The sequence below is a fragment of the Manacus vitellinus genome, unplaced genomic scaffold, assembly GCF_001715985.3.
Source record: "Manacus vitellinus isolate BGI_N305 unplaced genomic scaffold, ASM171598v3 scaffold_7_pilon, whole genome shotgun sequence".
Lineage (NCBI taxonomy): Eukaryota > Metazoa > Chordata > Aves > Passeriformes > Pipridae > Manacus > Manacus vitellinus.
The window spans coordinates 28,953,144-29,025,232 of NW_021940813.1; the positions used below are offsets into that span (position 1 = coordinate 28,953,144).

At 38.3% G+C, this 72,089-nt stretch overlaps 1 protein-coding gene across 2 annotated transcripts; it reads right to left on the reverse strand.

Annotated features, from left to right (window-relative positions):
* Positions 1-6,647: 6,647 nt before the first annotated feature.
* Positions 6,648-46,725, reverse strand: GABRB3 (gamma-aminobutyric acid type A receptor beta3 subunit). Of its 2 annotated transcripts, none has more exons than XM_018084253.2 (7): positions 46,688-46,725; positions 40,481-40,701; positions 34,571-34,653; positions 33,413-33,550; positions 24,622-24,774; positions 19,620-19,864; positions 6,648-7,810 (listed from the first exon to the last, which is right to left on the reverse strand). In XM_018084253.2, the coding sequence occupies exons 2-7, from the start codon at positions 40,684-40,686 to the stop codon at positions 7,460-7,462; spliced, it is 1,176 nt and encodes a 391-aa protein (XP_017939742.1). In that variant the 5' UTR covers positions 40,687-40,701; positions 46,688-46,725; the 3' UTR covers positions 6,648-7,459. The 2 variants fall into 2 exon arrangements, with proteins under 2 accessions (XP_017939742.1, XP_008930200.1); XM_008931952.3 differs by having other exon boundaries at positions 46,622-46,725.
* Between the last annotated feature and the right edge of the window lie 25,364 nt (positions 46,726-72,089).

A 72,089-nucleotide genomic window follows, 5' to 3' on the forward strand; every position in this document is an offset into this window, starting at 1 on the left:
TAGAGAAATCAAAAAAAAAACCTTAATGCTTCACGTTAAATAATGAAAAATTAGATAGTAATATAAAAATTAATTAATAATGCAGCTTAGAATAAGGCAGAGTCAGGACTGTTAAGTTCACAAGAAAACATGTCTTGAAGTTGTTCCCATTTGCAAATGAAGTCATGTCAATGACTGTTTTTCAATCCCAAAGCAATTAGAATTTATTTTCCAAAAGTCAGTGGTTGTGAATCTTCAGCCAAAGTTGTAAGCCCACACTCAGCTCTCACTGTGTTGGTCATGATACGGGATCACTTACATCCCAGGATGCCTTCTGTTATCTGCAACTGAAGTAGTTTATTCCAAAACATTATAAATCTAGGCAAGTGTAGAAATTATTTCCATTCCTCTGGAATTATTTCTCTCTTGTGCTCCCTACCACATGCAAACTTCAAGCACAGCAACTTCAGCTGAAGAGCACTGTGCAACAACACTGCTTGTGCACACAGTTCCCTTTGCTCAAATCTTTCTCTGGAGACAGTTTTGCAGATAGTCAAAGAAATAAAACTAAAAATGTTGGCTTGAAACTCCAAATGTGTTCTTTAAATAGCCCTCAGAATAATAGTGTGTGTTTCTGCTGGTTATGAATAAGGTCTATAATGATGGAGGGACTAACTAAATGCCTCAAATGAATGTGCTGTGTGAGATGGAACAAATTCAGCCTGTGCATTCTTTGCAGTGGCAGGGGCATTACACAGCTCTGCAGGGCAAAGCAGCATGTCCAGTGTGCAACTGTCTAGGGGCAGTGGCAAAAAATAGAGAGTGTAGGGAGAATCCACGCCTTGAAGGCGCTCACAGATGTATGCTTGGCACCCAAAGCCTTTTCGTGACAGGAGGCTCCCCCCATCTAAGATGCAGTTAGATGTAGTGCTTCTGTCAGCTCTTTACATCAGAGGCAGATGCCTGGAGCACTTGCCCAAACAGTGCTCTGGGTCACGACCTGGGACTGTTCTCAGCTGAGATGGGATGTCCATCAAAACCCTACAGCTGCTCAGCCAGGAAGAAAGACCTTTGAAAGCAAGTGGAGGACAAGTGCTTGACTCCAGCCTAGCTCTCAGTCTGCCTGCATTGGGAGATTTACTGTGTGCTGGTTCCTGCTCCTGCAGTTGTTTGTGCCTTTCACATTAAATATCTCCAAAGGAAAAAAGACACAAAGACTGTTGCTAGAAATTTTTAATACCTTTGCATTTATCTGCATTACTTGTATTTTGGACTGCAAACTCTTTAAGAGCAGCCCTAGGCAGGAAATTTTGTACCAAATTGCTTCTGTCCCTGTAGATTAAATGTATAACCTGAAGCAAAGTTTCAGCCTAGGTGAACCGAGAGAGGTTCTTAATTGCCTGACAGCCTGCAAATTCCCCTTTTTCTAGTAGTTTTCAAAGGATGGAAAAACAGATCCCTAGTGGCAGTGCTGGCATTTTAGGAGGAGGTGTGAAGCAGCAGATAGTTATTAGACTAATATAGCGTCTGATTTACGAGAGACTTTCTAACAAGAGGAAGATATAACGACACAGCTGAGCAAGTCAGCACTTGGCAGCACACGTCTGCAGGCTTGGGCTCTCCATAACCTGTAGATGGGTGATTAACCTAGTGCAGGGGTAATGTAAACTCTGATCTGTGATACGGATGAAGGATGGAGGAAATGCCCAGAAAAGTACTGCTGAACAGATTTAAAGGATTTAGAAAAACTCCCCATGCTCTGTTCCAGACTCCCAAGTACATTCATATAAAGAGCATCGGCACCTGGAGACAAGTGCACTAACTCTTGAAGGCTAGAACATAAAGTGAAATATATTTAAATACAATATTAGAATGAATAACCTAAAGATTACCATGATGTATCACAGGCCAGAGTACACATGCTGTTTGCCCATGTGCCTTCTGACAGCCAGGATAACAGCTACTTTATCTCCAGTTTTTTGCAGCAGGAGCTGTAACAGCTGAAAGAACCCAACTGCTGGTGATAAGCTGGGGGATAATTCAGAGTTTAGCCTAAGGCTCCCTCTGGAGTTAAAGGAGAGAGATCGGTGCCTCCAAGAAGGGATTCAGAGCCAGGGTTGGAGTGACTTTGAGGAGCTGTCTAGAGAAAACTCAGAGAGGTGCTCTCCCTTTGCCTCACTGGAGGTATGCCAGCGCAAGCACCACTTTCTAGGTTTTCCCTTGTTTCCACGGGAGAACAAAACTTGTTAATATATATTAGGCTGCAGTGCTGGAAAAAAGGCATACCACACAGAAGGTTGCAAAGGTAAGGGATATTGTCCAAAAAAATATTGTGCTTACTTAAGCATTACCTAAAGTTCAGTTAATTAGGCAATGATTTAAAATCTGGCTGATTTTATGGGCAGATGTTTCTTCTTTTTGTACTATTACCTATCCTATCCACATGGGTTTATTTTTCAAGTATGACAAGTGGTGCCGCTTGATGTTGGGTAAGCTGCCAAAGGGTTTGATTTTCAGAAGGTGTACATCTGAGTACACAAGTCAGGCTCTCATAATCTATAAGAAACACATAAATTAAACACCCAAAATCTGAAATAATTTTTGAAAAGCTCAGACCCTGTATCAGGAGGAGTTGGAAGGCACCTATGAAAGATTCTTTGTTAAAAACCAGATCAGAGAAGCCTTGGGATTCCCACTGCTTCTAGTTTAGTTTTCAACTATCTGCTGTACCTCTATTAGCAGGGGGCACTTGCTGTTGTAGCAGCTGTGACCATAAAACCAACATCTGTGGAAATAGTCTTGATATTAACAGGATCATAACTATTTGAGGAAAAGAACCAATCATTTCTACTAAAAACTGAACTCCTTTGATGTAATGAGTAGTACTTAAGCAATCGATCAATCAATCTTTATCCACACAGCATCTCTAAAATACACAAAGAAATGTATCTCTTATCACATATTCCAATCACAAAGCTAAGTTTGCTACATTGTTAATTTTTTGTACCTACAATGCAGGTTGGACTGGAAAAAATAGATCATAGATGTTACTTACGATCCAGGAAGCACTGCTAAAAGTGAGCAGCAATGTGCTGAAATCAGAAGAACTTTCAAAACCCATTACATCTATGGTGCTGAATATTTTATCTACTCCTAAAAGCTGTGACATATATCATTAGCTACTATGAGATTTAAGAAAGCATGTGGCAGCTTGTTCCTGCTTTCCAAATTTTCAAGGTATTTTTTTGTTTTGGGGAAAGGAATTGTAGAACTGATGATAAGGTGTCTTTAAAAAACCCTCTTGGAATCTTGTCTGTATCCTAACTCCTAAAAAATAACTTACTAATATTTAGCAATAAGAAGTGTAATGAACACAATTAACAGTCCTGATACAATTAGCATACAGGAGAAAGTATCACATTTGGTTTTTAAATATTTATTACTGATTACTGAAACAAATAAAAAACCACTGTCTTGTTTTGATATCAAAAACTCTTCTGCAGAAGGAAACCAAGGACTTTTTCATATAAAGCACAGAACAAACTTTCTGCTCTTAACTGGCAATGTCCCAGCTTGAAGACAGATTGGTTAGCTATTAAGAATCTTGCTAAGTCAGGGGATGCAGTTTTTCCCTCTTCCCTGATCTACTGTGTAAAACATGAGGAAATATAATCATTTAATACTTAAAATATCTTCTGCTACATGTGTAGTAGTAAGAAAATTCTTTCTTTTTTTTTTCCTATAAAATGTGTAAGACTAACCATTACATGATATTTAGCATGTAATTAAATATTAAAATTTAGCTAAGCAGTCATTACATTCCCTCCATCCCCAGAAAAAAGAAGCGCAAAAACTCATTAAATCCTTTTTAATAAATTAATATTCATTCATCAATATTTTCATAAAGCATCTCATCATCATTCCATTTTACTATTCTTTTTCTTTCACTGCTGAAGAATACCAAAAATACATAGATGTGCCTTAAGCAAAAAGGACTGGGTTTTAGCTTATCTTTACAATGATATGAAATTTCTACTGTTTATTGACCCTTTGGGCTATAACAGATGATAGTTCCACTTTTCTTTTTTTTTTTTTAAAGCCTTTTACAAACAAATGATGTGTAAATGTTATTTATAGTAGTGTTGAGTTACAAAGGAGTTAATTAGCTATGAAATACATAACTCTGGTGTGATTTGATTAAAATTACCATTTTTAGTCTTTAAGCCATTTATGGTTAAAATAATATACTGCAGCTAGCACACAGGGATAAAAGCCAGAAAATGGGAGGTCAAGGCAAACACTGTTCTTAACACATGGGGGGGTTGTGTGTGTGTGCATGTGTGTGTACGTGTGTGTGTGCATGTGTGTGTGTGTAAGAAGTCGTACTGGGACTGAAGGAAGGGAATTGGCAAAAAAAGGCACAAAAATATGTGTGTAAGATGAAGTGCTAACCTTAAGTGAGATTTTCCTGGCTTTTTCAAGTCAAACCAAGGCTTGGGTCTGTTCAAGGTTAAAGCTGTTTGTGTCCCATGGAACTCAACTAGACCAATGAATGCAAAATTTTGTGAAAAAAACGAAACATGCGACTGCCCACTTTTTGCAACAAAAGACAAGGTGGGGAGTGCAGTCCCTGAAAGGGACTGCAGTAACATCCTGCCCTCCACTTGTGTGAAGGGTAAGAGAGAGAGAGAGTCCTCAGAGACTCAGTTCTCTTGCCCATACAGGGTCCTGAAAAATCCACGTTGTCTCTTTGCTCTGACCAAACAGTAATTTTCCATCTGCTTGGAAATTCTGGTTGAAGCTACTGGAGAACTGACTTCAGTGGTATTTGGAGTATACATTTCTATCACAACCAAAAAAAAAATCACTTCTTATTGAAGATTTCTGCCTGACCACATGATTTCTTAAGGAGCTGGGGCTTGAATAAAAGAGAGAGCTGTCATTAAATCATGACAGTAGGACCACTCTCTTCTTGAATCCCATTTTCAGGGTAGTTATTTAGGGCACTTACTGGAAGACTTGCTTGGAGATCATTTCAGTAGGGCAATTTTTCTAAAGGAAAGCCTACTATTTATAATTTTTATTAAAATCAGATGTTTTTTTTAAAATATATTTTGCTATTAAGATAAAAACTGGGGAAGGTTTTTCAACAATTCTATCTAATACGTACTTTGGGACAGTGTTAATTATTAGTTACTTTGATTACAATGTTGACAATGATCTCTATAATCCCTTCACAGTTTGAAGAGCTATTAGAGAGCTTACAATACATTATGGTTTACCAATGGGACTTAATACTGAGGAGCTTTTAAACACCAAGTTTTTCTGCTCCAGCTATACAGGTTCCTTTGAGGCTCTTCATACTGTATAGCTGTCTGCAGATACAGTGCTTAAAAACTGCAGTTCCAGTCACTTTGCACCACTGCCAAGGATGCAGCAGGATTGCGGCGCTGATCCCGCCTACGCCGGCAGCTGGGGTTAAGATGACCACTTCCAGCTGGGGATTGCATGGCAGCTTCACTGCAAGGCAACTGTGTGGAGCCCAGTCGTGCTCCCAGGTGGAACTGAAACACAGGCTTTGCAAACCAGGTTTATCTATGCCGAATTTCAGTCCAGAGCAAAGTTTCACAGTTCAGCTGCAAATAGGGGTGGGAACAGTAATGGACCGTAATGGCAGCAACACAAGTATCATTGCTCTACTCACAGATAAATTAAGTACTAGTGAGAACACGGGTCATTACAGAGCCAAGGCAGCCTTTTGAGTTTCATCCCTTTTTGGTGTTTTTGCTAGATGTGCATCCACACATATTTTCTCCCACAGAAGTCTCTAACTATTATCCAAAGCTCTCTGTCAAAAGATCCCATTGATGTCCAGAGGAATTTCACACAAAGAGAACTGGCAGGGCTAAGCCTGTATTCTGTTCTTTTAGATCTATTTATGCTACTGTATTTCTTGTTATTTGAGAATGTACATGATAGAAACACTGTTTACAAAAAATATATCTTCTTTTCTTTAGAAAGGTTTAGTTCTGATAAATAACAGATTAAGTTTACAGATCTGAAATTGGCATACCTTGACAACTACAATCTACTAGACCGAGAAAAGTTGGAATCCCTGTGAGGGAACAAATTGGGATGAAAACCAAAGGGGTCACATTTACATGAATGATATGTTAGAACATAGTTAATGCTAAAAAAAACACATACTCCTGTGATCTGTGATGGCAGCACACTACCTTGGTAAGTGTAGGTGTATATACTTTCAGTATATAAATAAAATATGAAAGTGCTCCATTACTGAATCAAAGTATTGGAAGTGCTCTATTTGCTCAACTCTAGAGAATAAAAAGTTATTACATCACAGAAACAAAAATATGACACAACATGCGGTCACAATAGCAAGCACAGGGAAGAAAAATATTGACAAAATATACTTATATGCATATTATGCAAATATATTTTACATTAACATACAATGTTATAAGAATGTTAAATATGAATGCATGTTTAAAAAAGGCTACAGCTAGATGATTTCATGTTGAAATAAATAACCTGAGACATCTTCTATCCTTTCACTGGAATAACAATCTTTAAATCTATAGCAGATGTAGAACACATTGACAGTAGTTGAATTCTCAGCTAAATAATACTAAAAATGTGCTGTTCTCTTTCAAAATGACATGGCAGCTGGAACGAGTCCAAGGGAAGGAAAATGTGCTGTACATTTACAGTACTTACAGAAGATTCATTTCACTGTTGATGGACACTTAAAATGCTTGTTTGAAACATTATAAACCTGTATATGTCTCCAAAGACCTACAACACTCCCATGATCAGATTGCTTACTGCAGAAGAGAAAGCCAGAGATCATTAAAAATGATGCTCATTCAGAACTGGGAAAAAATGCATTATGATATATATGAACCCAAGAAATTTTAACAAAGAAAAATAAATCTGGCTTGATGAATTAGTTGATGGATCTGAAGTATAAATAACTTATTTTAAACTTACCAGTGTAACTACTGCTTTATGATTGGTGTGTATAGCAGCATTTACAAATGATGTTACTAAATACTGACTTTATACATGATTACAGCTGTTTGAAAATTTCTATGACAATCAAAGTTTTGTGGTGATAATATACAACACTTTCTCAAGGCTTGTTGCTTTGACAACACCTGCCTTTTGATTTAAAAAGTTCCTCTGAAGTGCATTCTATGTTGAAGTGTCCATAATCTCAGAATGAATGTGTTCATGTGTGTGTGCATACATATAATTTTGCTTTGCAGCATGTGCTTTAAAGTACACACAATTCTTCGCTACATGTATTCACACATACATGAGTATGGTCTACATAGTAAAAGTTCATATATATATTTTTTTATATATAATTATATATATATAAATATATATATAAACTCTGCAGGCAAGTAGTATTTCACTTGTTATAACTGAAGTCCTTTAAAAAAAACTCAGTCATTCAGTTAACATAGTATAGCCAGTAAATTAAGTTGAAAAGAGAAAATGTGAATGGAAACACCATTCTTGACCATCTGTCAATGGCATTTACATCTGTTAGATCGGGGATTTTTATTTTCAGTTGCGAAGACCTTCTTCGTAAATGGCCCCTCCTGCTATGAGAGCCTGTTCTTTCTGAAGAACGCCTTCCAAAGCTTTCACGATGTGAGCTTTGTTTTCTGTACTGGATTCCTGAGTTGTCAAATGATATAGTTGAATTTCGGGCTTCCGTAACGCTGGTGGTGACCTCGTTGCTTGCCACCTCATTGTGAATTTCAAGTGATGTTAGCAGAATGTTTCCATGGGTGTCCACCTAGAGGGCAAAAATAGATAGATAAATTCTTTCAGAAGACTTGACATCAATCAGCAGAATGCACGTGTATGTAAACCTCCAAACCTATACATGTTTTAAAAAATAATGTGTGAATTTTAAGCATGTGATAATCTTAAAAAAAGTGGCATGACCCAGCTTCTTAAAATTAGGCAAGTATTTAAATACTTTTACAAACAGGGTTATCATCATACTACCAAACATACAGTACAAAAACGTAGTTGGCAAGCCCAACCATTTTCTTCTCCCTCTAAACCAGCCACATTTTAAAGGATGGTGTAGTTCAGTGAAACCTCTGTATTGGCAATATGGGGAGAGAGTAAGGGATGGATCCTCTCTCTGCTACAGTAGGAAATCAAATTAAACTGCACAAGCTTTTTATTTTTCTATCTGGGATCAAAAGCCAGGTAAAAATAAGTGCCTGTGAAGTTTGCTAAAATCAAAAAACCAGTTCTGATGCACTGAACTCTTTGCATTTTACAATCACAGAGCTTATTTACAACTTATCTCCTAAGTTTTTCCTTCCAAAGTCATTTGCACAATTTTCCAATCGTAGCAATGCTTAACTGTGTGGCTTTTCTGCCTGGGTGAGTGTCCTTAAAAAGCAATGAACTCAGACATAGAAGAAAGCTGCTCAACTGAGGAAATAGGTGGCATTCTTCCCTTCCACCTCCATATCCCAGAGGCAGTAAGTACAGTAAGTACAGGTGAATTTTCAGAATTAAGAAGAAGGTTCTGATCATTTAGTCTTTACCAAACTCTGGGCCAGACTCTCCAGTCCTCCTGAGTAGCCAAAGAGGAGCAGCAGAGAGTTGGGTACAGCTCCTTTGATTCATAAAAACTTCCAGTTCCTGCGAGTGGCACTGATGAGAAGTTCCAAGCAATGCTGTCTTAGTATTCAGTAGCTTCAGTGGTGGGGCAGCACATTCCCTGTGCCCCACGCCCTGCATGCTGGAGGATGTGCAGACAATGCAGCTGATGCAGGAATCAGCTCCAACTTTTCTGCAAGTTTTGGGGCAAGGAAAATGATGGCTGAAGGTAAAAGAAAGGCTCCGTGCTGGGTACTTTCAGACCGTTAACGCACGTGTGGTTCTGTTCAAGAGAATTTAGTTCTTCATGTCAGAAATAGATAGTGAATCATGGAATACAGGATAATTTCCAGTTTTACATATGCAATTTATTCATCCACAAGTCATCCTGCAATTAATACATTTTTCTAACCTGCCACATTATCTAGCTGTGTTAACTGTGTAGCAGTTGAACATTTCATCCTGGAAGCATCAAAAGTGGTTGTAAAAACAGACTATTGTCAGGGCCTTTTGAAGTTTGCACACTCATCTGATACCACGTCCTTTGCAAGCTTTGTGTGATGCATTAAAAGTATGCAGTTACGTGTCTATCCATATGCATTTAACTTTTTTCAGTCTTGTTAAAATTCTGTGAAATGGATATTTCTTTCATCAGTTATTGGTGCTTTGGCTTATCTCTTCTCAGGGAAGACATTTATGATAGTATATCAGTAATGCTTTGCCAAGCTGCTGGCAAATGGAAAAAAAATATAAAATGCTATGAATGATATACAAGCAAGTAGGAAAAAAAAATCCTAAGGTGTCTAAAAAATCCTGCTGCTGTAGGTCATGGTATATTATGCTGATGAGTGCCTATAAACAAAAATAAGTTACATGAACCAAAATACTTTGGTGGAGAAGCCTCAGTGTTGATTAAAAAGAATTTATTTTCTCCATGGCAGAAACCCTTTGGGTACAAAAGTAAGAGACTGAGGTATGTTGAAAGGAGTTCATGCTGTTGAGCAGGATCTGTAACCAGGGAATAATCAAAAGTGTAAAATATAGCCATGGATATCATCACTACTTATGGTGGTCTCTGAAAAAAAATTATTCAGTTTCCTCTGTTATTTTTTTCCACAAAGAGGACAAATTATGATCAGGATTTTTTTTTTACATGATGCATAAAATATTTCCACAACCTGTATTTTCCTCATGAAGCTTAAAACTAAATCTCTCATCTGAACCCCCATAGTGTCACATGTCATCTCCCTTCCCACCTCCTCCTAGGTTTTGAGAAATGTCCTTTGGCTTTCTAAAAATGCCATAGCAGAGACTGTTTTGCTGGGCTTCACCCTGAGAGCCCTGCTTTTCCCTTGCAGGTCTCTACTGCCTTTCCTTCCACCACCACATATGTCAACTGCTCTTTCCCTTAGGACTTCCTGATCTCTTCTGATTCTGTCTACTGCTACTTACACACAGGCATCAGCCCGTCCATGGGTACTTTGTCCTACATCAAGCCTGGATTGTTGTGAGCTGTCAGCTGAAAGCTTGTATTATGGAGGGTACACTTACGTATTCAGGCTTCTCCTGCCCAAGGTATTAATTCCATTCCACTTACTTCCTTGCATTGCATAGCCTTCTTCACCTTATCTGCCAACTTTACATGCCACCCTAACATAGCTTCTGCCTTTGATATGCCAGTGATGCTGCCACTTTTCACTGCTTGTCACTGCATCTAGAAATCAAACCGAAAGGTGGTCAAGAAAGTGGCAATGTTTGTGCAAATTCTTTGTCTGAAGATACCATTACGTCCTGTGAAGCTCCATGACAGCATATATTTTCTCAAAATTTCAAATGAAACATATTTCGAAACATACTTTTGAAATGCAACTCTTTGTTAATGGAGCAATGGGCTTGCATGTCAAATACAAGGAAGGAGCAGATGGAGAGAAGAAGGGGTCTGCAGAAAGTAAATCAAGCTCTGGTCCACAGATACTTTTGAGATTTATTCCCTCAAATTGATTCCTTCAGAGGCTTTGGATAAACATCTAAGGCCTCAACAACATTAGAGCACTATATGCTAATACTTTGTGACAATCTTAAGGCAATGTCTTGAAGTACGAACACTTAATGCATGCAGCATGTTAAAAAGTATTTGCACATAAACATGACTTCTGAATGATTTAAGCAATGATTTAAATTACTTTGACAAAGGTACACAAGCTCTCTCAACGAATAAAGAAGCAAACCAATAATGGCAGGGTATCCTGTGCAAGTCAACTCACGTTTACCTGAATATACAGGGAAGGCAAAATCCTCTATGAGTGAACATGAATGTTGCTCAGTGTCTCCAGGGAAAATGTTACCCCAGGTATATACATTAGGAAAAGTAGTTGAACAGATAACAGTCGGTCATGGTTACACATGAAAAACCAGGCCAATGTCTTTGATAAAACTTTAGTTTTACTCCTTAGAGTATAATTTTATCACCTGCCTCAAAAATATCACTGTGTACTGGAAATTCTCCCCAAAATGTTAACACAGGCTTTACTCTCAAACACTCATAAACTTGAGAAATGACACTGTGGATTTGGCCAATCTCCCCTCACTCCTTACCATCCTTCTTTAACCAAAATATTTCTCTTTTTTTTGACTTCTCTGCTAACCTTGTGCTTCCATTTTTCTTGTAGCCTCCTTTCTGCCCACTGTAGTTCCACCTGAAGCCATTCCTTCCCATTTCCCCACTGTGGTCTCTTGTTGGTTCTCACATGTCCTCCCCAACACAAGCAAGGGCTGGAGTGTTTCCATGGAGTGTTTCCCAGCGAGCTCATCAAAACAGATGAAAACAGCCGAGTACCAAATCATCAATTAATTCCCTGCTGAATCAGCATGGATATAAATATGCTAAAATAGTGCCATTATTTCAGATTCAATTTTAATCAAATGCCATCCCTCTCACCCCTGAACAACTACAGCTCCTGCACCAGGGTGAAGTGACTGAATCTCACATCATTCCATTTGGAGGCTAACAAGCAGATTCACTTTTGAATGTTCACTATTTCTGAACTATACATACTACAGTACAAACGAAAAATTCGAAGAGTCCAGCACTCTAATGTCATCGCATAAAAATGACCGTAACCCACCTAACTGAAGCCAGAAAGAGAAGAATTTAGATAACATTCACAACGAACCAGGTCCTTGCCCTTGGAGGAACATCACATCACCAACTGGATTGCATGTTATAGGTCCAAAACTTTAATGCCCTTTAACATCTGGAAAGTCCTGAATTCTTAATTCTACCCAAGATCCAGGCTCATTTAGATGTTAGGTATTCTGTTTTTAAGAAATAAAATACAATAGTTGCTATTGAATACCTTTCACCAGTCAAGATGCTTGGAAAACTTCAGCTTTAATACCAATTTGAACACACTTTACCAGGGTCAGGAAACTACAGTAAGGCTTGATTTATTATTAGGTAGTGTCTGCATTGTTTCATGTTCATTTAGTTTTCTGTTTAATATTCCATAAATTTTAAGGAGCATGTTACAATAAAATCTCTTTTTCCTTGTAAGTCTTTCACTCTACTACACAAAAAGAAGAGGAAACGTTGTGCTCAAACCCCATAGGTATGTTAAGTAGTTCATCAATCTCAAATTTTTAAATATCATGTAAACACTTCCCATCATGTGCAACATAACATCATGAAATAACATCATGAAAAACTGTCTCTGTAGTTAGTCTTGAAGTATTTTACATCAAAATTAGTATTCAAGTACATACAGAATCACACAATATTCTGAGTTAGAAGGCACCCAAAAGTATCATCAAAGTCACACTCCTGGCACTGCACACAACAGCCCTAAGTGTGCCTGAGAGCACTGTCCAAACACTCTTGAACTCAGACAGGCTTGGTGCTGTGACCACTTCCCTGGGGAGCCTGTTCCAGTGCCCAACCACCCTTTTGGTGAAAAACCTTTTCCTAACTTAAACCTCCCTTGCCACAGCTTCATTACCTTGGATCCTGGCACTGGTCAAGCGAGAGAACAGATCAGTGCCTGCCCCTCTGCTTCCCCTCAAGAGGAAGTTGTAGACCATGATGAAGTCTCCCCTCAGACTCCTCTTCTCCAGGCTGAAAAGACCAAGTGACCTCAGCTGCTTCCCCTCAGAAGACTACAAAGGTCCTTTGTAGTCTTCTCCGCCTTGGAGGGAGTCAATTTTGTATCCTCCCAATTTTGTATCCTCCCAATTTTGTATCATCTGCAAACATAGTATCCATTCCAGTCCCGTGTCCAAGAGCACCAGTCTGCAGATGGAGCCCTGCAGAACCCCACTAGTGACTGGTCCCCAGCCTGAAAGCAACCCCATTCACCCCTTTGTGCCCAATCAGTGAGCCAATTGCTCACTCATTGCATGATGTGTTTATCCAGCTGAATGATCGACATTTTGTCCAGAAGGATACTGTACAAGCTGGTATCAAAAGCCTGACTGAAATCCAAAAGATTATATCAACTGGTTTTCCTTGATCATCATCCCACAAAATAGATCTCCACTTGAGATTATAATAAAATGGAAATTATTTTTGGTATAAACTGTAATCTAGGCTCCAGCTACCTGATTGTCACCTGATTTGCTCTGGTGCAAGTGTCAGGGGTTTTGCAAGGGGTAAACTATGTGATAGCAGTTTTCATCATCTTTACTTATGCATAAATGGCTTTCCAATACGTAGAAGAGTATGCAATCAGGCTGCAAGTGTTATCTGTGCTTAAAGCTAAATTCATTGACCATATTATGTCCTAGTTATTTTAAAAATAACTTAATACTGCAAGTAAAACAAAAATTATACTGCTCTCCTTGAGTCTAAAAATTGATACTTCTCTCACTACCATTTAAATATATTGATATTAATTAATTACCACCAAAAAAATGAAAAATATAATTATGTTCTACCAGCCTAGTAGATGAGCCCAGGACACCCAGTAGAACTGGGTATAGAAAGATCTTGAAAAACAAAGTATGAAGAAGAAAACTAATGAGGAACTTCCATATTATTATAACTGTGTACCAACTAATAATGAAGTTTGACAATTAACCTTGATGTATTAGAACAGAGGAAGAAAAGGAAATAAATGCATGGCCCTCCCTTGCCCTGTATTTCACATTGTCTGGACTCTTACAATCTCTGGGCTGTACTGTGAATTGCACATACAATCCTTCTTTTACTGTCTCTGGATTCGAACGATTCATACTTGTACTAAGTGGCCGCAAAACAAAATTAATACATGTATGATTCTCCCAGTGCACACTGAATGTCCCCATCATAAGCTACAGGATTGTTCCCACAACTTCTTCCCACAAGAACTGTGCTCATCACCCTTGACAGATATATTTCAAAATTTGGCACCTACTCATCACACTCATGTTTCAAAAATATCCCACTGCTCAAAACAGTAACGAAAAAAGTATCCAGGAAAGATGAAGATGCACAGGAGAATACTGCCAGTTTTGCTATTCTCATACTTCCCAATTTAAACTGAGTGATAATTCTGCCACAGCAGCCAAGATATTAATTTTCAGAAAAAAATCCCACCTATGAGAAGGGTTGCTACAATTAACAATTCTTTAAAAGTGCTAAGTAGATGTAAGTGCCCTGAGCCTCGATTCTCAGCAATGCCTGGCAGGAATCTGCTGCCTTGGCTGACAGTGGAGGTTTGAGCCAGGAATCTCCAGAGCTAAAAAAACCATGCAGACACTGCTTGATGAGAAGGCCCTTTTTATAAAGGGTTATACATTGTTTTTGTTTAATGGAAGCTCTTCCCACATGTCTAACAGCCACAGGGGGGGGTTGAAACTTGAATGAGCTTGTGTGATAGTTACCCTTCCAATTGATATTCTGGGGCTGAAATTTTGGTCCCACCAAACTGAAAACGTAAATTGCCACAGCTTAAACGAAGAAGCATTATTTTTAGCAGGGGACTGGAACATATCACAACCTCTGTGGATTGGCCCAGAAGGAGCAATGTCCAAAACACATGCTCACCATCTGCTTATACCAGCAGCCTCTATCACAAGAGTGAAAAACAAGTGAGAATAGGATTGCCTTAGAGCTCTCTCATGCTGATTTAGTTGTAAATTAGGCTGTATCTGAGTCTTACTTAAAAGAAACAATTTATGTATCAAAACTGAAAGTTTTGAGAGCTAAAAATGAAGCCTGGATCTGCCAACACAAGCGAGAGAAACAGAACTGATTTGCAACAATGGTGATCAATTTTCAAGGGAAAACATTTTTAGAGGTCACCCTTTCTGACAGTTTCTCCACAATTTTAATTTCAGCATCAATACCATAGTCAGAAGAAATATTTTATGAAAAATCAAAATTCAGTTCTTCCTTTATCCTAGAGCTTACCCTCATATATGAAGTAGACTATCAAGGCTTTCAAAAAAGAGTTTTCAATCCCAAGCTGGTACATGTACGAACACTGGTTATATGCACAAAAAAAGCAGCATTCTATGTTTGTCTCCAGTAACTATGGTTTACTGGGATAAGCTGGAACAGTTCAGTGAGGAATACTATTTACAGTACATTATCTGAAACAAAATGTGATGCAAAAGCAGTCAAAAGAAGAGACGGCTAAGTGTGAAATTTTCTTTGTAGTCAGCTGCTGATCCACAGATGAGTCATTCATAAAGGCTCACTCATATTTCATCTCATCAGCAGCTCTGAATTTTCTGAAACCTTTTCCAGATATTCAGTTTAAACAGACGTACTTCAGTCATCATGCCACCTTCAGCAGTGCTACAACCAAGAATACAAGGGAGAGTTTTCCTCTCCCCACTGCTTTTCTTTGTCAACTCTGCAACATGAGGACACTGCTGTGCCATTTCCATGCTGCAGGAGCTCTTTCTTACACCTGCAGCTATTTGGCTTGTTGGCTTCAACACGAGGACAGAGCTGGACAGCAAACCATAATGGGAGCAGTGAAGCCAACAGGCTGCTCAGCAGGAGCAGCTGGTGGAGCCCTCCTCAACACAGCAAGCCTTAGTGGTATGTATCAGGAATAATTCAGAGAGAACTACCTAAAATCTGGCAGTGGTGTGGCATGTCCATAGCAGTAGCAGCAGCAACAAGGGGGGTGGTTGTGCCAGTTTTGGCTTTTCAAATCTGTAACTTCTGATACAGGACCATGCAAATGCATGCATTAAAAAGAAGAGTTACTGAGCATGAAGAGTGACTGCTTTGCAAAGCAATTATCAAATAAAACACAAACATACCCATATCTGTGGGTTTTGTGGTCTAGAACATTTTTGTTACTAAAATGCCTCTTCTCTACAGTGAAATAAGACTAGGAAAGCATGAAAAGCCCTTTTGCTACTATAAGAGGAGTGTTTATAACCAATGCAAAGCACTGTGAGGGCTTCTATGGGGAAATGAACTCCATCTCAGCCTGACGCAATGCAAGAGACTGCTTCAGCAGTGCTCCCAGTCTTGGGAACCATAAGAGCAAAGTTTAAACTCAGGGCCTGAGCACCAGAAAATATGTTGAGCTGCCTCTGCTCTGCTAGTGCTGCCTCCCAATACAAACAAGTGATTTCCACAGCACCGTAGCCCCTCCTGACTCAGGCTAAACCTGACACAGCACAGAGTTGTCCTGTCACTACTCCCACAGGTTACAACATCTGATGTGGACAATAAATGGACTAATGTTTGTTTGTTTTTGTTTTCATTTGGTTTGATTTGGTTTATGCTTTACTTTGTTTTTCCAGTACCCTGAGCTAGCACTCTAAATCAGTGACAGGGAGCTCAAGCACATGGTTCAAATACAAGCAAATTCAATTGCTAAAACAAAACAACAACATAAATCAGTCCAAAATAGCAGTCGGAAATAAACTAATAATAATGCCTTCTTCCAGTTTTATATTTGAACCCTTTACAATCTTCTTTCCAGCACAGCATACACTTTGACAGCCATGAAATAGTGGTGACAGCTGCAAAGAGGGCTGCCTGCTTTTAGGCATTCTCTCTTTCTTTAAAAATGTCACTCAGCCCCAAATCACATGAGATTTTAAGTATTTCCCAGGATTAGAACCCTTCCCTTTCTGAAGGGAATTACACTCCATGGAAGCCTGAAGCCTCACCAAAATCACAAACTCGATAATTTCACAGAACTTGCACAAAGTAATCTTCATCCATGTCTCTGAGCCACTCTTACTGAGCAGTATGCTCTCCAGTCTGTGAGCCTCTCCCAGAGCATCAGCACCCAACTCTAAAGCAACAAGCAAGCAACTGTTATTTCCAACAGATTCAGTGATTTGCAAGAGCCCCAAAGGAGAGATTGGAAGTTAATCCCTCTTTACTGACCCTGAAGAGGTCTGAACCAAGGTTGTAGAGCTTCCAGATACTGTCTTCCATAGAAGTATGTTCAAAACTCTAGCATAACCATGTGTCCAGCTACATCCATGGATATCTGTACATCATGGTGTGTGGTGGGCATGATCCAGAAGCATGGAAACCATTTTCATTTTCCTGCTTCAGGACTCCAGTGTCTCGAAGCCCTGGTAAACTTTGTCTGAAGTAGATCTGCTAGATGCATTTTCCCTGAGATGCTCATACTGAAATCAGTGGGACCTCTTACCTGTTCTGACCAAATGCCTCTGCTTTGCATTTGCCAGTGTTTCTGAAATGCGAAATTCAAATCTGACATCCTACATCCACTGAATCTGCATGTTCTGTCTATGCTTTGTTTCAAAGATTTCTTTCTGTTTGTTCCTGTTGCATGCTGGCACTGCTTCTCTAAAGGCACTGAATCCAGTAACTGCAACAAAGCTGTGTTCACTTTACCAGCTGAGGCCTCGGGACAGAATGTTTTCTACACAGAATGGGACCATACCTCATTGTTTATCCTGTGTCATTTGAACAGTAAATATTCACAGTTAGTATGAGTACATATGGTTCTACAAAGCATACAGAGTTCCCTTTTGCAGCTGGGACTCCAAGGGACAAAGTAACACACTCTTCTTTCAACTCTGGTGTACTGAATTTGTATCCTTATTTCATAGAATCATAGAATCGCTTAGGTAGATAAAGACCCCTAAGGTCATCGAGTCCGACTGTTAACCCAGCATTGCCATGTTAACCACTAAACCATGTCCCCAAGTGCCACCTCCATAAACCCTCTGAACACTTTCAGGGATGGTGATTCCACCACTTCCTGGGGCAGCCTGTTCCAATGCCTGACTCCCTTTTCTGTGAATAAATGTTTCCTAGTATACAGTCTAATCCTCCCCGGTGCAACTTGAGGCCATTAGCTCTCATCCTGTCACTTGTCATGTTGGAGAAGAGACTGACCCCCACTGACTCCTACCACACTACAACCATGTCTCTAAGTGCCACATCCGTATGTCTTTAAGTATCTCCAGGGATGGTGATTCAATACTTCCCTGGGCAGCCTGTTTCAGTGTTTGACAACTGTATCTGTGAAGAAATTTTTCATTCATACACGTTGATATTAAACCGGTAGAAAAATCAGAACAGTTCATGATATTGCTTAGCATGGTCCAGAAACAAAGAAAAGGTTGGAAGTCAAAAGCAAGGCCAAAAAAAGGGTTGATATAAGCTACGAGCAGATCCAGCATATAAAGTGCTATGAACTGGGTATGAAAAGCTATATTTTCAGTAGTTAAGATTGTGATTACTTTGACAATACAGATGAATTGATCTCAAGATAGAAGAGCCATCAGACATGGGGTGATATTGGACCCATTAACAAGTCTTGTACTGAATTATGTAAATCATTTAAATGGATGAGATTCACCAGATGGTTTCCACCAGGAGATCTGAACCTTAGTGCATACACCTGCATTACCTGCTTGCAGCTAAAATCTTTTCCATATCTTTCAAATCTGATATGCTTTTATTTCCCCATCTGCATTTTTTTATTATTATGACTACTTATTTTTCCAGGAAAGGGAGTTCATTCTTTCTGATATCTTAGTTCTAAGTAGTGCTGCCAATGTGATGAGAATTTGGTTTCATAATATAGTGGACAAAAATGTGTTTATTGGTTCAGAATTTTTTCACAGATATGAGTGCCGATAATTAGGTGTAGTTCTGCATTAAATTTACTATAGCAGACAGAATCATTAGGGTGAAAAAATATAGCTTGAAATTACTTTTATGATACTGGTTTTGATAAAGAGGTAGTAGTTTAGTCCCTGTGAACTCTTCTAATTTATAGCTGATAGAAAAAACAGTCTTACTCAACAGAACTGAATAAAAAAGCCTCACTGGGAGTATTTTAGTCTAAAAAAAAATGTTCTATTCAAACTGACATGGCTTGTTAACATCATAGACTATTAAATACCTTGAATTTTTCTTCCAGAGATAAAAAAAAAAAGGTATTCACTGGATGAAGTAATACCCCAGGCAAGGAAATAGGCTGGAGTGTAATCAGCACTGACCTTGCCAATACCATGCTTCAGAAATCAGTCTGAAAGTTTCTCTAGGACTTATACTTTTCTGTTGGTCTTAAATAGCAGCAGATGACAATGCTGCACACAACGTTCAACTATGCTGGCCAATTAATTATCATGGCAGAACTAATCCTTTATCTGTTCTCTCCCATGGTAAATGCATCTGCTCTAACTCAAGTGAGAAAAAGTGTGCTCAGATCTTGGATTCCCCCATGTAGGTACTTCAAATCACAGTTAGATTATACTTGATTTAGACAAATAAATGCCTTTGGAGACCTGAGCCTTTATTTTCAGGCTAGCTGCAATCCCACTGTCTTCTTACAGTTACTTGTCATATAGATCATACTCACTTCCATGTCTGTATACTTAAATGTATTCTTCTATGTTGGTTCTTGAAACTAAAAGTGCCAACGTTTGTCCACAAAAAGAAAATGTGGTTGGGGATGTTTTTAAGGAGCCTGTTTGGTTTATTTCATGCCGACAGTCTTCATAATAAAAGAATAGAGACAATATATATAGATTAAGAAACCTACCCGGCTGCCTTCAAATCTTGAGCGATCATTGTTTGCCTTTGTTGTTTTTTCTGCAAGTTTCTTCTGCCTTTGAGGGCCTTTCCCAAAGAAAATATAGTTGACAAAGGCGTATTCAAGTAAGGCCAAGAAGACAAACACAAAACAGCCCATGAGATACATGTCAATGGCTTTAACATATGGAATTTTAGGCAAAGTCTCTCGCAGGTGAGTGTTGATTGTTGTCATTGTCAGCACAGTTGTAATTCCTACAAAAAGAAAAAAAGAGCATGTCTTACAACTCCAAGCATATCATGCTTCAATTTTACTTTCCTTCTTGACAAATATGCCTTGTCAGTGTGAAGAAGTTTAAAAATTTGTGAAAGATATCCTGCAGGTAACATTACTGCAAATGAAAGCAAAATTAAAGCTTGATGCATTATTATTCTGTTACAATTATTTCCTTCATGTGATCAGGGGGAACAGCTAACAAGGAGGTCTGGCACCCTTGCTGTGAGTTAAGGTAGCTTCATGGAAGCCAGTCTAGGTGTACTGGAAATCTCTTCCATGAAGCCAAACAGGAAGAGTGTTCATATAGATGGTGAAAGGCTTCTCCAACACAGATTTAAATTTCTAAGAGTTAAACAGTTGGTTGACCTTGGCTCTGTAAGGCCCCCCCTTTAGCAGATAGAGAGAAATAGGCACCTTTCTAGAGCAGTTTATCCCTTCTATTTTAGACATCTATTTCTGGAAGGACAATATATAAGTGGAATTTGACGAGCAGTTTGGAGCTGTAGGCTAATTACATAGAAAGAAGTGAGGTGAGCAGCGAGAGGCAGACAGGTATATGCATTTGTGGAAAGAAAAAGGAATAACAGCAGCATTTTTATAGTGACCAACTGGACAGTAATAAAATATCCAGAACAATCTGTGAGGTTTTTCAAACCTCCAGTTATTTATCTAAGGATGCACATAGCACCTGAAGATATATTACAGAGCATTGTTTTGAAAATCTGGAAAGAAAAGCGAATTTATTGTCAGTCTGCCTGAATTCACAATAAACTGCAGGATCTGTATCTCTGCTGGAAATTTTATGGGAATCACAAATCACAGGTTGCTGAAAACACTGATTTGTGGAATAAGTCTACATTTCAAGGCAAGCCATTCTATTAGGTTCCCTCCATTACTATTTTCACTGATTCCATAATTATACCATCAGTTTGTAAGTAATCACTAAAATGCAGGGAGAACAAAAATAAAGGATGAAAGAAAATTGCTACCATATAATAAAGCACAGCTTCTTTTACCTGAAGAGACAGAAATAAAGACAATACAACTCAAAATCAAGCTGTCAGTGTAAACAGTGTCACTCCAGGGAACTGTAGTAGTACCCTATGAGATTCTGTAACATATATTTTGTATATTTAGTAGGTCAGCATCATGTGGTTTTCAGTGCTTTTCCTCTAAGCTGTGAAACAAGTGTGAGTTGATGTCAGATGTTTGCTGATCCAGAAGATTAAGCACAATGAACAGAAAGGTGGCTATCACTAACCAAAGGGAAATATATTCCCTGGGAGATCCTGAAACCCTGCAGGCAAATGTCCTTCTGAAGATCAATGATTTATTTTAAAGCACAGCATCCCTTATGATAAAAAAATAAGATAATCCTGTGATTACAGCCCTTCCCATAAGTGAGAAATCTAGAGATTATTTTTCTCCTCACTCAAAGGACTCCATTTAGGAACTTCTAAAGCTAACTAGCAAAAAGTTGAGAGTGCAGAATTGATAGGTTTGAACATTTCTCTTGACATTAGCCCTGTATCAGCATCTACCTGCAGTGTCCATAGCACACAGTCTCTGGAATGAGCTGACCTTTGCTCCATACCTCGGCTCCACTCTAGAGGCAACTATTTGGTTCAGAGTAGCAAGGACCAGGGACAGGAGCAAAACATGGAAGTGCACGAACCAGAATCAGGTTCTTGCAGAGAATACAGGCTTCCTGTAGGGGTTGAGTAAAAGCTTGTCTCTCTGTCCCAAGAACTGCACAGGGAATGCTTCCTCTAACAAATACCTAGGCCAGCAGGTATACCTTCTCTGTAATGCACTTTTCAGAGCCAGCTACATACATCCAAAGGTGCTGTATTGCATTTAATACACTTCATATCAGCTTCAGACTTATAAGGGGGGCTATACAAACAACCTAGGATAAGACCCATGGTACTGAACTTTATTACACAAACATCACAGACATAATCATCAATGCACTAATTGTTTTTCAGAAGAAACCATTAGATGGATTTTCATCCTCTCCAAAGGACTATCAATCAAAAATAGAACATTTGGTCTCCTGAGTTTGCCTTGTACTCTCTGACTTTTGTTCTAATAATTGTCTTACAGTACTTGATGAACTTGTGCTACACAGAAATTGGCCACAGGAGACAGTCCTGTTCCTTAAACAAGGAAAAATCTTAGGAACCTATTATAGAAGGGCACGGAATGTCACTGGGTTTGGTAACTTCTGTCTAACCATCTGTTCTCTGCAGTTCTGGCCAGTATGTAAAATCTAGATGCTGACTGATGTGTTTGAAGTGCTCCCCTCACTTGGTCATAGTGTCTCCAGTGGAACTCAGGTATCCAGTTCATTTATGAATATATCAGAGATGTTTGGACTGTATGTCCCACTTCCTATTAAGCTACTACTTAGCTGCAAGCTGCTGAACACACCTGACCTGCTGAGTGTGTCATGCCAGATTGAATCATGCCCATACATGCCCAGTTAATCCACAGTATCTGCAGTAACTGCAGTTAACCTAAAATATCTTCAGCTACCCAAGTTCAGATGCTAGGACGTAATATGATGAAGCACAGAGATATAGCTGTCTACCCTGCCTGCTTTGGTCCGTGGCACCTTGGGAGGTATGGGGTACAGAAATGGGAAATCACATAGGCATGGGTAGGAGTCTGGGTTTGCTGTGGTACATTACAGAAAAAGAAGGGAACTAGGGAATATCTTCCTGTTTTAAGAAAATAAAAGAGTACTTCAGGAAGTTAGCACAGACTTAGTGGCAAGCTCTGGGTAGGAAGAACGTGCTATTGGGAAGCACAGAATCTGGGACAACATGAGAGGCAGCAGTATTCATAAGGATTTATAGATCCATTTAATCTTCCTTAGCTATAGCTATGCTTGAGTATGCTTCTGTAAAAGATTAAGTATTTGCTGTGAGATATTGTCATAGAATCTGTCCTGGTTCTGGCCAGGACAGGGTTAATTTCTGCAGTAGCCAGGAGGGGTCATGGCTAGGACCAGAAGGTTATTCTATACCACTCACTGCTGGGGGGTGGGGTGGGGTGGGTGCAGTTGGGTCCCGAGTTCCCCAGTGAGTATTTCTGCATGTGAATCAATCTCTCTTTGTACAATTTTGTTATTAATATTGTTGCTGTTATTAATTTTATTTTCTCATTGCTGTTTTTATCTCAACCCAGGATCTTTGCCTTCTGTGCCTCCAGTTCTTCTCTCCAGCCATCCACAGTGAAGGAGGAGGCAGAAGTGAGCAGCATCATGGTTTTCATGGTAGCACTAAATTGGAGAATACCATTCCTAAACCATGACAGAATCACCAAATGGTTTGGCTTAGAAGGGACCTTAAAGACCACCTAATTCCAACCCTGCTGTCACGGGCAGGGACACCTTTCATTAGATCAGGTTGCTCAAACACACTTCCAACATGGCCTTGAACACTTCCACTACTTCTCTGGGCAACCTGTTCCAGTACCTCACCACCCTCACAGTCAAGAATATCCTCCTAATTTAAATCTACTCTCTTTCAGCTTGAAGACATTCCCCCTTGTCCTATCACTACATGACCTGGTACAAAGACTCTCCCCAGCCCTCTTGTAGGCCCCCTTCACGTACTGAAAGGTACCATAAGGCCCCTCTGGAGCCTTCTGTTCTCCAAGCTAAACAAACCCAGCTCTCTTGGCCTGCCTGGAGAGGTGCTCCAGTCCCTTGATCATCTCTGTGTCCCTCTGGACTCACTTCAACAAGTCCACAACCATCTTATGCTGGTGATCCCAGAGTTTGATGCAGTACTCCAGGTAGGGTCTCATAAGAGTGGAGCAGAAGGACAGAATCACCTTCCTCAAACCTGCTGGTCACACTGCTTTTGATGCACCCAGGATACAAGTGGCTTTGGGGATTGCAAGTGCACATTGTAGGGTCATGTCAAGATTCTCATCAACCAACACCACCAACCCCTTCTACTTAGGGCTGCTCTCAATCCATTCTCCCCCCAACCTGTACTTGTGCTTGGGATTTCCTGACCCACATGCAGGACCACTGACCTGGCCTTGTTGAACTTCATGTGGGTCCACCCCTCAAGCTTGTCAAGGTCCCTCTGGATAGCATGTCAACAGCACAATTTTCTAGTCACCTTCCCTTATTTAAAGGATCCTTTGATCTGAAAAGGTCTTGGACAGGGATCACCAACCTGTACCAAATCCATGTTTTTCTGTCATGAGATAAATGGCATTTTAGGCTTCATAAACGCGCACTTAACCCACCATTTATTCTGAGGGTTAGCTGGAGTGTTATAGATGATGTGCCCCTGTGTGCTGAACTAGCAATGGTTCTTGAAGTCTGTTCCTGCCAGCATCAGTTAAAAAACCCAGGACCTCAGGAGGAGGCTTGGAGCCTTATTTGTCTTCCCACGCTGAGTTGGACTACAAGCCCACGCTCAAGTATGACTGTGGGGCTGGTCTCCTAGATGAAGTTACTGACAACAACATTAACTTTGATGAGAACAAGTCTAGGACCTGTACGAGCAGCTCATGTCAAGAGATTTAGTGGTAGCTTCATTCTTGCATGCAGGGGAAAACTTATCACTTTTGAAGCAATACTGGATGACATGATTTTGACGTAAATTATTCTGGAATATCAAAACACTGACATCACACTGTAGTTTTTAACAACCTCTGAAGGCTACATTCAGTATGGCATTTTAAAGTCCCACTCATTCTTAGCACATACCAAGGGCAACTCTTGCTGCTGATGCATCATAATTGATCCAGAATGACACCCATGATAAAATGGTAATCAGTATGGAGGGCATGTAGGTTTGAAGAATAAAGTATCCAATATTTCTCTTCAACCTGAAGCTCAGTGAGAGTCTTGGATAGGCACCTGAGAAAAGAGAGGGGAAAACAGCAATTTTTTATACTGAAGAAAAGATACTTGTGGATAGCTGCCTTCAGTTTCTGCAGAAACTAAAGCACGCACATTTTATGAGTTAATATGACATCTGCAGAACACTACGGAAAACACCTTCACTGTATTACTCATTGGCATTAAAAGAAGCTTTTCAGTGAATATAGTGATGTCCAAGTAATTTGTATTTGGGAAGAGACAGAATAAGTTACTTTGGATTACTGAACAGATGGGTGAGCACTGGTTAGTTTTTAAAAATGAATGTTTAGGTCTCCAAGTAAAATGCTTATCCAAGTACAGTTTTCTGTATAGCATTTATATTGAGAGGATTAGTAATGTGCATACTTTTTTATTTACAGTGAAGAGTTCGTGAGATGAGACTTCTTAATTACATTTGAACTATGAGAAACATGCTACATGTGGTGTTAAAAATAAATTGTAATGAATCCCAGTGAGGAAAAGACTTCAGACCAGATCCTCTAACATCCATGAGAGCCAGACAGAATTTTTCTTCCAAAAATATTCCAAGCAAAAAAAAGTTGAATTTATACGTGTGTGTGTGTGTGTACATACAGGATTCATGGATTGTTACAAATGGAGCAAATAAATAATGAAAAAATAAGAGCCTCAATGTCAATGCTTCAAACAAAACATCTTATTACTTAACTTCAAATTGGTGTACATCAAAATTGATGTTAATCTTACTGAATATATTTTATATATTTAGAAATCTCAAACGGTTAAAAAAAATTGTGATTTCTTTCACCCAATGCTAAGATGATTAAATCTGAGTACAGTTGTATAAGAAACAGATAGTCATTCACACAACATTAGCTTCATGATTTCAGTGTTTGCACTACCAGTCTTAGCTATGATACTTCTAACAGCTCATCTAAAAGATCCAGTTAGTCAACATTCTAAAAAACATTTCAGCACATGTTGAGAACCCAACTAGATATTAGATCAGTTCCCACCCATTCTAATGCAAATTATGAGTAAGATATGAAAGATTACACCTAGAGACAAATTAAAAATTACAAACTTCTCTTTAAATTATGTTTATATGCTTGCATATGAGCTTAAGAAATTGTAATTTGCCCATATACACAAGAATGACGGATTTCCTAAGAGAGAAAGAAGGAAAAGAAAATTGTAGATTTCTCTTCATCACATTCCTGATAGTTTGGTATACTTCAAGCCATACTACAGAAAAAATGCTATACCGTTTCTAGGCAGCAGAAGCATCTAGGGACTATCAAACTTGTGCAAATATCCTTAACTGTTTTATCAAACAATCTCAGCACAACTATCACTGGGAAAAGAAATATCTGGTAGATGTATCTGATTGCTATGATTACTTCAATCAGTAATAATTTTTTCCAGGATGAAATTTCTTCTAGTGTCACCAAGAGAAGTATATTTGGTGGAGTCAGAAGAAGGTATTTCATCACAAAAATCAGACTAAGGTTTTCTGCTAAAGCAGTCAACACAATTTCCAGCAAAGAATAATTTATACTGCAGCTTGCTTAATATCTTCATTTTCCAACGAAAAATGTTTCATTTCAAAAAACAAGTTCTCTCATTGAAACCAGGTCTTCTATTTTTTTTTTCCAGAGTTTAACTTTTTCATTGAGCTTCTTATGAAAAGGTTACCATGGCCTTGTGGCTGCAGACTATGTATATAAAACAGGAGCATACCCTGCCATCATGAAATACATTAAAAATGCAGTAGACCTGATCACCTTCTTTCAATAAGAGTAGAGCACCAGAAAGAAATCCTCATAAAACTCTGTTGACAAAAATTATTTCATACAATACACCACTCACACAAAATCTCCCATAAAATACTGATACTATGATTAAATAGTATGAACTGAATCACTGAATCACAGCATCTTTTTGGGTTGCTCGAGAGCCAAGGACCCTGGATGCACTGGGTAAATTCAGAGAAAGAAGAAATTTGCCATTGATAAAGCACAGAAAATGGTGTAGGTGAAAGAGGTGTGTGTCAACAGTGGAGAGAAGTAACGTGTCAAGCATGTCAGTAATGTTCAGTAACAAAATCCCAAACTGAGAAACAGTATAATGGAGTGAACTTTGGACATTTATCTTGAATGCTTCACCTGTGACCATTATCCATTACCTCATGACCATCTCTGCTTAATTAGGTAAACTAGTGAGACCTGGCCTTAGAGGTGGATTCCACAGCTGGTCTCAAGGCCAGAGATGTCAACATAAAGATGTTTTATGCACCAGGTTCTTTGTCCTGAAGCTAGAACCCTATGAACCATACCCAGGGCCAGGGCTGTCAGTGCTTTCTGTTCTCCTGCTCTAGAGTTGGACCTGACTGTAACAGAGAGATTCAGTTGTGAGTCTGACTGTGCACTGGTCCTTTTGAGGTGCCCTATGACATCTCAGACACCAGCAAGCATACGATATACTCCCTACATCTTTTTGATCAGCAGGTGGAGACTAAGAAGACTGCACTATGCCCTCTCAAATAGCAGTTGATTAAGCAACACACTTGAACTGCATACACATGAGCCTGGTATCTAAGCTCCAGTTCATTCAGTCAATCTGGCAAAGGAAACCTAGAAAACTATCCATCTCCTCCTAAAATGGACTCCTATGGGTGTACTGAATTTGTCTCCAGACTCCACTGACTATATGGAAAAGATTCTGATCAACTAGGACACCTAGTTCAAATGTAGACAATGAAACTATATTCACGATAAGCCAGTGCAAGATGAATCCAAGCCCTGCAAGTCTCAGGGTAGATTTTGATGATTTGAGGCTTCTGGGCAATCTAACTAAAAGTCTTGCTGGCATTACAACTGCTTACTGGAGGTGACACATTGCTCAGTTTCACAGGGGTAAATGGAATGTCATCCTGTTTTGTGGTAATTTTACAAGCTTGAATTTTATTGGCAGGTCTGTATCTCAGAAAATTTTGAAATAATTTAGTCTTATAGAATCATATAATAGAATCATAGTTAGGGTTGAACGGGACCTTAAAGATCATGTAGCTCCAACAATTCCCTACATGGGTAGGGAAGCTTTGTATAGTTCAGTTTGTATAGTATACTTTTATATTATATGATCTTATAAAGTATAGTATAGTCTTTGTATAGTTCAGGTTGAAACTGAAGCATGAACCTGAGGGTTCTCCTTTAGGTAGCTCTCCCTGAGACTACAAAATTTGTACTACTTTCATCTGTATTGCTCTTATGTCTTCATAAATTATCTACTGGCCCTGCCTCCAGCCTGCCATCTCTGTTGTAGTATTTCAGCTCCAGCAAAAAGGCCACAGCAATCTGTGGCAAAAAAAAAGAATTAAAAGAAGGTCCATTCTTTATTTCCCCTATTTAATTCCACCTCTTTTCTGGATGGCTAAAGTTCCGGGAAAAGGATAGGTCCTAACCTTCATGGACTGTAAGTCCAGATCTTTATCTAAGAAGGACTCGTCTTGTAAAATTTATTTAATATATGTTGATTTCTGAGTGAGCTCAACAATTACACTGTTACTTGCCTAATTATGCTTGGATAATGATTTAGCAATTAAGACTCAGTACATTTAGAGATTAATTACCAGGAAATTCTGGTTGCTAACTTTCCATCAAAATTTGGGTTTCTTTATCTTGTTATCTTGTTTAGCCTTTTTATTCTTCCTCCCATCTTATATCACATGTTGATGTCTATAGGCTAATTTAAATACTATAGGAATAACAGAATTTGAATGGAAGTATTTAAATCTAACAGTACTGAGAATGCAGGCATGAAAATAAATACTTAACCAACAACTGAGCCCCAAATATTCCTCTTTCATATATTTGGGCACTTGGTAAAAAGAGATTACTTGTTACTGTTCCAATTTCATTAAAATCTAGCAAGCTGAAATATCTGGCTTCAAGGCTAAATTAGTCTCTTGCTGTTTTATCTAAGTATGAAACAAGATAACAGAGTTGATCAGTTACAGAATTCTTATTTTAATATGTTCTTCTGGGAAGGTTCTTTGGCTAATTGGAAATGCACTTTACAGACTGATCTTTCAGAACACAGCAAATATTTAATTTTCAAATCTTTTAAGATTACCCTCCTCTTACCAACAAGTTGCTAATACGGCTTTGACTGCTACGTGACTTGAAGATTTTAGGTGGTATTTTACATATCCCCATTCCTGTTTAATATCTTAGCATTTCTGGATAACAATCATTTAGGAAGCAGATTCAGCTCACAGGTTTGGCACTACATTTCAGGTGTTTAAATGCAAATATTTGCACATGGATGGAGCATAAGCTCTCAGTGCAAAACCATGGAGATTTAGACTTACAGCCAGTTGATTCTAAGGATGTGATTTGCCAGCTGATTCTAAGGATGTGATTTAATTGCCTATACAGAGATGCTTAATGCCATTGGAGATGTGATAAGCTAGAGAAGAGCAGAACATAATACTAGTCAAGTAATCAATACTGAATTACTTGATTGTAGACACAGGACACAAGACTCCAGAACAGCTAACCAGGATGCTCTACAGCTTCCCCAGAAGCAACAGTGTAATGGTTTGGTCTAGGCCTTCTCTGGCAACCAGCTCAAAACCAAGGAAGTACCTATGTCCCAGTATTCCATCCTATTTTTTACGTAAGCAAACGTATAAATAAGAAGGGGAGAGGAGGTTCTTTCTTCTTCTCTTCCGGCGTACTTGGAGAGAGCAGCTCTCCCTGCGGGTCCTCCAGCCGTGGGGGTGTGGGCCTGTGGTTTGTCGAGAGGCTGCAGCCTTCTACCTGAGTTCAAGAGGCAGATGCAGTGACTGTGGACTGAGAGGTTTCTGCTTTTCTCAAGGAAAGTACTGAGATTTTGTTTGCTAGCTCTTATTGACTGTGTATATCTGGGTTTTTTTTCCTTTTTCTTCTTTTTGGGCGTGTTTGGGGTTCTCTTTTATACGTATATAGTATTGTAACTGTATATAAATGTAATATATGTAAAAATATATATATATACTGCTTTGTTTTGTCATATCGGGGTTTTTTTGTAGCTTTTCTTTTCCAATTCCTTTCCCTGTGTTCCTAAGAAAAGGGAAGGGGGAAGGGCTTTCGTTGTGGTGTTGGGCACTCAACAAGGAGCCAAGCTCAAACTGCCACACACCAGATACTTATGTTTAGGCAACTGAATACCATCTTAAGAGTATTCACTTTACAGAATAGTTGTTTGTGAGTTCAGTAGCTCTCTAGACTCCATTAGCAGCATTGATTTGGTATTATTCAATTATGGGCTTAATTCGGTTACTGACACATGGGGATCCAGTGCCTTTTTAGATATCTTATGGTATCCTGTATGGCCTTCAGCTGGTGTTAGGATAATCAAACCAGATACTTCTTCTTCATAGCAATTTAAAAACTACTTGCTCTCCATCACGAATAAAGGGAACAGGCTACTGTGCATGGCTTTGCAGATAACTCCTAGACACTTAAAAATTTTATTTAGTTCTCAACCAAGTGTTCTCCTTTTTAAATGGCATGACCATACCTGTTTGTCCACTAATCTCAGATATGCCATTTTCTAGACTTTCACTCACACTTGCTTATTTTCCCTCTTCGATTGACCCTCTTCGACCCACAACTGTCTTGAAGAGTGCTACCCTTGACCACAAATACTAAGCTCAAGCACTACCAATGTAAATCAGACTCCTTTTTATTACATGATTCATACTTTTGTTGTTTGTTCCCCCCCCAAAAAAGATGTTATTGGCTCATGTTCAGTCTGAGATCAACAGGAACCCTAGATTTCTATGCACAGATCCCTGGTCTAATCTGGCATTCCCTCTACTGAATTTGGATAGGAATAATTAGTTGTACAGATGCTGTATTCTGCATTTGTCCATATTGATCTTTATACCTTTTTCAGATGCATTTTGCTAATTTGGCAAGCTAATTTTTAACTTCCATGCTATACTTTAAACAGGCATACAGTTCCTCCATTAATCTTGCATCTCTGCACAACTTTCTGTCATTATCTATGGGGGTTTCCTATGCTTTTCATTGCTTCTCAGTAGTAATTATGTGAACAGATTTTTCCTTTTCATAAGTTACACAAGATTATACAGCACTGTTCCTCATGAAGATAGGAGAAATAACTAACCCAAAAGCTGTTTATGGCACAACTCTGAAGTCTTCTTTTAGTTTTATTCAATCAAAGCACACTAGGACTGAAAACTCTGAAATGTTCACTGAGATACTGTGCTCAAAGAACTAATATCTTCTCTTGAGACTTCAGTAACCTCAAAGCCAAAAGCATGCCTGATTTATTTTCTGCAAAAATGTAGAAACTGACCCTAATTACTAGGACCATAATAAAGTCTTGAGAAGAAACTTGAAAAGAATCTGCTGACTTTATCTATTGGATTCACTACCATGCTTCAGATTTAGATTTAAACATGGTTTTGAGAAACAAATGTGATGTTTCCTCTGCGTGCAAATACTTGTCACAGAATTTCATAACTGATAAACTACCATTTTCATAGTGTCCTGTACCAAAGTAATAGTAAATTCAGTATTGTGTCTTCATAAGTGACAAAAATTATATGTTCTAGAAAATGGTACAAGAAACACGGAGTAATCCATTCTCTGTGACTGTGCCATCCTACTCCCTAATGACAAGTTATCTCAAACCCTGAAGCATGAGACTTTTTTACTCCTTTCACTAGTTTTTTTGGAAAGAACTGTTAAGATTCTGAAAATTGGTCAGTCACAGAAAAGTGTACTCCTAGTTTTTACTCTCTCTGGTATTTGTCACATATCTCTTTGGATTTCTCATTTTCCTGTATTTTACAGCTCTCTCTCATCTCTAAATTACTAAATCATGCCTTTACTGAAATATTTCATACTGAACTAAAAGGTGGCCTTGGACTGTCATAAAAGCTTCACAAATAAATTCTCTGTATTCTCCTTGTTGTCTAAAAGAGCCTTCCTACAAAAGTATATCCAGTCCTGTGGAGGGGCAGGTAAGCCCTGGCTGCCAAAGGTGACAGTAGCTTCAGAATGTAAGGATATAGGATTAGAGTATCTGATTCTCTGTAGAAAAAACTCTTCCATTCACAATGATAAACAAGAACAGCAGCAGTTGGCAAATCTCCTCATACTAATTTCAATCCCAGCAATATTTACATTTTGTTCTGAAATACAACTCATGTTTCTGTGTACTTTGAAACAGATGCTGTGTCCAAAGAGTGGGTGAAGTGATGCTTACAAACATGATTGAGCTGTGCTTCATTTGTTCGAGTGTGCTGGGACAGATGGAACAGCACACTCCTGTGGTCTGAAGAGCACTGAAAATCTGAAGGTCCCAAATAATGAGTCAAATAATGGCCCCACATGTGCTGATGGCTTTCTGTGTTGCTTTGGTCTTGTCGAACATAACAACATTTTCCTATACTGGTGTCTAATATCAAATATGTAAATCAACACTGCACCTTGTCATCTGAAGACATGCAATGCTGTGACTTACTAATAACTTTTATTACACCTTCAAGCAAACAAGCAGGAAACACAGGAATTTCATTTTAGCATCTTAACTATGACGACAAACACACTGGCTATGTATACAGTACTATATACTCATCAGTACAAATCAAGATATAAAAGATATTACATTCACTATACAACAATAAAACAAACATGCACTGATAAGTTGCAAGGAGGTGTTTATAAAATTGGTAGCTTTTTGACCTATATGTTTATCTGCATAAACATATTTATGCAGATCAGTAACCCTGTAAGGTACATTTAAACTCATAATTCAGAAGTGAATGACTTCCTATTTATTTAGATCACAGATATTTAGATGTCTAGTTAAGTATCACATAAACACACGAAAAAGAAAAATAAACAAGACATCACAGACTCATAGAATCATAGAATGGTTTAGGTTAGAAGGGACTTTAAAGATTATCTAAGTGGGTTGGGTTAAAGACTATCTAGTGGTTTGGGTTGGAAGGGACCTTAAAGATTAACAAAGATGTCCCTGCCATGGGACTAGCTTTCTCAAAGCTCCATCTAATCTGGCCTTGAACACTTCCAGAGATGGGGCATTCACAACTTTTCTGGGCAACCCAGTGTCTCATCACTGCCCCAGTAAAGAATTTCTTCCTATACCTAATCTAAATCCACCCTCTTTCAGTTTGAAGCCATTCCCCCTTGTGCTATCACTAAACATTTTTGTAAAAAGTCCCTCCCTAGTTCTCTTCCTGGCCTCCATTAGGTACTGGAAGGCTGCTAGAACGTTCTCTCTTCCAGGCTGAACAACCCCAAGTCTCTCATCCTGTCTTCATCCGAGAGGTGTTCCAGCCCCCTGATCATCTGTGTGGCCCTCCTCTGGACTTGCTCCAACAGGCCCATGTCTTTCTTGTTTTGGAGGCCCCAGAGCTGAATGCATTGAATGCAGGTCAGGAATGACATTTCATGGGCTGCTACCTCCCAGCTTTGTCAAGTAATTTCTTTAGACAAACATGCAATACAGACTACATATCATGGTTGGTAATAATGATTAATTATTATTAATACAACAGTAATTTTCAGACACAAAGGAATTAAACACTAAATGACCAAATGGCAATACTTGCCTGTGGCAAAGACAACATTCTTTGACACCAGTCTGTATTCCACAATAGAGAACTGAGGAAGTTCAATCCTCTCCACGCCAGTGACTGCGTTATCTCCACCTCTCCAGTAGAACTCTATGTCATCAGTTGTGTAACCATCTGCAGGCAAAGCAGGAGAGTAAGTCAGAAATAACAGCAGACTCAAATGTAGCTTCAAACATGCAGCCTGTCATTTGAGACAATGAAAAGAACTGGAACAGCTGGAGAGCTGTATCGTATTTTGCCTGTGGGAAGGCCTCCCGAATAGCTGTGCCATTACAGTCTGCCCAGGAATTTTAAGCAAAATACTCTGTTTTCATTTTATTTATTTTTTTTATCACTCACATAATATTCAGGAATGGCCACAATGAGAAGAAAACACTATCCATTATTTAAGACTAATTTATTATTTAATTCTGAAACCAATTGTATATTTATGCTGCTAATCACCAAAAGAAGACAGATTATTCAGTGAATACAGAGAAACATAACTGAGGCAGACCTTTTTCACTCACACTAAACAGTGTGAGTTGCACCATTTCCATTAGCTTCTGTAGTGGAGGACTACAGCTGAATATAGAATATATATACTAGTATTTCCTGTATATGGCCCACAATTTCCAGCCAACAGCAGAAATGGAGCAGGAACTCCTGAAGCGCAAATACACATCTGTTGGGACACAATCTGTTTGGGACACAATTGCAAATCATAAATGGGGTCAATCTGAAGGCTCAGGGGGTGTCCTGCAGTAAGACGATCCATGCAAAATAAAGCATACTGAAAGAAAATAGTATTGCAGATTTTGCTCTCTTGAAAATGAATCTAGTTAAAATACAAATATTCATCTCTTCCATCAAAGATAAGCATTCAGTCACTACCTCTGCCAAGTCAGGCAGGAATACTAAATGACTTAATTCTGTCCTAAACTCATTTTTCTAGGATGCATTCATCTATCTAGAAATGGGTGAATCCTTATATTTTTAATAAGTCAAATAAACAGACAAACAAAAAATCCAAATGGTGATAATTACATGATTCACAGTGTTTATAGACACACATGCAAATATTACACAGTTCTATAAAAGGAAAACTGCCATGCACTTGAACTAGATTTTACACGCATTTTTTTATGTACGTACAGCTTTCTATTTCCAGAGTACAGTTTTGTTCATCCAATGGGTATCTTCTCAAGTCCATCATACAAGCAGCAGTGGTTGTGATTCTGAAATACAAACATCAAATACTTTTACTATATAGTCAGTAATCCAGGTTTTGGTGATGGTGTAATCTTTCAAAGTGATGACTCTGAAGAACAGTTTACAATAACTGAGTATCTGGTCCCTATTTTTCATTGAGCAGCAGCTTAATACAACAGCAGTTACAGTGACTTTCAACAGAACAACTCACTGTGACTTACCCTTACACAACCAGTCCCTTTGGAGTTCAGTGGACCTATTCATATATGCAAATATTACAGGAACATTTACTGAGATTAAAAGATATGATTCTATAACAGAAAACGTGAAGTGAAAAAGGTCTGCTACAAATGTCAAAATGATTAGAGCTGTGTGAATAACTGATTTCTTGGTTTTGTGGCAGCTCTAGAAAAAAAAATTCTGAAACGTTGGAAAATAGCTTTAAATCCAGGAAAATGCTTTGTTTCAAAGTTGAGGAGACTTGTCTAGGTTTCAAATTTAAAAAGGATTTTGTTATGAAGCTCTGTATTGAATTTTAAATTTTCTCCTAAAATAACAACACATTTTTGCTTCTCTGCCTCTTTAGCAATTTAGCACCCTAAGGATGACTTTACAAAACATTTCACTATTGATGAACCAGCATTTTTCACCCTCTTATTATCAGGAGTGTCAACAATACACATGAGCAACCAGAACAACTATATTAACAGCTTCACACAGCACTGGCACTTCATTTTTAAATTAATGGATTTACGTGTTTGTACTATCTTTTAGACAGATGTAACCATATGCTCATAATTAGTCTGCAGTGTATTTCAGTATTTTTCTGAATCGCAGCCCTCATCAAGAGTATGTACATTATTATGCATCATTGTCTTTATAATGGTTTTATATAAATTTTACATTAAATTATCTTCTGAGCCTGACTAGGTCCATTCCTTACTGATCCTTTTTTGATATAAACAAGACATGGACCTTGCACACAGTTTGTTCCTAAACAAATAATATTCTGGTGATAATTTATGCTAATAATACAAGAGGGGAAAATGCCCTGAATGTACCTCTAAAAGCTGGAACCTTCAATTATAAGATTTTGTTTGTGTGTTTTCTCTGTTTTGAAGTTCTTCCTTCTATCCCTTAATCTTTTCAAATTAGAGAATCTAATCTTCTAATCTGGTAAACTACTTTAAAATTCTGTGGCAATGTTTCAAGAGAAGAAAGTAGTTAGGTGCCTTTCTTCATCTCTTTCACACTAAAAAACCCCCACAAACCCATGTTGTTATTATGAATGTTTTATCCAATCTCAAAGAAAAGGAAGGAAAGAACTCTTATCCTTAGCATATAGATCATTCCAGATGAATAACCACGTAATATCTAAAGAAAGTGATTAAGACCACTATAACTATCTCAAAGGACAACAGAGGCCACCCTTCTCTGACCAACAAGGTGCTTTTTACAAGAAAATATTATCATTTCTTTGCAGAGGGAGAGACATTTGTATGAGCACAGAGGTAGTGGATAAGCTAGGAGAGGAAAGAGCTCAAGTATCTGTCCTCAGCATATCTTCTCACTTGTGTTCCTACCATTAGCCACTGAGAAAGGCATAGAGCTGATCTTTGTCCTTTCCAGCCTTTATCTATGGCACAATCATGTTTTTGTCACTGCTGATCCCTCTGACTGTCCTCTGAATATCCTTATGTTAGTTCCACGGGATTTCAAGTACTAAGTATTGTATCACAAGAGGATACTTAGGTCAACCTTCCTACAGTTGCTACCTGGGAGTGGCTCTGGTTCCTCTTAACACAAATCCCTGTGGGTTGGAGCAGTTTACAAACAGCAGTTCCTTTGCTCCTCTGCAGTTTAGGGGGACATCTTCTCTGGAACCAACATTTGCAAATGTCCTTCTGGAACCTCACGCAAGGGGCTGGATACAGGGTTGTTAACTATGGAGATGATTAATCATCTGGGTTGTTCAGCCTGGAGAAGAGAAGGCTCTGGAGAGACCTTATAACAGCTTTCCAGTACCAGAAGACAGGCTACAAGAGAGCTGGAGAGGGACTTTGTACAAGGGCATGTAGTATATAGGAAAGGGGGAATGGCTTCAAACTGAGAGTAGGTTTAGATTGGATATTCTTTCCTATTCTTTCCTAAGGCAGTGGAAGAGGTTGCCGAGAGAAGTTGGAGATGTCCCATCCCTGGAAGTGCTGAAGGCCAGGTTGGATGGGGCTTTGAAAAACGTGGTCTAGTCAAAGGTGTCCTTGCTCATGACAGGAAGGTTGGAATGAGATGATCTCATTTCTGGGAAAAAGCTTTCTATGACTCTATGAATGTATCCTCAATATGATGACAACTAGTAGCTCCAGCTAAGCATATAAAACTAGGACTAAGCATAGGGTCTTACAGGAGAAAACTTATTCTTAATCTGTGTTTATTGATAAACAAGGTCTTAGCAGTGATCAGTTTTACAAAGCCATACGGACTGCGCAATGACAGGATCTTGCTCCTGAGCCACCTGATGACTGTGCTCAAAGTAAAACAAGCAGGTATGTTTGGAAATTGCTGATATGAGGGTTCTCTCCCGTGCTTTAGTACATATGCCTACACTGACCTAGGTCTCATTTGCCATCCTGCAGCATAATCCATATGAGCTAAGTTGATACAAGAGGGAACGTGGTACCAGGATCTTAACTATTATGTTGTATAACTAGCTTTAAATGCCAGCCATACAGAACACATGCACTTACAAATTATTAATTTGACAAAATTATAAAAAATTATACAGCTGGCAAACTTATACTCAACTTATTAATTGCATTTTGACTTTTTTAGGAATGTATTTTTAGTTTTGTCTGTTCACATACTGTAGTGGTTTTGTGTTACAAGTTCCAGTACCAGAAACTGCATATTCTTGCTCAAGTAATGTTTTACACTATAGAAAAATGTGCAGTTTTAATTTAATAAATATTCACTAGAAAAGAAGATACAGCTAGAAATAGATAGAAACAGATTTATCTCATTTACTCAAAGTAGAGTTGAATACTCAGAGGTCCCTCCTGAATGAACATTCAAGCAACCAAATTTAACTTGCACAAATGAACACCAAAAGCAAATGTTAATTGCTCAGGCTTGTGCATGCTCCCAAAAAGAGCAGGTTTATTTTTTATGGGATGGGAATGAAGCAGTACACAGACACAGACACATATACATTCTGAAAGCAATGACACAAAGGAAATATTTTTAATTGTTTATAATTTCCTACTCTGGTTTCTTTCCTATGGATATAGAATTTTATCCTTCTCTGATACTTTATTTCCAGGTTGATTGCCTTTGTCTATATTGAGACACTGTATAGGAACCCCACCTGTGATGTGCTGAGAGACGCTGCATGCACAAGTGGCACAAGGATATTTTATGTCCACAAGAAGTTTATAGTATAAATCAGTCTAAGCAATATAGGTACTTCTTATGTGAGTAGGTCACAATACCAGTGGCTAACCTTATCTTCTTTTCATATTGATACAGAAATACATTCACTCAAAAAAGAAGTGCAGTTGCCTTGTCTGACTGATTACACCTAACCTTTTCGCCATGAAAACATTTATGTTTTATACACAAGTGATAATTATGTGAGTCCTTTCAAATAAAACACATATATAGCTCCACACCATTTATTTGTAACATTTAGCACTGTACTGCCTGAGAACAAGAGGTTTATATATGGCAAACACACAAGCAGTCAGACTCTGTTTTTGATCCCCAGACTATAATGTAATTTTTTTTGGTCTATTATGAAAAAAGAGCTGTTTATCATAATTTGTCTTGCATATTGTTCTGAAGAAGGTAGAACAAATGCAGTGTTGCCCAAAGAAAAAAATTCCTCAGAAATGTGCTGAACTTCAAACCATCGCCCCACTATCATAGACTTCTGCTGCAGTAGCAAACTGCTTTCTCTAAAGTAGAGAGGAATTTTGGATGACTGAAGTCTTTCAAAACTATGAAAAATTCCACATTGTTCAGAAGAGAAAACAGAGCCAGTGTGGCCTTGGGATCACTTTCAATTATATGTGTCGAGGAACTGCTTTGCTCTGTGAATGTTCTGTAATTGGTTGCAACCCTCCAAAATGTCCCCTATTATTCTGAGTGACCCTGTGCTTTATGGCACATAAAACTCCAAGTTCTGGCCTCAACTCACACTGCCTCTGGATTGCAGCTTGAGCCCAATGCCATTGTGATGCTTTGAAGCCACAACAGAGGAAGACAGGGTAGCAGTAGAGCAACACAAAGCACAAGTCTTTAAATCAGCAGAGCTAAGGCTCAGATATTTCCTTCCTTTTGATCACAGTGTCCTGTATTTTGCCAAGATTAATTTGAGACAGTCATTCTTCACTATGTAACTCAGTTGCTTCACACTTTGGATATCTGACCCTGGATATTACATGCTTTCAGAGAAAATGAATGGAAAGAATTTTGTCACACATACACAATTGGTGAAAACCCTGCTAAGCAAATACTATTATGTGAAATGCAGTCTGCCCGTGGACACTTACACTTTGCAGAAGAGGAAGCTAACTTATTCAAATACACTTATTCTATGACAGATAATCCTCACCTGAACGACTCCAAATGTTTTTAGAGTGCAACAGAAAGACTTCTACATATTATTAGGATCAGAGGAGTTCTAATCTCCATTACTTTTCTATTATGTTGTGGGGATGTTTCTTAGCAAAAGAAAACAAATATATCTTGGATCATTCTCTTTTACATTTAACCACTTGTGGAAAGAATCCTAAACCTGTAGTGCTCCATACCAGGTCAATACCAAGCAAGATGAAAGCCTCCTTTTGCTAAAATCAGTTAAACTTCTTTAAAGTTTCATAATGCGTTGAGTTTATTTCTGTTTTGTCTAAAAAGATTCTAGATCCAATTCTACCCCATACGTGATATGTAATAGAAGTTGAAGAGGTAAGGGGCCAAAACTCCAGTCAGGTAAAAAGTTCAACTGTTGATAAAAAACAGAAGCAGGTAAAATAATGATATTAGACATATAATCCACCTGCACCACTTTTCAGAGCTCATTCATTTTTATACAAGGGACTCTTTATCCTGCACTACTTATATGCACCAATCTCTGCTCAAATATACAAGAAACTTTCAATGATGGAAATGGAGCTTTCAGGTTTGTTTTGGTGGTTTAAACCGCTGGAGCAAATGGAGCAACATATTGAAAGAAAGCAGGTTTTTGATACTACTGAGTCTTTCACTAAGATCTTTGCTGGTGTAGTTAAGTTTATTAAGGAAAGGATATTTTGGCATTCCTAACCATAAAAGCTATGACAGAAAACAAAGAAAACACAGGTGTCAAAGTCACACTGTACCTCTGGTTTGAAATATAACACATTGCAGTGCTGATTCCTGCTTCAAAAAATCACTAAAGGTACCCATAGTCATGTTCTTAGCTGTGGCTACTCCACTCAACCAGGGTTACTTGTGGCTTCTTTTTTAATTGACTACAGACACACCAAGAGACAACATAAGCACCCACATTTCAATCTTACTGCCTGTATTTTAGACAAAATTTTCAGGTTTACAATTAATATGTGCCTTTCTGCTTCCTATAGCCAGTGGGCTTTCCATATATGGTGACTCTACAGAAACAGATAAAACCTGACTGAAGGCGCTTCTGGCAAAATTAAGAAACATCCAGTGTGTCATTTGTTTTCTACGGGCATCTTTCAGAGTTACAGGGAAGGTTACATAATACACTAGCCAATGTTTGTAATAACCTTGTACCAGGAAGAAAACATCAACAATATATAACAGCAGTGATGAAATCTTCATTGTGGAAGCACAGACCTGAGGCCGTAAAGCACTGTTCCATCCGGGTGAAGGCGAATCATTCTATTCTTCACAGTAACACCATGCACAAATGATTTCTTGTCGTTTAAGAAGTAAGTGTCAGGCACCCAAAGCTGATCTGCCACCCGGTTGTCAAGCGTGAGGTTGAGAGGTATCCCAGCATAAGCCAGCCTCTTATCTCTCCAGTACTGTTGAAAATACATCGTCAAAGTGTAATCCTGGTGAGGAAAAAAAAAAGAGAAGCACAACAGTCAACCATACTATGTGTAACTGGGAGAATAATTTTTTTTTCCTGTTAATAGTTTATTTTGCTGTTGATTTTATTTACATTTAATATTTTTAAACACTTAATAAAAATTAAATATTGGTATCACTTAATCATCATGGCTAGGCTTCACGAATGAAGATTTGGGAAGGGCTCTACCCACATTTGCTACAAGTACGCTGGTGGCTAAAAAGGCCAATGGCAGATAGACAAGTGCAGTTGCAAAAGGCACAGCAGAAGGACTCCTTAGGTGGTATCAGCAAGACACGGCTCTTTCTGCGTTGTCTTTTCTCCTCGAGAGTGATCCTGCGTGCTTTCTCAAAAGAAGCAGCAGCGTTATAGATGGTGTGTCTCCAGACCTGATTGGAGGCCAGAGTAGACCAGTGATGATGATGATCATCGCTGATCATTATCAATAAATAGTTCATATAATTCAAGTGTCACTCTAGACTAAGGGACCATTTCAAATTCAGCTAGTATCAGTATCTTTTGTCCTGCTCCTCCTTTTTTCTCATGTAGTTCCTGTGACAACTACCCAAAATTATCATGTTTGTGGAATGATAAATGACATAATAGGTAAATACTGCCATCTTCCCCATTTTTAAAAATTATAGATGAATGGAAAAACATTAGAAGTATTTTGAAGCAATATGTAAATAGCTGTCTGAAAAATAACCTGTGAATATGCTGATTATGCATGTGACTTTGTGTGAGACTGCATCTTGCAGCTACATAAATATTTTCTCATCAACAGGCTACATTGGTACCTAGAAGAATAGTAAATTGTAGTAAGATCCCACTAATGTGAATGCTTGGTTTTCATACTTTTGTCAGTTTTAAGGTTCATGGTGTCTGCTATGAACCGTGATCACTAATGTAAAAGCCTAAACATGGATACAGAAGCCTAAAACATCCATTTTAAATTTATTTATTCATTTCAGAATTTGCTAACTTGACTTCTCCATGTCATAATAACACTACATTGAAACACTTTGAAAGCTTAGATGATAGGCCTCATTCATTAGCTTCATGATATTATAAAACATTGAAAAAACAAATGTCTGGGAACATTTTAAAGTTATGTGCCAACAAAGCTGAAAAAATAATCACATGAAAAAAAATGACACCAAAAGTACAGGCCATTAAAACTCTGATTTTCAAATTACAGAAGTGCTCTAAACAATAAAACCCTTCATGAAATTCTTCACAAAACCCTGAGAAATTTATGTGATCTCCAAACACATTTAAATATTTAGCAGCAGGTGTGCAAGCCACAGGATACCTGCATTTGCATCTGGTTCTACAAACTGGTGATGCAAAACCCCTCAGGCTTGCTGCTTGTTTGGGAAAAGGATGCTCAAGCTTTCTAAGCACAGCTTTTGAGAACAGTCCATTCTTGTAATGGGTTTCATGTGGAGACAATCCAATTTCAGGCAGTGCTCCTGCCCTGCTTCCCTCAAGCCCTAGAGCCTTTCCTTGAAATCATATGAAACTTTCACGCTCAGAGTCTTTGCATTTTTGATTCAGTGACTCATTCTCTTTAATGAGGGAGCTGCTATAGTTTAAAGAAATCAAATTTAATTGCTTAGAAAAATAAATCATTATAGATATCAAGGAAAAGCTGTTCCCATTTTAAGAAACTAATAGGAGATCTTTGAAAACAAAAGAGCCCCATGATGGGAGAGAAGAGCCCACGTGGAACTGCCTGGAAGGAATCTCATCCGTCAAACTTCAAATCTGACATGACTGCTCAGGAGAACCGTGCTCCATTTTTGTGCTCCACTTTCTTCAGTGGGACTAATGGTCCCTGCTTATCAGTGAATGAGGTGCATGCTACACTGGGTGCACCTGCCTCACTCCCATTAGCAAGTCAGGAAGACCACCTCTCTCCTCATGTTCAATGCAACCAGTTTTCTAATGCTAATGCATTGGAACAAATATCCTCTACCCGCTCTGTTTTGCCTTAATTAAAGCTTGTTTCTATTAGCATTCAAAATTTGCTATGTGCCTGGCTTCTATAATGGTTTGCACATCAATGTCAAGAGATTTGGTATTATAAAAGCTGTGGACACATGAGCAGTACACCAAGAGCTCACCATAGGTAAATGCACAGTATATGCACAGTATATGCTAAAAAATGAAATAAAGAAAAGTGATGGCACAGCATAGCATTGAAAGAAGTGAACTGGCCAGCACCAAAATATAAGAGGAATTAATTTGAAGAGAGCTTCAGGTTAGCTTCCTTTTTCCTTTGGCTTGAGACAAAATATATTTTAAAATCAAATGAGTGGAGTAATTAATTAGCTAAGTAAAACATATGTAGCAATACAAGCACTAATAGTCTGTTACTTTATTTTTAAATAATAACATTTACTATATCAGGGAACAACAGAGAAGGAAGTTTACAAATTACACACAGAACCAGCAACATCTGTAAAACATCTGGAACTTCCAGTGTCTTGAATGAAAATCAAACTTCCAAAACATCCTCTAAGATAAGAATTTCACTAGTGCTTCCCCTATTAACCCTCACTTCTTATAGCATCTTAATTTTAAATTAAAATTTAAAAAAACCTTCTATGTGTCTATGTATATGACTATATTTGCATGTACTGAAAGCAATGATACCCCAAAAATTATTTTTTCAAAAAAGAGTAACCCCACTGTGCACTTCAAACAGAAATAGAGTACCCAAGAAAGCACTTGTGTTACCCCACAGCTTGAAGGATCACTGTACGTTTGGGCTCTGTCAGCCTCACCTGCTCTGAAGAAGATGACAGAAAGAATTAATATGAACCATGCTTGGTTACCATCACACTTTTTTCAATCACCTCAAAGCAAAAAGAAGCAAAGTCATATTAGAACTGCACTGAAACTGCTTGGTTGTGCAAGGAGCAGTAAATGAGCAGGAAAGGCCAGTTCCTTAGGGTGACTCTACCCAAATCACTACCTGCAGAAAGTAAGCTTATTAAAACCCATAAGGATGTTCTAATTCTTTGATTAACTAATTTTCAAGACTTTGTACCCATAAAGGAAGTTTTTCCCTATACTCAAGAAAAATGCAAAAATGGTTTGAGCGTGAAATGGAAAAAACTGCACTAGGTATTTGTCAAGTAAAATGAGAAGATGAACTTTTACCTCTCAGTAAGTAGTCTACAAAGTTTATTAAGTAGTCTACGAAGTTTATTAAGGCTTACCTCCCTCCAGGGGAGCTTACAATGATATAGAGGTCAAGAGCTAGTCTAAAGCTAGAAAAGATTAATCCCACTACAGCTACTGCATTAGGGTGTTGTCAAAGACAACACAGAGCTGCCAGGTTTAGGAAATTCTAACTACTGCATGGAGCAGTGGACAATTTTCTCAGCATCAAAGACCTCTATAAAACATATTTTATTCCCCCAAACAATACCAGGCAACATTCAGTGTTTCCCCTCTCCAGCTGTTCACAGTAATAAGATGCTTCAGGTCAAGCATGGTAAAAAATCACTCAAAGCCCTGACGGGCAACATACAAAGTGCTTCTGAAATACAGGAGAAACGTCCTCAAAATGGGAAAAGCTGAACTACACAGGCAACACGATCTTTCTTTTGTGTATTCAAAGACCTTGGAACATCCTACAAGGATAAAGGACAGTGATGAGCATCCTCGAATTTTTATCATGGCAACAATGCTACTAATAGAAGGAAAGGAACACAAAAAGGTGTGATGGTGTTTTTTTCAACCCAGTTTTCCCTCGGGAAGGGGAGTGGAAAACTGAATAAAAAAAACTCAAATAGTAGATAATACTTTGGAAGACATTTAGATATGATGATAAACAGGCTGATATCACAACTGATATATCATGTGTATTGTTTGTGATTTTAAGACATCTTAAGCAAGAATTATAGAGACTCACAAATACTGTATATGCTAATCATGTACAAAGAAATTTTTAAGCATGGCCTACATGGTATTTGTCTCTCCAGACACTCTCATGGAGTGAACATACCACGTAGGAAGCACAACTAAGCCGCTCCTACAAAGCCACTTCAGACAGCTGATGTACAGTACCTAATGCATTGACTATAAGACCAATGAATGAGAAATACTAATATGTTGTAATACTAAAAGCAAACAATTTGTTTTCTATTACAGGGTTTGTTATCTTTAGCTTTTCTCTCCTGCACTCAATAATAGGGAAAGAAAAATTTTAAAATATAGTTTGCTCATCCAAATAAAATTAACATAATTATAGCAGCAACAATGCTCTAAAATTGATTATCAGCTTAGAGTCTTACTTTATTATGTATTGAGGATGTTACAAGTTTTCCATTAGATGAAGAAATGTGTTTTTTCAAAATTACTGCTAGGTAAACACTGCAATTAACAATTACAATGGAGTACTGTTAACATGACAGTTTAGCAAAAGAAGTTATTCATGCAAAATTAATAAATATGTTGAAAATTACTAGAAATTTCACTGTCTCGGAAGACAGCCTTGTGTCGACTTGAAATACAGATTCCCATTTTAAATTTGCATTTGGATGTAAATTCACATCCTTGTTTTCTTGACCAACAGATAAACAAGACTATTACCATCAGCTTTTGGATTATTTAATTTTGATTAATTAATAAAGTAAATACTCATTCAGTGGATAAAATGATATATTGAAAATCTATGCCTTAGACTCTAAAACCTCAAAGTCACTTCCCTCACCATCCATATAATTTCAAAAATTAGATATGGCTGCTGTAGTATAAGGAGCTATTTCTGCAGCATTGATGATTTATATTCTTCCCAATAAGCCCAAAGTGAATTGCAAAGCCAAACACATGAAACCTATTTTGACAAAATGTCTGTAAAATCTGTCCCCCTACCATACATGGAAGAGACCTGAGAAAGAGATTCATGCACACATTAATTCAGATAGCTAAATATGAATTTAATAAAGGTGTATTCAGAAAGGTTAACCTTAGGAAGTCAGAATTTACCAGCACTGCTATTCAGTTGTGTGAGATGTTCACACAAACATTTTTCTTTGCATTCAAAATTCTCTAATAGCTTCAGCAACTGTCATATTAAAGAAAAATTTTATTAAAGAAAAAAATTTATAATCACAGAATCTTTAATGTTGGAAAAGACCTCTAAGATTATCGAGTCCAACCATTAACCTAAACACCACCACGTTCACCATCAAACCTTATCCCCAGGTGTCACATCTACGTGCCTTTCGAACACTTCAGGGATGGTGATTCTACCCCTTCCCTGGACAGCTTGTTGAGTGCTTTAAACCTATATTTTTACATTATATTTTACTTGTTGACATTTTGATTTGCCCAGTGTCTAACTATACGCATACATTTAATTGTCAGCAAATAATTAAACCATACATTCAATTGTCAGCAAATGGAGAAAATCACCAAAGTCTACTGCTCTGCAAAGTCTTTTACAAGAAAACTGTCTGATCAGAACCTCTCTGGCTTTAGATGTGGTTCCTGAACAGCCTGAGTGAAGGAGACCTGAGCACGCACACAGAAACACACACATCCACTCTAGTCCACCAAAGCATCTTCCTCTAACACTCCTTGGTCTACCTGCTGCTATAGTAAAGATTCATCTCACCTGTGAGATCCTGACTTGGGCTTCTCTCTGCCACCATGCAAAATTCCTACAATACTGACAGGTTGAAAACATAGCACATGTTTTCCCAAGCACGCAGCTACAATACTCTTAGGAAAATGATAAGGCAGCTCAGTCACACTGATTTCAGTGTGACCCTCCATACATATATGTTGTCTTGGTATCCTTTGTACCAAATTATCACTATTTTTACCTCCTCTACTGAAACACAAATGGATGGTGTTATAAATAGATCTAAGGAAATAAGACTCACTTGATTCTAGAGAACAGTTTTCCAAATAAATGTATGATTGTGTGGGTTTTACTTGCCCTCTCATACCCTTTGGCACAAGAGTTTCCATCTCTACTTAAACCACAAAAAGCCTGTTCCCCCATCGAGCATCTCGGGGTGCTCCAAGGAGGGTTGCCATACCAACCAGTGCTCGGCGTTCTGCAGGCAAAGGGAGCACAGTTGACATAGCAACCAGCCAAAGCAGTTTCTTCCCAGCTTTTCGGGGACAAGTGGTGGTCACTGGCACAGAAGTGAAGCTTCTCGGCAGAAATGAAGGGAGCAACCAGGCACTCTCAGCAGGTACTGCCCCATGGCACTTACTCTTCAAAATCTGGGTATTGGCTTTTCCCTCTCTGTTCCTCTGCCCACCACAAACTGATGGGGATGCCTTCCTGCTCTTGGGGCATTCTTTCATCTGAACATCAGAGGACATCAGCTAACAAGGAAGCAATTGCTTGGGCCAAGCTTTGGAAGGCAAATACAGAGAAAGAACAAATATTCCAGTTCAGGGACATAAGACAATAAGAAGACAGTCTGGGCTACTTAATCCCTGACAAATGGGGATGGGAGGAGAATATTTAAATATACCTTCTCTAATTCAGAGTATCACAGGTATTACAACATCATAGGCTTCTCAGTAGTCAGGAATTTCTATTCCCAGGAACTGCTCAAAGGAAAAATAACATACACCTTTATGCTTCACAGGTGTAATACTCTCTGATCTGGTAGAAGAAAGTTAGCAAGAAGAAGTATGGTCTTTCACTACAACCCTGAAGATCTGCCTATAGATTGTGTGGTAAGTTACAATCAAAATCCACTTGCTGGTGGAACATAAAATTCAATATTTGATAGGTCCCTCCTAAAAAAGAGAAATACAAATGTCAAATGTATAGATACTATACTTAAAAACTCTAAAAGAGATCAAGTCAGAAAAAAACACCACCGAATATCCTTAAGAAAAAGACTTGCACAAAAGAAAAATAATGCTAGGCTCAGTGATGAATTTGCTTCATGAAGCACAAATTTATTTATTTTAGAGCTGACAGGGTCTTAAGAAAACAGCTACATTTGACTGTACTAATTGAAATCCTGCAAACAACACACAGGGAAGAAAAAATCAACCTCTATCAACCATCAGCTGGTTCCCACGATGGAGGCAGTTGACCTTAGAGAGATGGGAACTGACAACTAATGGATGTTGCCTCCTACACAGTAGCAGGATATGCCACCAGCGAGTTGGAGAAATGAGCTAGTGTCCTAAAATCTTAAAGCTGTAGGATTTTTTTTTTTCAGCTTGGAGATATGAAAAGAGATTAAAAATTTGGGATCTACCAGGTGCCCCTGAAGGACTTCTCACACTTCTACTTTGCTCTTTCCATAAATATATAATCTTACATCTTTTCTTTGCGTATCTTGAATGATCAACAAAAATCTGGAAGAAAAAAACTCTCAGGAAGCCCTAAAAATTGATATTATTTGTCATATTTGTTCACGTTTTCCTATTTCTTACACTATTGAATGCATAAGTCTTTTAGAGTCTGCAAGGTGTTCCAGGACAGCCTCCAAAACTGGGCATACACATATTTGTTTTAAATACTGCGACCATAAATATACAGCTCTATGTCCCTCTTACTTACTATGATTAAATATGGAAACCACTCAAAACAATTTTCAATAAATCTGTATTTCAAACTGAAAAGTCTACAGTCTTTTTGTCACCACAGAATTGTAAAAAGACCTTTCTACAGGCACTCTGGAACTTGTAGTTATTTTTTTAATCACTCCACAGTCCACAAATAAAACAAAACTATATTTTGGAACAGAATGTTGAGGGAAACATACACTTGAATGAAAATGAAAATATGTATCTGTTCACATCCACACTTTCAGGTTAAAAAAAGGAATATTTACTCCACCGTGGGAAGAACTTCTTAAATTTTCTCATCTCCAAACCTATTGATTTGCCGACTCTGGGAGCCAGCCAATCTCACTGGCACTGGAACAGCAAGACTGACACCCAAAGTTCTACTTGTTGTCTGTGATTATCTGAAACACCAGATATTCTTATAGGAAAACTCATTCAAGACAAATACAATTAACAAAATGCCCTTTGAGAAAGATACCAAGAACACACTGGCCATCAAATGCTGCAGATATGCATAACTTGAAACATAATCCGTGTATTTTTCAGTATCATGGCAGACACCATTTGGGTGTGCCAGGCCTAGAGGGCATCCCCACACCTCATGGGCCCTGATGGATCCCGGGGCTCCCCCTACCCTGCTCAGAGACCCAGAACTTCACATCAGCCCCTGCCCCACTGATGCCACAGCAGGGCTGGTCTCCAGCTTCCCACAGCCCTGCCCTACCTGGCCTTGGGCCCCACCAAGCTGAGCCCACCTGTGGTCCCATGACTCATCCCCATCCCCAGGGAGGTGCCCAATATCCAGGGCTGGGGCTGCCCTGGTGGCCCCCAGCTGCCCTGCTCTGGGTTGGGGGTGGGATGGGTCTTGGCTACCTGGCTGCCCTCCGTGGGGATCCCACACCACGGACACCCTGACAGTGTGTTCACAGCAAATGCGGCTCTTTACATGTAAGAGGGTAGTTCATTTGTACCAGGATTTTATCTGTTCATTTTAGAGTAAGGAAATAAACAAGAAGAGATTTCTCTGCAGTGGCTGGGAGTTGCAAAGGTGATGTATGAACTGCCCTTTGCTGCCTCTTCCCTCCACACACGGCACTTAGGCTGCCAGCTTCCCTTACGTCTTCCTTTCACTCCATCAGCAATGCTAAATCCAACTTTACATCTTGCAGTAACAAAACTGGGATGCATGCTAAGTCAAAAGGAAAACAATGCATTTACTAAAAATCATTACTGTGGGTAGGATAAACTCACCTTGTGACACAGTAATACTCATAAAACTCAGTAAAGTGCAAAATAAATAAATGGGCAAAAAACCCAAATGCTATATCCAAGAGGAAATATTACATGCATACGTGATATTCAAGCCCCACACAAACTTCTTGCTGTTCAGAGACTGGCGGAAGAAGTAGAAGAAGGTATGTCCTTCTGATAGTGCCCTTTAAAAAAATCAGGCTGTGAGTGATTTTAAAGGGAAATGTCTTGCTGAAGGAACACTTTTGCATGTGCTCTGAAAACCCTGCAAAAATCTGCTAATAGCTTTTGGAAGGGAATCAAAATGTGTAATTGCATAAAGAAAAATGAGAAGGGTTTCAAACTGCAGTGCTGCCTAACTCCTGAAATGGTAAACTGAATAGTGTCAACAAGAGTGCAAAACTGATGCTGTAGTGGATAATGTGTTGGTTACTTTCCCCTTCCCGTGAATCTCATGAAGTTCAGCAAGGCCAAACGCATGACCTTACACCTGGGTCAGGGCAATCCCAAGCATAAAACTAGGCTGGAGGGAGAATGGATTTGAGCAGCCCTGAGGAGAAGGACTTGGGGATGCTGGTGGATGAGAAACTGGGCATGACCCGGCAATATCCACTCACAGCAAAATTACTCATATACATCTGGGCTAGGTGGATACACCAATTTCAAAGACACTCCGTAAATTCAGAAGTAAAAACAGAGACAAGTTATTTAAAGAACTGGAGTTATCTTAACCACAGGTACAGCCTGTAATCACTGCTCAATTATTTACCTAATTCATCTACTATGGTGAAATATCTCGGAAGTAGAAAGTGCACTTAAGAGGCAAGAAGTTCCTTTTTCCCCACAAGGCCCTAGGGTGGACAAAATGTGTGAGTAAATCAGCACGAGCAAGATACATCATATGCCATTGATTTCAGATAGACATTAGTACTCTGCAGAGCACCTCAGCTAGGCTAAATCAGATGGACTCCTCAAAGACAAAATTATATCCTTGTTTGTCTATCTACCTCTGCTCTTGCTCTGGCAGTGCTTTTTCATGCTGATTTCAGACAATGGAGTAGGAATGAATGGTTTAGACTCATCAGGAACTGGACAAACTTTGTACAAGGTCTGTATGGTAAAAATGAGGCTCAGGTAAAGCTGCTGTAAGTAAAACAGGGAAGTCACCAAAGAAGGAGACTGAATTAAAGGCTATAGGAAAGCTCACAGGTGCAAAAGAATATCTGGATTGGGGATGAATCACAGAGGAGTGAAATTAAAAGAAAGCTTTATAACCTTGAGAAAAAATGTAAGACAGAAGCACATAAAACTCATTTAGGACACAAGTTAAACTCATTCTGTGCTCAAAAATAACATTTAAAGACAGCATAGAAAAATAAACAACCAGATCAAATGCATACATGCTACTATTGAAATGCTGCAAGTTCTTAAATTAGATAAAGGAACTAAGATACCTAATTTTAAGTGAGAATATTGACCTAACAGGAGCATCAGAGTCTTGATGGAAAGAAAGCAGTCAGTGGAAACCTGTAACACAAAACAAACTACATAGGCAAGAAAAAAAGGGTGTAATGTATGTTAAAGAAAGCTTTGCATCAGATAGACAACTGTTCTGAATGTTGAACATTATGGACTAAGACACCAGGCCTACATAAGTATTAGAAAACGCTGTCACTGCCTAATCAGGATGACAATGGTGTGAGTGAGAGAGATTTAAGAGATAGAAAGAAAACAAATTAGTAATCAGAATCTTCGATCACCCCCACACAGACTGGGTAAATGTCAGGTTGGGGTGTGATGCAGAGACTAAGTGACACCACAAATGACTGATTCATGAAGAAGCTTTCACTGAAAGTTGAAACAAGCCAAGACACCCTTGACTTGGTTCTGAGCAACGTACAAGTCACGGGTCAAAATGCTGCGACAGAACAACTGCTCAAAAACCCTGATGGAATTCGGGAAATTCTCTTCTAAAAATGAGAAAATTCTAAAATAACATAAAAATAGTATTTAATTTCAAAAAATAAACTGCCTGCTTCCTTCCAAGTTGGAGAAAAGATTGTTCGTAATATGAACTTCTGAATATCAAAAATAACTGTTGAGTAACAAACAAATAAACCCCAGAATGTTTAAAATTTTCAGTAAATAATTTTATTGAAACTAAAAATATGTACTTCAAAAATAAGAATTCACATTCAAAGGAGAATAAAATAGCTAGTAAGATAAACATAGAAAAGAAAGACAAAACCACATAAGTAATAATTTCCTAAAGGCGTAAACACTTATTATACATCATCAAATGATCTTACAGAAAGCTCTGTAGAACAAGAATGTAGTTCTTGCCATGGATTAATACCAGATATAAGACAAGCAACAAACAGAGCAGTCAGTCTTCACAATAGTGGGAGGTCACTTGCAGACCTGAACAGGGATTAGTGTGGTCATCATCCCCATAAATGTCATAAACAGAGGATACCCACTGAGGTACCTATATTTGCTACATTTCTTTGAACAGTAAAAATGAAAAGTGTGAGTGTGAGGAGGTGCAGAAGGACAGCAGCATTCTGAATGCCTGAGTAATAAAACAGAAAAAAAATTCAACTCTGATGCAAAGTAACGCCTATGGGGAAGAAAAAGCCCTAACTATGGACTAATTGGTAGGTTGTGAGCTAACCATGGCCACTCAGGAAAAAAATGTTGTGATATTAACCAGATTTTTTATGAATAAATCAGTTCAGTATTCTGCAAAGTCAAAATAAGCAAACTGAACATTAAGACTATCTGGAAAAGAACTACAAAGGCCTGTTTGGATGGGGCCCTGAGTAACCTGGTCTAATGAGTGGCACCCCTCCTCACGGCAAGGGGGTTGGAACTAGATGATCTTTAAGGTCCCTTTCAACCCAAACTGTTCTATGATTCCTGCAAGTGTTCAAGAAAAAAAAAACATTGCACTGCATCATTTTTGTACTTACATATTGAACACTGTGTACAGTTCTAGTCCCTGTCCCCAACAGGGCAGAGCAAACAAGGTACTAGGAACTGCAGCAATGTGAAACGCACAGAACACCTCCCACATAAAAACAGACTAAACATGCAAAGACTTTTCTGCCTAGAAAAGAAGCAACTAAGAAATATATTGTAGATATCTGTAATAATGTTGTGGAGGAGGCCAACAGCTATTCACACCTCCTCACTTGTAAGAAATAGAGGTCAGCAAAAGAAATTACCAGATGTTGGGCTCTAAACAAATAAAATGGTACTCTGTTTTCATGCATATGTATATAGATGTGCATGTTTAAACCAGGTGGTTCTCACCCACTGCTTGAAACCAAAAACATGCAGATGCCCTGGGAAGTCCCTGAGCCGTTTCATAGTTTGATGCTGGGAGAATATCAGAGAAACACTGCAACATAGTCTCATTCTACTTTTATACTATGCTAGAGCCTTCACCATTGCCCACAGCAGAAAACTAAACATCAAGTAAGATGGATTTCTAGTATAATTTCATAACACTGTTTTCATGTTTTTATCTTCTTGGAGCATGCTATGAAGTCAATTAGGACTCCGCAGTGTTGTTCATGAACTGATGTGACTGTCCTGTGTTGTTAATAAGCATCGCTGTCGGGGCTGGCAACTTATCTTTCCCAGGGGAAAGGAAGGAGAAGTTGTGACCTGAAATGCACAATTCATTTTTGATTCAATTGCATATGAAGACAATTTTGAACACATTATTTTTGCAAATAGCACAAGTATGGCAATGTAGAATATTTCAGTAACAGTCAAAATTCAGAAATTACATTGAGTTACTTCAATGATTTTGAGTGATAGTTATGTTCAATTTAATTTGTCTAGCATCTGCTCCTGGCAAATGTAAGCAGATGTGTCTAATTATTACCTTTTGATACTTGTATATGCACAGCATGAATAAGATTATGAAGAAAGGAGATTTTTGTGATATAGAGGTAAAATGCCTTTGAAGGAAATGACATCGCAGTGAATCAGATACTAAAATATCTATTTTATAGTTGGGAAGTTAGCAAATAAACACAAGCAATATATTCCAAGTGAAAACATTGTTTGAAGATGATAGATATATTTAGCCTATGGAAAATTTAAATTAGTTTGAAGCTTGAAATCAGAACTGTGTTCTTTCCAATTTATGCTCATAGAATCATAGCACATCCTAAGTTGAAAGCAACCCACTAGGATCATCGAACTCCAGCTCCCAATGAATTGATTGACAGGAGTAATATCCTTGACCTTACTTTCCAACTGTGACACCATTCACATTTTATTTGAGGGTTTTTTTGCATGTTGAAAGATTTTAAATTGGTTAAAACCCCAGTTAAAATGGTACATCTGCCCTTTTTAACACAACACAACAATTACATAGTTTTCTGGTCCATGTCCGGAGACAGAAGTTTAACCATAAGTCCCCTGCAGAACGATTCTACACTTGGTTATGTCTGTCTCCTCAGATTGGGACCTCTTAACTCATAGCCCCTTGTGCAGCTTCTCCACCACCCTCATGTACATCTTTAGCCCTGATTTTGAGTCACTTGTTGACAGTACAGCTCTTGGACTTGCTGCTGTGTCCAGGGAAAAATTGCTGCCATTCAGCTGGCTGCTGCCTTTGAAGCCTGCAGGCATGCACTGCTGTTTGCTGCTGTGCAAGGGAGTAGCTGCCAGCTTGATGTCTGTGTTTCTGACAGACCGCTGTCTGCCCAGTCCCTGGTGAGGCTGCTGCTCTCCATACAGCACGCTAGAGAGTGTCTGGAATCTTTGGGGTTATAAAATGTATGGCAGAAAGAGGATGCGATGGGTTTCTAGGGTGATATGATCAGGAAAAGCTGAACTCTGACAACTGTTGCAAAAGCAACATAATCTCAAATCAAGGAGTCTTGCTATTCATGCCAAATGCAAAAATGGTCATGTTATCCCCCTCTCATACACAGAGCATAGATCATGCCAGTAAAGATAGAAATATATATGGCTTGAAAATATCTATTCAAATCACAGATAAATTCTTTTAGCAATTTAAATTTTAAGAATGTTCGTTTCACTATTAAATCATTTGGGTTTATCCACAATATGCAGACAAAATTACTCTGCTTATAACCAAGCATCAAACTTTCTAGATGGTACAAAACCTGTAAATAGATGAGAAAGATATATCAAAAACCATATTTCATGCCAATATAGATAAGTGGAGAATTATTCATCCATCTTAGTGTACTATAGTCAAATTTGATTCTGTTCCTATTTATGCAGATACTTTTTCTATTCTACAGCTGAGTCCTTTTTGTGACTACTATAGTAAGTTTGTACCTTCTTCCAATTAGAATCGCAATTATCAGCTACTAGCAGAAACAGAATTACCTAATCGTTAATTATATAAAGCAACAAAAAGTGGACATACAAACCAAACAGCAGACCCTATCTCAAGCTCAGAAATTAATGTATGTGTGATATAACCTAGTTTTACATTGTCTCTCCCATGTTTGTCCAGGTTCATCTCACAAAGAATTCATTCCTATATAGCCAGCTTTTCTCCATGGTCCCAAATCCAGCCTTCAGAGTAGAAGCTGCTGGATGCTGAGCACATTAAAACACCTGATGCTATTCTAGGAAAAGAGATCTTAGAAATCTATCCCTAATGATGGAAATGGATGCATTTGAAAAACACGGTTGATTTATTACCTTTTATAACTAACTGTAACAAATGCATTTACAATAATAAAAGAATTTACTTTCTTTGAATTCAGACTGTTCCACAGCAGGGTGATTTATTCTATGCTTAGAAAAAGGCCTTTGCTCGAATTATTGAAGTATTATTATTACAATAGCATGACATGGTAGACATATTGCAAATGGATTCATAAACTAGGTCCCTGATAATATAATCACTGAATAAAAATATAAAGCATTTATATTTCCTATCAGGTACACAGATTATGCGAGCATTTGTATGTGCAGGCATGCAGACTTTAAATCCTGGTTCTGTGCTACTGTATATGAGAGACACACAGTGTCTTCTTGTCACACTAACTCACCTTTTCAGTAACACAGCTCCCCTCCCTAGGCTTTAAAAAGGTACTGGGTTATGTTAACATTACAATTACAAAAAATGTAATTTGTGGATCATTCACAAGCCTCTGAAAGACATGAAGGGTTGCTGCTTGGAGCTACTGTTTCAAAACCTTTACCTGAGGCTATGAATTCTAGAAGGCCAATTTAATTAGAAATTATTTAAAAAATATCACTAGGTAATATTTCTTCGTATTGAGAAGAAGTATTTATTTTGCATACTTCATGTTTTCAAAATCAATTGACATTTCTTTGCAGGAATGTCTTCACAAGTCTACAAAATGTAATGTCATTTGGATTTTCCAGTAAAGACAAAGGCAAAGTATACTGAAAACTGCGGAAAACTAGTCCCTGCCTTTCACAAGGCTAGAATTTGACTGACATATGTTCTGGACATACTCCAGTTACTCCTATTAAGTTAAGGGAATGAAACTATTTGAAATTGGGGAACACGGAAGAGGAAAGTCATGTACCCAGGGACTGAAAACAGCAGTAGCTGATGAGTTGGTAGGAATCATAGATGATGAAGCTGGGTATTTTGGGTAGTTACAAGAGCACTAGGAGTAACAGTGAAATGCATATGTGAAAAATGCTATCGTTATCCTAGCATGCAGCCAGTGATGGAAGTAGAAGTGCTGCTGCACAAGTTATCAGTTAAAATTTCCCTAAAATACCCTGAAAATTCTGGACACCCTTCCTCAAAAACTTCAACTGGAAAAGGTGCAGCAAAGGGCTAATGAAAGCCCAAGGGAAGAGAGAACCTGTCTTCTGAGTGAAACACTGGCTTGTTTAGCTCAGTGACATGAAAAACAGAGTGTACTGTTATTCTATCTCTGCACTACACACACTGTTTTCTTTCAAGCTGAGTAACAGGAGATGGAGCGATGATGTGCATCTACAGCTTAGCAAAACACGCTGTCAGGATGCATCTGCTTTGTTTACTTTGATCCAAGGAAGGAAACACTCCATGTTCAGCTGTAATCTAAGACAGTGTACAATTGATTGCCTCAAGAACCACCCAACCACAGTTCATCATTTAGCATTTCACAGAAAGTCCTAAAAGAACTCCAACTTATATAAAAAATAAGCAACACGTCTTTTTTTTTTTTTCAAAGGTGCAGTTAGGATGTAGACTCCTAAATTACTTAAGATCTTAAACTCCTTACCAAAGCTCCCTACAAATAAATTGTTCAAACTGTAATGGAAATTAATTAGAATAAATTAATCAGATTTTTTCTAATTTATTGGGAAAAAAGCATTAATTATATTTAGAAGCATCAGTTGCCTAATTAATGTTGATCTGATTTGTTGGTTGCTGTCATCGATTGACACTAATGAGAGATTCAAGTTGCTTATTTTAGGTGATCTATAGTGTTAAAACCAGAAAATCCGAGTAAACCTGAAACTGTGGGACTTGTCCAAGCATACTTAAGGCTAAAGTCACAAAGCTACTTACATATAGCAATCCTATTCAGGTGTGTACTGCACACTGCACACACACAGCAGTGTACATTTGGAAAGCAAAACACACACCTCAAGAGCAGTGAAACCATGTGCACAAGGTCTACTGATACTGGAGAGATGACAGTGATAAGCTTCACCTCTGCAGCCTGTGGAGATGCCTAATGCCATCAGGTTGATTGGCTGCATCACCAAAAAGTGACATAAAGTCCCAGGATTATGAGCAAGGGAGACAAGAGTCTGCTTTGAGGGTGCAGTTTGAGCAGCATGAGTCGTCAAGAAATAGGAGCTGTGCTCTTGTGATTTGGACTTCGGAGTTTCCCAGGAGTGGACTGATGCCCCAGTATCAGGATCCAAGTGTGATTGATGCACAGGGAAGAGATCATGAGAGGCTGATGAAAAAAGAAAACAAAGCAGGGGTAATGCTCTTCTTTGGTACCCCGACACTTGGCAAAAGCAGGGTGTAAGTTACAGCCCAGGTATAAGCAGTTTCTTCTTTCAGACTGTTTCTATAACATCATGTTAGCATGTTTTATTTTAAATATGCTTATTCTTGCATTCAAGGGTTATGTTCACTTTTGACTGAAAGGAAGTATTAAAGGGAGAAAGCATTGATGAAAACCTGGAACAACAGTGATAATGTGCAGCTTACATGTAAATACAGTTACTCTTAAGACAGGATGACAACATATTCACAGCTTTAATGCAGACCTACAGCATGTCCATGCCCAGATAAGCATTCTCTAGAACACAGTCATAGCAGAAAAGGTGCACATTTTAAAATATTTCTGTTGTGTGATTCAGATTCTGGACTGAGCTCAAACAATTTACAGATAATGGGTCAGATTCAGCTAATGTGATGCTATCAGAACTCTACAGGTTCTGATGGAGTTGTACTCCTGTGAAGGAGTTGTTCATTTCTCCCAGTAAAGAATAAAATAATGATTCATGTAGAATGCTATGATGCAAGACTAACTACAATGCAGAATTAAACATATATGCTTCCCTCCTTTCAGAGCAAACACTGGCTTTTTCTGTTGGTTTCTGCCTGCTAGATATTTCTTTGTCCTTCTGTAAACTGAGTTTCTGTTAAGGCATATTCTTCATTTCTTGATTCTTTCTTTTTAGTATTCAACCGACAGTCATCTGTTATATGGTCTATGTCACTGGAGCTTTATCCTTTTTGACAAATTTTTGTTTCTGAGTTTATCTGATTTGGTCCATGCTTTTTTAAATGCATTCCTCCTTCCATGGAAATCATATTTCTTCCTCTAAATGTATTCCCCTATACTTGTTTCTGCCACTATGTGCTTTTTAGATTACCTTTGTTACAGTATTATCAGACCAGAGCAATAGATTCCTCCTTATTTCTCTGCTGTGGATTTAGACTGAATTCACACAGATGTAACAGTGCAGAAACTGAAATAGAACATTTTAAGGTGTTGGAATCAATCTTTTTCCACAAGCCAGTACTTGTATTTATGTGAATGGGTTTCAATATTTCTACTCCTTCTACAAGTGCTGTGAATAACAAGCAGTCATGCAATCCTGCAGGGCTGGTCTTAGGAACTTTGCTGGTTGCCATTTGCTGGCTTTTGCCATTTTTCTTTCCATCAACTGTGTTTATTCACTGTTGGATGCAACCAGTTTAGATCTTACTAATCTAAACCTCTCTAAATCACACAAGTAGTAAATATAACTCTCTGCCTCGGAAAAAATACAGATCATTGAAGCCACCTAAAAATTAACCATTTTTTCAATATGCTTAGGTTTTTACATACGATCTGAGCCACATACTCAGGTTAACCAGGCCCACAAATTCAAAAAACAGAAGGAAGAGGAAAGCTAAAAGACTTCTGAAGTTCAACCAAAATCATTCTGCATTTTGTTCTAAGATCTACATGCATGTAAAAAAAGGTAACCGGCTACTGATCCCACTCCTTCTGGAAGCTTCCATGGGCTGATATTGTTGTGTGTTTTAATGTTGCACTACAAAGAAAGGGTATTCACTGGTTCAGTCAGGTCTAACTACCTGGATATTTATGCATACAGTACTAGGGAAATGGCACTTAGTAATTTGGAGACTTTTCTTTGAATTATATAGATTTCAAATCAGTCCTTTAAAAGGATCTCAGGACAACTGTTGAGAGTAATTAAAATATGCATTAACAAGGAATGAATCACAGTAGATTGGAACCAAACTAATCTGATGCAGTCACTGCATTTCCTTATTTATTTCCCTCATAAACAATAAATATCACAACTTTCCCATGATGCTAAAACTTCCTTCAAATTAGTCAAACTATTGGATTAGTCAAACTAACTGGATTAGCCAAACTATTTCTAAGCAATTTTTAAAACTCCCTTCTCAAAATAATTAATTCTATTCTGAATATAGCATCCCTACTGAACATTTTTCTTTTACTCTTCATATGTTGCATCTTTACTGAACATTTTATACTTTTATTCTACTTATGTAGGGAAAAAGTTGACACCCTTTACTCAAAACATACTCTTTAAACATAATACTTATAAAAAGTATCCTGGAGTCCACACACTGTCCCCTCACTGATCACTATAACTGTGAAGTTGGTATGAGAAAATTTTAATCAGAAAATCTTCAGCAATCTTGGTCCAGCATTATTTTTCTTATTCTGTAAGTTTTTAAACTAAAAGTAACTTCCAACAGTCTTTGCTGTTTTCCGTTTCAGAAGTAAACAATCAAAAAACCACACAACTTCAGCCCTAACATTTATTTAAACATGCAGTACAGTTGTTACCAGGGCCTCCAACTATGATGAAATCCCATTTATTTTGTATAGCTGTCACTCCAAAGAAGAAACAGCTTTGCAGAAAACTCTACAACTGATTTGTAGCCATTTGCACATGCATAATTTAGTTACAGTCCAGAAATAATCCACGCACCGGAGATAGAAAAGGTTTGGAAAGACAGATGTTCCATTGCAATGAAGTCAGACAGGTTGGCTTGAGGGGTTGTGCTCTCTCTCTCATTTGGAATAAAAGACACAAATATTTTGATTATCTAGTGCCATCACAACATAGTCACTAGCTGATAGATTTTAAATGAGTATAAATGAAAGGAATACAGAATGATACTAACATGCAATAGATATTGACACTAGAAATATTTATGTAATATGTTTTCACTGAAGCCAGAGGGAAAAAACCCAAACCCTAATGCACTTTCCTTTAGAAGCCCTGCAAGTATTTCAGTCAAATGGAGATACAGTATTCTTGCAGTTATGCTTTTTACTAGAGAACCCAGACTTCCACTGAAAGAATAGAAAAAGCTGAAACACTAGGACAGCACCTTCCACATGACTCAGCTGAGGAAGAAAAGTTATGTGTCATACCAGTGTCTGAAGCCAATTTGAAAATGCAGACATTGGAGATTTAGTATCTTTATAAAGAGATATATGAAAGGCAGAAAGGACCAAAAACCTATAGAATCACAGAATAGTTTGTGTTGGAAGAGATCTTAAAGATCGCCTGGTTCCAACCTCCCTGCCGTGGGCAAGGACACCTTCAACTAGACCAGGTTATTCAAAGCCCCTTCCAACCTGGCCTTGAACACTTTCAGGGATGGGGCATCCCCAGTTACTCTGGGGAAACCTGTTCCAGTGCCTCACCACCCTCATAGTAAAGAATTTCTTCATAATATCTAATCTAAATCTACACTCTTTCAGTTTGAAGCCATTCCCACTTGTCCTATCACTACACGCCCTTGTACAAAGTCCCTCTCCCACCTCCACCCTTTAGGTACTGTAAGGCTGCTAGCAGGTCTCCCTGAAACCTTCTCTTCTGCAGGCTGAACAGTCCCAACTCTCTCAGTCTCTCCATAGGAAAGGTGCTCCATCCCTCTGATCATTTTTGTGGCCCTCCTCTGGACTCACTCCAACAGCTCCATGTCTTTCTTGTACTGGTAACCTCAGAGCTGGATGCAGTACTCCAGGTGGGTTCTCATGAGGACAGAGTAGAGGGGGAAAATCACTTCCCTCTACCTGCTGGTCACGCTGCTTTTGATGGAGCCCAGGATATGATGCACTGGTCTCAATACTGACCCCTGAGGAATGTCACTCATCACTGCTCTCCATTCGGACATGAAGCAGTTCAGTGAGACCATCCCGCCAATTCCTTACCGACTGAGTGGTCCACCCATCAAATGCATGTCTTACCAGTTTAGAGACAAGGAGGTCAAGTGAAACAAAGTCAAATGCTTTCCACAAGTCCAGGCTTGCACTATCACTTGTACTATCAATAAGGAGACGTCTGCTTGTGCAGCCCTGGTAGAAAGCCAAGACCCATTGACACGGTGTTGGGTAGAGTGCTTATGACCTACTTATTTCTGAACACAAGGGAGGTACATCTTTTATATGCACAGTGTGACCAGGAAAACAGGACTTTGTAAATAAGCACCATGGCTGGACCAAATAACACCAAACTCATTCACTTCCCTTTGTCACCAAAAAGGTAACAAGATCCTGTATGCTCTCACACTGCATGAATCTCAGCACAGTAATATCCACATGTGCTGCTGCAGTTCCAATGATTAACTAATATTCACATACCAAATTTCCTAATTTAGCATTTACAAAATTGATTCGGTCTGGAATACACATTATGAAGAATCAGATTAATGGAAAAGATTAAAAGAAACATGCTCAGGGGTTTTTTATATATTAATGTATTTTAATATACCTGAAATAATTTTTTAGTAAAAACTTTACTTTTCACTTCCAGTTTTGAGACTTAAACCACTGATGAGGTAGATGTAATTGACACCCTATGGATGCAGAACTAAGAAAGACAGTTTTTACTTAATACATACAATATATATTAAAAAAAAAAAGGTTAACAAATTAGTTCCCAATTGATTGTGTATTGAACTCAGGGACTGAGTCAGACCATTCCTAGATCTGTGCTACCATTTCAGTGCTTCCAATTCAGCAAAACATCAGTTCACAACCAACTAGAGTATGTTGTTAAAATCCAAGATTTGTTCATTTCCTGCTCATAGAAAATTGTATTATTTTAATAAATGAAATTAATTTAAAAAAAGAAATAGCAAGCTGCTATTTCTGCTTAAGAAATAGCAAGTATCTTCAGTTTAATGCATTTGCTGGGGGTAGCAGGTGAAAACACCTCTTTTTTCAGAATAAGTGACTGCCATTTCAGGTTGCAAAAAATAAAAAGCAGTAAAATGTCAGCTGACACAATGAGTATCTGTATAAAAGCAATGATACAACTTGGCTCAAGCTAGGGAGATGTATTTGATAGCTGAGGGCAGTAGAGCTGTCAGCCTGCTATGCAGACATTATTGTATTTCTTATTAAAAAAGAAAGTAACACCATTTATATTGTGCACTACAGATACAATATATTTGCATTTGTTATTGCTCACCTTTTTACTTTGTCACCAGCATAAATCTGCAGTATTAGCAACCACAGAATAAAGGTATGCAACAGGACGTAATGACTTTGTCAACTGGTATCTGCTTGTCTGTTTGTTCAATTAAATCAGGTCAATACAAGTATTATGGCAAACTTGATCAAAAAGTAATCTTAATTACTTAGATGAACAAAAAAATTGCATTAATCAAACTAGAGTGTCTGCCAAATTTCCATTATGTCAGTTTTAGCGAAGAAGCAACCCAAAACTCCATGGGCAGCCACTCTGATGCTTCTGAGGATATTTGATGTACACAAGTGCACACCACTTGCATCCCCATAAACATGAGATAAACATATTCCTTTTTGGCATCTGTCCTCTTTGGTAGCTTTGGACTATTATGTGATCTCCTGCTACCAATATAATCTGGCTGGCACTAATTCAAAGAGTTTGTTCTTGCCAAATAGTTTTTCCTAGGACAAAAACGCTTCGTACTTTTCCTTCTGTACTCCCACACATATTTGCATCCATCTCTGATAGCCTGTGGACTGACAGGTCTTAGTAAACACTCAGAAAGTCTGCAGAAAAGAAACTGTTTTAGCTGCAGAAAAACCATTTCAGAACATTTTTATTGTCTTAGAATAACATTTCAATATTCATACTGTTCTCAGCTGTTGGTTTGCTGATGTTGGTCTCATAGTCTCTTCGCATAAAGCCCAAGAGCTCATCAAAAAGAGGACAAGAATAAAAAGAGGAGCATCTAAATGCCAAATAACTTTGGAACCAAAATGCATTTTCCTGGTATACAATGCTGATGTGACAACAGCTAAGAATAGTGAGACTAGTAGTAAGTTATGTAAACCACTTACTACTGGTACCAGTACAAGCTCTTCTTTTGTTTTTCACAAAACAAATGACAACATATATAAACAAGATAGAAAATCAGTGGCAATGACCAGTAGGATATTTAAGTCCCTTTTTTACTCTTAATGAAGAGACAGCACACAGCAAATTATACATGAAATATGATAATTCTACCCAACAGACACTGCTTACTTATACTCTGTAAGAATTTAACATATATTCAACCAGATCTATAATCCTTGCATTGGTGCTCTGATGTTTGTGTGTACACATTGCTTGAAAGAACTAAATAGTTTTTTTCCCTGAAATCTATAAAGTAGTCATGGAAGCATATTTGTTCTGAAATACAAATATTACAAGTATAAAAAAGCCTGTCCAAGTATAGGAATGTAAATATTGATTATGAGATAAATTAACTTAGATAAGTTTGTGGTTTTTTCCTTGCATGAACAAAATAAACGGTATTTATTTTACAAGGATCTCTTAAGATTTTTTCAGTGGCTCTTTACAAAATAATTCTAGTCCACAATATAGTGTCTTTCAGTGTGTTACTCATAATATACTCATTTAGTGCTCAAGGTTTTGCTGTTTCAGAGCTCTTAGAACACCACCCTCTGATCTTGCGATACAGTAACCTATCTCATATCTTTTACAAAAAGAACATTTTCACTCTACTGGGTACTTTGACATAAGCAGACTAAATGTTTGCCAACTTCAGGCAACCAGATGAAAACACCATTTTCTGAACCTTCTAATAGCTCGCTGACTACTTAATAATAAATCAAAATTCCCCACTCCAAGCCATTGCTTCTTTTCCTTTACACGCCTTTTTCCTCTCCCTTCTTCCCCGCCCCTTCCCTAACATCACCTCTCCTTACTCCACCTCTTGCCTTCTAATTTTTTTCTTATAAAAATATAACAAAGTTCATAATTTGAGACATCATGCAGTAAAGTCAATGAAAAGAAACTCAAGTTAATGTTGGATGACAACACGAACGGTACCCCTTGAGAAGCTTACCCAGGATAGTCTGTATTTTAGTGCTAGTCTATCACATTCTTAATTCTCCAGCTCTGGACCCCTCCTTAGCAGAGATGCACACGACTATTTCTCAGCAGAATGATGTGACTGCATATTTCAGTTACAGCTTCCATATTCAGAACACTTGTGATCACTGATCACTGAAAAACTCCTTCACAGCCAGTAATACCATATATTACTGGGCATTAAAGAGGTAAAAGCTTCCAAGCAAAGAAATATTACACTCTATGATAAACTTCTGAAACAAAGCCAAACTTGCATTTTGTTGTAGGAACAGTGATTCTCGATACAGGCTATATGACGACCACATTTTCTTTTTCATGAATGACAGGAACAAGAAAAAGAAAACAGCTATTAGTTCTTCAGAGACCATTAAGTCCTTAGGCCCAGGTTCATCCTGCTGTATTTTAAGCACTTACATGAGTGAGATACGTAATTGCCGCAGGCCAGTGGAGAAGGATATTTAGATCTTAGGCAAGATGAAGCCTCTGGAGGGTCATTTCCCTTTCCATTGAATGAATATGCAACCTAGGACAAAGGCACTCAAAATTTAGCTGCCTCATATGAACCCCAATTTAGATTTCACAGGCAAGTTACTCAACTTGGACTAACTAGGCTTAAAACAAAGCCATCTCTGAACTAAATACCACAGAATCTGAATCAAATGTCTATTGCAAATGCAGTTTTCGATTTGCTATTCAAATTTTCACCACATAATTACAAGCAAATCTTGTCCATTTCAGCCCCTCCTTATATTTCTAGAGCTGAAGAGCTGGTATTTGTTTATAATAGTCTTAGAAAAAGCTTTATATTTCACTTTCCTGCTGCATCTAAATTTTATTTAACAGGAAGCATTGTCTACTTACCAGTCAAGAAAGTAAACAAATAACTAACGTCTTCAAGTACAGCATTATGTCTCTATAAATATTTCACAACACATTTTGTTGTAGAAATAAAGCAAGAAATAACACACTCACTTCCACTAGAATTGGTTTTGGCAGTTACACTTGCCAGACAGACTCAAAGACTACTGGACAAATATCGGTGTGTGGCTTTCATCTTACATATAAACTCTAAATTCCAATCCCAAAGCTGTAAATAAATCATTTGTACTTACAAGCATTAGCTTAATTTTTTTAGACTATCTAAAGCTCTAATTTAATATTTATGAGAAAGCTTTTTTTCTGTTTGTTTGTACATTTGTTTTTATTTACTGCAGGGAAAAAGTAGGTAAGTGAACAAACAAGGATCACAGAATCTTTTAGGCTGGAAAAGAGCTCCAAGATCATTAAGTTCAACCACTGATGATCAACTAGACCACAACACTAAGTGCCCTGCTGGCCACACTATTCCTGATACAAGCCAGGGTGCCACTGGCCTTTCTGGCCACCTGAGCACACTGCTGGCTCATGTTCAGCCAGCTGTACACCAGCAACCCCAGGTCCTTTTCCACTGGGTTGTTTTTCAGCCATTAAAATAATTACCATTATATAAAAAAAATTTGACTCAAAATCAGACTCTAAGCCCAACTTAGCTTTATTGTTATTTCCACAGAGAAATAAATCTTGATCTGAAGGACTTAGTAATCACAAAGCCAAGCATGTATTTCCGTATTAGAGGTATAATGTGGGAAAAAAACCTCTCTGCCAAGCAATTTATTACAATAGGTGTAAATATATAGAGATCAATGGATCTCTGACACTAAAATTCATCTTCCTGGAGCCTACTGCATTTCTGCACTCTGGTGGCTCTGTGAGATCTTGGTGTTATCCAGTCCTGTGCTTCACAACACTCTGTAGCAATGCCTTCAGCTCACCTGGAAGCTGATTCACATGTCCCTTTAGTACCTGTGAGCAGGGCTGAGTTACCAAGATATACAAACCTACTCCTCTTGGAGAGCTAAAATTTCTGCACAAGATTGCAGATGGGACATGTGACTACCAGATGACCCACTCCCTTCCTGGGACTGTACCTGGATGCCAGACAGAATAATTGCAACACCCAAAGGCACACTGGCTACCTGTGATTGAGCCAAGGACTCCAACTCCTGCTACGAAAAAATTAAGAAAGATTAAAAAAAAAAAAAAAAGAAGAAAGAAAATAGGTGACCAAAAGTTACAAAGACATTAGACTGAAATAGCTGACCAAGTCAGAAGTAGCAGACAAAAGTAAAGACAAATTCTGATGTTAAACAAATTTCATGCCTCCTGCATAAATTCTCCCACTTTCGGTTCTATTTTGTTAATTCAGTCATAGGAGTCCCATGCTGTTTCATTTTTTTCTTTATAAATGAGTCAAAAGAGAAATGAGATATAAGATGACAACAAATACTTCACTGATTCAACTCCTTTTCAGTCCTCTCTGTGATGTTCATTGCCAACTTTTCCACCCAGACATTCTCAGAGTAGATTACCAGAATGGGAATTTCAACTCTGAAATCGTAATAACCTCTAGACAAACAATGTTTGAAAATATATGCATTGACAGGGTAAATACTCACTTTCCTGAATGGCTCATTGTCAAAGTCTTCAAAGAGGGCAGGATTTTCACCTTGAGTAAGTAGACATATCAGTTCCCAATATCTCTATTTGTACAGGAAATGATCAGCTAGAAACAGTATCTTCAAGAATTAATCTTGCTGGTGTAGAATTTGTATTTCAGAATTATGTGCCTGGCACTTGTGCTTCTAGTTCAAGCACTCTAGCTTTTTTCAAGTACAAAGAGGAATAAAAATATAACTTCATTATACTAATATGAGAGTTGCTACCTATTTTATGACCTAAAACAATAAAAGGTGTTAAGTTTGAATATTCAAGTAAACGTATGTATATTTCGAGAATACAGGAATCTTTATATTCTATTCATCTCCTGTGTACAGAAGTAATCTTTGAAAACTTACAGAGTCAACAAGAACAGCAGGAAAAGATTTAATTATTCGTTCTACATCAAATTAATTAAGCAAATGAATAGCAGAAATGTATCTGTCAGACATCACTCATTTTACAGTCATTAAAACTCAAGGTAAGAAATACTGGATGGAGAGCAGAAGAACTGTAAGAGACAAGTTTTAAACAGAAGGACAAAATCATATTCCATGCAAACTGTTGTCCAACTAAGGAAATTTTACATATTATTAATTTTTTTACAATAATTATTGAAGAACTGTTGACCAAACTTTTGGGATTTCAAAAATTTAGTTCTGGTACAAAGTAGGACCCATAATGTATCATCTGCATTCATTCTCTTGAAGAAATCTAGTGAGAAGAAATAAAAATAAGCCTGTCCTTCTAAAGGAGTTTCCTTTAGAAACTGGGAGAAGACATTCCTGGTATTTCTGAGTACGTTTTCTGGGGAAACTTGTGCAAGATAAATGCACCAGAAGGATACCTCTGCGTTACAGAAGATAAGCACGAAAGAGACCCCAAGCAAGCTGTTGTACAGACCTTCCAAAAGACTTTGGTTTGCAACAGGTTCAGCACCAAGTCGATCTCTTCTGGTGGCTGCCAAGAGACTGAGAGATGGGGAGAGGGAAGGTGGGATGGAAGGCAGGAGCTTCACTATGATTCAGGCTGTTGTAGCCAAAGAAATCAGAAATTCCAGTAGGAATGCTTAAAAGATTCCAAGTAATTCCAGTCCTATGGATGTAGGCTGAAAATAACACTGCCTGATTTGGTGCAGCAACAATATAGCTGCTGCTGTACAACACTACCTATGCTTGACACAGGTAAGGGGAGCTTTTACTAGTTCTCTGGAGAGACCAAGGACTTAGAGCAAGTTGCTTCATCTGGAAAGGAACTATGCATGGTGTGTATATGTCCGAGTGCAGGGCAGTCCTGAAAGAGCCCCCAAGGGTAAGTCAAACATACACCTGACCATCCCTGTGCTTCTGCCCCCTTGCACAGGGTTCCCAGGCTGTCTGCAGGGCACAGAATGGGTTGGCAGACACACATCTGGAACACTGCTGAAAAAAAATGCAGGTGGTATAGATTGCATCAGAGCATCTACAGATAGGGACAGTAATCCAAGAAATTGAATCTGAATTCTACCCATGTTTTCAAACACAAATAAAACCAGACCAGCATAAATACCAGCAGATGATATTAGGAGTGAGCACGCAATTTTACCTCCCTAGGAAAAGAGGTTAACATCAGAAGGCTTGCTGTACTGATGCCAGATAGACTTTTTCAAGCATCTGTAGATCAAATTGAAGTCTTCAGGCAAATCAGAGACAAATACATGTCAGTGTTCATGACCCAATCATAAACAGTATCAGGGAAAACCAAATCAACAAAACAAGCAAATGCAAACAAACCTGGAGGCAGAACTTTCTATGTTTTAGGCATTAACTGAGAAGTGTAATATTGTAATTTCTTTGTGGTCAGCTACTCCAACTCGGACATAAGGCAAAATCAGTACAGCTAGGGAGGACTTAAAATAATTTTGATAGAAGTGTGCAAACTATATGATCAGAAACAATATTCTTTTAAGGAAAAACTTTGATTTGTTTACACAGACATGATTTATAGACATAATCAGAAAACTGTAAAATTCTAAGTGAACATTTTTCTGCTTGGATTAGCCATGCTAAATGGGTGATAGTTTCACCCTTTCTTCCTTTTCTTCTGATAAATACCAACATCTTGGAAATGCCAAGATGGTACTTCAGAGCCACGCTTTGCCGTTTTTCACGGTCTGTGCATAAGGTAGTTGTTTCAGTCTCAGGAAACATCCCCACATATCACCTCCAAGTGAAGAGAACAGTGAGTCTCAGCAACAAGGGATCTGCTGTATGCATCTGCTTCTTCGTCCTTCTCCTGTGCTCTGTGAGCCAGATGCCTGGGAAGGCTAGAACTGGAATTCCACACACAATCTCTTCTTCACTCATATTTGTGTGAGAGAGCAAGAGCCACACAGGTCTTGCTCTGCCTCTTTCTCTATTCCATTACCAAAATATATGGGAGAAAGCCCACGGCAGCATCTACACCAACAAGTTACATCTTTTCAATTTCCAACCAGGATTAATCAAATCAGCAATAAACTATCCATCAGTAAGGGTGCTAATAAGACAACAGTTAATACCACCACCAGTTTCCAACATTTTAAATATAATCACAATACAAGAAGCAGAAAGATAGACTTTTAACTACTCTCAGTACAAGACAGAAGGAAAATAATTCTGAATTCTGTAATTCTGAAAAGCTGTCTTCTTCGTCTCCCAGTTGCTGCAGTAAAATATAGTACTTATGGAATCTCAAATAGATTCTCCAAGGAAAAAGATGTACCACTTTCATGCCAGCCATGGAAATGTTACTTCATTGGTTGTTTTCCAATGACACAGTAATAGTAAGTCCTAAGCATGAGTCTTGCATAATCCTGCAGCTTGCTCTCTCTTGTTTGTGGATTTAATTAACGACAGATTAGGTATTGCCCAGATAATTTCAGATACAGAAGAAACAAATTTACAACAATTGACATAATAATTAAATTTCCCAGTGCAAATGTAGGTTGTTTATTTCATTTGTTTAAAAACATATGCCAAACACCTTCCCTCTAATAGCCATCAACTAACAACAGAAAAGCTGCGAAGGATGACAGTTATGCTGAGTACTCTCTGGTGGAAACTTTAATTTGTGTGGAAGTCCGTGTGAATCCTTGGTGCATGTTACATAAAATGAGTGTTGAAAGAATACACAGGGCACAGGGAAGGAATGAACTGAGGCTTCGTGATCAGAGTTAGTTGTTTATCTCTGGTACTTTGATGATGCTACGGAGTTGTTATAGCAACAGGCCAGAATCCTCTTGCACGGAAAAAAAAAGAAAAAAAAAGAAAACTGAAAGAGTTCATGTGACATGCAGGCCACTTTCCATCTGTTTTGATTGAACAGGCATGGGAAATGGACACTGTCCCATTCCAAAACCTCTGTACCAGCTTGAATTTCTCCATTTGTTTAACTTTGGACTTAAACATCCATTAGACTCTACAACCAAATGTGTACATGCTTCTTTAACCTAAATAAAACCTGAGCTGGTCTGGTCAAGTAGAGGAAGACACATGAGGATATTACAGAAAACAGAGAGAGAGAGTAATTTTTTTCCTGACTGTTTCACAACAGCTCTGAAATTCCTTAGATTTTCCTCTCCTGCTATTCAAGCCTTTGCCTTTCTTTCCTGCTTTTGTGACCATCAACAGCAGCAACTTGTAACGTAAGTGGTTAGTGAGGATGTAAGGATTAGTGAGCTAAGGGAGTTGATCTAACTTATATTGAACTTGGAAGTATGGAAACTATTGAACTGCAAACAATGTCAGACTCTTTATCATTGTTTACTGCTATGCCTGTCTGCCTCCTCACTTACCTTTGCTGGATTTTGAAACAGTCACCAACACCTGACCATTCCTAACAATTTTCTCTTTCTCAAGAATAATAATTAGTGTCTGGAAGTTTCAAGCAAAAATTTTTCATTTTATTAATATAAAACACTAATAAGGGATAATTCCTCACGATAGGTCTATTTTTAATATTAAAACTATCTAGATTTGTTATCCTTAATTTTTTTTTTCCCTAATGAGGTAAGAAAATCATGGGGAAAAGTTTTTTAGCAATGCATCACAGGAAGTATCAAAATTCTGAATTTTAGTATCTTCACCATCTTGAATACAACTGAGAGAAGGAAAAGGATATTTCAGAAATGCAGTAATTCTAACCATTCAGGTCAACTTTGGTGTAGGGCAAGTCACACATCACCTTGATGTCATATAGAAGACAGATTAAAAAGAACCAAAGTAACCTAGACAAATGCTCCCATCTCGGTGTGTGACATGTAGCATATTGTAGTTTTTGGTTTATATTGTCAAATGTGGATACAGGAAGTGTAACATCAACTTATGACGACTGCATTATTCAGATACAGCAAATCTAAGTTTCTAAAGCCTTCAGGGCTCTACAGTATGTCAAACACAGTTACATTCTCATGTTTAGTGGCCCTTAAATGTGTATCCTAATTATGTAAATACCTACATTTTACATAAAACTCCTCAAGGACTACTGGCAGGAAAGGGGACACACCTTTTGGGTACACCAACATACACCAGAAAAGTGGGGTCCCCAATGTTTCAGCTCTTTTTAACCCAGAACTAGCGCAGGACTGGAGGAAGATGTGAAGTGCTTCAACAGGCATGAGGAGAGAATGACTTTTCACTGATGCTTTTCACCCACTTACCAAATTCGCATAGGACATAAAACGTAACTTCTTGCACTAGCCAGGAAGCTGTGTCTGAAAACATATCCAGTTCAGCCCCAAAATAAATTAGCTGCTGTACATTCAGCTACATGGGAATGTGTGCTGAGGATGACTAGCCAGCTGAGGATTATTCATGGCTGTGAAACCTGCTCTCAGCATTCACAGCCGATAAGCATACAGTGCATGGCCTTTTGGCTGTCTATATTTGTACCACTCCGCTTAGAGGGCTTTGCATTCACTTAGCATTGGTCAGGTCATTACATCAGGCATCAGTGCTTCCCCGTAAAGCAGAATGATTGCCTGAAGCAGTTTTAATCAGTTTTTAACTGGAAATGTTCCACACAGGTCAATGGCTATCAGTTGTTGGAGTGTGCATAATGTAATTAGAATAGGCTACAATTGCTATTTTTTATTTAAGTAAGGGCCTTTTTGCTAAAGCCTACAGCTTTATCTGA

Bases quoted from the DNA above. Each gene is read 5' to 3' on its own strand.
- GABRB3 (XM_018084253.2), bottom strand. From the start codon at position 40,686: ATGTATTTTCAACAGTACTGGAGAGATAAGAGGCTGGCTTATGCTGGG. The intron at 24,775-33,412 runs GCAAGTATTGCC...CTCTTTTCTCAG, and splicing joins GAATGTTGTCTTTGCCACAG to GTGCCTATCCAAGACTCTCA. The intron at 19,865-24,621 runs GTATGTGCTAAG...TTCTTTTTGTAG, and splicing joins AGCAGCAAGAGTTGCCCTTG to GAATTACAACTGTGCTGACA.